At 40.9% G+C, this 59,880-nt stretch overlaps 2 protein-coding genes across 2 annotated transcripts; both read left to right on the forward strand.

Moving 5' to 3' along the window:
* Positions 1-6,500: 6,500 nt before the first annotated feature.
* Positions 6,501-16,302, forward strand: LOC135509193 (ubiquitin-conjugating enzyme E2 N). Its single transcript, XM_064929640.1, has 4 exons — positions 6,501-6,608; positions 11,168-11,414; positions 14,084-14,224; positions 14,955-16,302. Exons 1-4 carry the CDS (start codon positions 6,579-6,581, stop codon positions 14,999-15,001), a joined length of 465 nt encoding a protein of 154 aa, XP_064785712.1. The 5' UTR covers positions 6,501-6,578; the 3' UTR covers positions 15,002-16,302.
* Positions 16,303-17,314: 1,012 nt separating this feature from the next.
* Positions 17,315-48,997, forward strand: LOC135509194 (diphosphoinositol polyphosphate phosphohydrolase 3-beta-like). Its single transcript, XM_064929641.1, has 5 exons — positions 17,315-17,657; positions 31,676-31,786; positions 39,291-39,335; positions 39,844-39,931; positions 47,874-48,997. Exons 1-5 carry the CDS (start codon positions 17,559-17,561, stop codon positions 48,086-48,088), a joined length of 558 nt encoding a protein of 185 aa, XP_064785713.1. The 5' UTR covers positions 17,315-17,558; the 3' UTR covers positions 48,089-48,997.
* Positions 48,998-59,880: the final 10,883 nt, after the last annotated feature.

The following is a 59,880-nucleotide window of genomic DNA, read 5'->3' on the forward strand; positions in this document are numbered from 1 at the left end:
CACGTGAAGAGACATAGGTTGTAAACTATGAAACACACCGCTTTTCTTCCTCCACTATATAAGCCCTTGACATCCTCCTGTTCCGAGGATGTGAGGATGACGGTCCGATGTCAAAATAGTTCAGATAATAACTACAGAACGAAGCCAACATCAGCGTGAGCTTTGGTTGTGAATGGTATGATCATTGAACTCTTTTTCACTACAGAAGTGATACCTCCTAGCCTTTGAGTTAGCAACAGCAGCTGCAAACGAGGGTTACTACGTATCCAATTGACCACCAGAGACATTCTTCAAAGGACTCGGTTTGGCAACACAGCCTTCCATCTACCACCAACCTACCGAAGCGCAGCTCAGAGTAAATATTTATTGCATTTTCCTTTTCCAAATGGGCAGTAATTTAGAGTGCATAAAATACTGTATTTACAATAGCACAGCTTCTTCCTTTGGTCCTCAGTCTTCCCGCTCTTTCACTCAAACCCAGCCCTTTTCTTTTGTGTAAGCAGCTGTCATATCTGTTCCGCCCGCTAGGGACGTTTTCCTTTATGACGTAATTTGTAATCAAGGTATGATTAATTCTGTGTATATGTAATTCTGTGTGATTAGTTAGGTATTTAGTAAATAAATAATGACACCCAATTTTGTATTGCTGATTCAACTTGTTAGCCAGGGTTTGTGAAGATAACCAAGAATTTACAACTTTCAGATGAGACTGAATTAAGGTGATGATTAATATTGACTGCTATTGATGTAAAATATTACTAGGTCTTTAACAGTTTATTCAGAAGATAACAGCTCTATAAATATTATTTGGTGGTGCCCCGACTCTCTAGTTAATTACATTTACATGATTAGCTCAATCAGGAAATATTAATTACGGAGAAAGGATTTTATAGAATAGCATGTCATTTCACTTAATCCGGCATAGCCAAAGACATGACACAACTCTGGGTCTTCCTTTCCTGTGGCGGTCCTCATGAGAGCCAGTTTCATCATAGCGCTTGACTGCACTAGAAGAAACTTTCAAAGTTCTTGAAATTTTCTGTATTGAAGTAAGTAATGATGGACTGTCATTTCACTTTGCTTATGTGAGTTATTCTTGACATAATATGGAGTCGGTCTTTTACCAAATAGGTCTATCTTCTGTATAGCACCCCTACCTTGTCACAAAACAAATTATTGGCTCAAACACAATAAGAAGGAAATAAATTCCACAAATTAACATTTAAGGAACACCTGTTAATTGAAATGCATTCTAGGTGACTACCTCACAAAGCTGGTTGAGAGAATGCCAAGTGTGTGTCACGCTGTCATCAAGGCAAAGGGTGCCTACTTTGAAGAATCTCAAATATAAAACACATTTTGATTTGTTTAACACTTTTTTGGTTACTATATGAATCCAAATGTTTTATTTCATAGTGTTGATGTCTTCACTATTATTCTACAATGTAGAAAATAGTAAAAATAAAGAAACACCTACTCATTCCAGGGTTTGTCAACTTTTGACTGATACTGTATATAAAAACAATGTCTAAAGTATTCCACACACACTCACTCCTAGAGTACATTATACGGCAGAAACATATCCAATGCAAGTCAATGCAGAGTGAGGCATGCCACTGTCACACCCTGATCTGTTTCACCTGTCTTTGTGCTTGTCTCCACCCCCCTCCAGGTGTCCCCCATCTTCCCCATTATCCCCAGTGTATTTATACCTGTGTTCTCTGTTTGTCTGTTGCCAGTTCCCCCTTTGAAGTGTGGGATGACCGTGGCAGCGGTCCAGTCTTTTGGACGCTCAGCTGATACGAAAGAGAGGTTGAATAGGCAAGTAGTAGGGGTTGCAACAATTTTGGCAGATAATTTTAGAAAGAGAGGGTCCAGATTGTCTTTTTCTGTGGCTTGGTGATTTGTAGGGATCCAGATTTTTTTTAGCTCTTTCAGAACATCAGCTGTCTGGATTTGGGTGAAGGAGAAGCGGGAGGGCATGGGAAAGCTGCTGCAGGGGGTGCTAAGATGTTGGTAGGGGTAGACAGGTGGAGAGCATGGCCAGCCGTGTAAAAATGCTTACTGAAATTATTGTTGATTTATCGGTGGTGACAGTGTTTCCTCTCCTCAGTGCAGTGGGCAGCTGAGAGGAGGTGCTCTTATTCTCTATGGACTTTAGTGTTCCACAGCTTTCTGGAATTAGTGCTACAGGAAGCAAATTTCTGTTTGAAAAAACTAGCCTTAGCTTTCCTAACTGACTGAGTATATTGGTTCCTGACTTCCCTGAAAAGTTTCATATCGCGGGGGCTATTCGATGCTAATGCAGAACACCACAGGAATATTTTTGTGCTGTTCAGTCAAGTCTGGGTTGAACCAAGGGCTATATCTGTTCTTAGTCTCTACATTTTTTAAATGGGGCATGCTTATTTAATATGGCGAGGAAAGCACTTTTGAGGAGCAACCAGGCATCCTCTACTGATGGGATGAGGTCAGCAAGCAGGCCTTCAGGATATGTATTATGCTTTACCATTACATTTACAGTAAATTACATTTTGTAATGCATGTAAATTCACAAAACATGTTACAGCGTTCTTACTGTTCTACCCTCAGAATTGACAGAAGACCCTATGGTGGTGGAAATGGTAAAGGGACGGGAATGACATACGGCTGTCTTAAATAAAGCAGGCAATTGAGGAGAACGATGACACCTTCGACAATGTGGCATCCATCAGCCTACCAACAATCGCCCGCCTTTTGAAGAGGCACCAGGTATCTATGAAACACATTTACCTGCTGCCTTTTAAGAGAAATAATGACCCGGTAAAACAACTGCGGGCCGAGTGTTCAGGTACAGCACTATACTGTATACTGTATTACTGTTTCTATTTGATGCACATGCTACTTCACAATATCATATTGGAACTATACTGTAAAAATAACTGACCAAAATATATTTTTAGAGGATGATGGTGCTTGATGCTGCTGTGAACCATCACAAGTATATCTTTGTTCATGAATCGGCTTCAACCTGGTCAAAAACTCAGTCAACGGGCAACCGTCCTAGTCCCTGGACAATGTCGGTTAAACATCTCTATGTGCGCAGCTATCTCTGAAGATGGTGTGGTAGGATGTAGGCCATTACTTGGATCCTACAATGCTGCACACCGCATTGTGTTTCTCAATTAAATTGAGCAGGCCAGTCAAGCTGAAGGGGTCACCGACTGTATGTCATTGTGTGTGACAATGTCAGGTTCCACCATGCAGAGGTGGTTGAGGCATGGTTTCGGGCCGATCCCAGATTCGTGACCCCATACTCTACTTTACTCAACCCTATTGAGGAATTCGTTTCAGCATGGAGGTGGAAGTGTTTATGATCACACTTCCACCCATCCCCATGAGCCACCCTTCTGGCCATGGATGAGGCATGCGACGACATCAATGCAGACCAATGTCAAGCTTGGATTCACCATGCCAAAAGCTTTTTCCCATGATTGCATGAATAATGAGGACATTCATTGTGATGTGGATGAGAATTTATGCCAAATGCTTAAGATAGGCTTGATCCAAATTAATGTTTTTTTTTCATTCGTTTGATTTCATTTCTTACATTTGATTACAGACAGTACAGCTATGTTGCAATTATTTCAGAAAAATATTTTGCATGAGTGATTGTAGAGGATGTTTTTGTTGAGCACACCTTTGATTACACATTGGATAGATATTATGTAAATAATATATTTTCTGTCAATTTTGTTCAATAATGTAAGTGTATTGCCTAATGTGAAAACTGTAATTTACAGTACTGTAGCATATTATTTTCAGCACTTCTAAGGGTGATTTGAAACACGTATCTTGCATTGTTTTCTATTGCATTAACTGGTAGTTAAAACTACTAAATTGAAATATATCATGTTTTGAAACAATCTTCTCATTAAATTTCACAAACTTCAAATTTGAATCAATGGTTGTGTGGTGAGAGATGTTTACAATCCTCAAGAATGCACAATGACAGGTTGTTAATGAAAAACTGGCTGTGTGACCAGTTTGGAGTTTAGTACTAAGATTTGTCAAAACGTACCACATACCTGTGAATGGAGTACCAAAGCGATTAAAAAAAAAAAAAAACTAAGATCTGATCATTTGAACATGTATTCACAGGATTTGATTCATGAAATGTAAAAAAAACAGTAACCCCATGTGTCCAAAGACTAAATATAGTACAAAACAAACTGTTGTAGTTCACAAACGACAGAGTTGCATAATATATAGTACATTTGGAAAGTTTTCAGACCCCTTGATTTTTTTCCACATTGTTACATTACAGCATTATTCTAAAATGGATTAACCCTCCCGTTGTGTTTGTTTCATGTTAATTAATTCTGTGTTCCCGGTCTAAAATTACCGCCCCATTATAGCTGATTTATAAATCCATAATATATTATCACCTATTTATTGTGTTAGATCTTTTCATCAACTTAAGTTCTTGTGAAAATTACAAGTTTTGAACTTCTATTTGCTATTTATGGCCTGTAGGCCTCATTGACCTGAGCTCATACAACTAGTTTTTGAGTAAAGAAAAAAAAGCATATATAGGTTATTTTGACTATAACAAATACTCAGATGAAACATATTGTGTTATTTACCACAGACTACTTTGTGTCAAAGTTTAACAAGGACTCTCTCATCCTCGTCAGTGTCATGATCAAATATATAATCAAGAGCCTCACATACAGTATATCGTTTGGCCATTGTGCTGCCACAGAATGAATTGTGAGCAAGGCCTCAAAAAAGCTTTATATACCAGGAACACAACAGGTGTACAAAAGTTATAACATCCCAAATGTAATAAATCATCAAAATGTATTTTGTGTGTTCAGATGCCCTGTGTGGACAAAGGCATGGAACCTTATTACAATCAGATTTAATGAACTACATTTTTCAGAGAGAACTTGTAAATTGGTCCAATTTGACCGGAACACAACAGGAGGGTTAAATAAGCAATTTTCCTCATAAATCTACACACACCTCAGACTGGAGTAAATGTTCATCTTCAGCAGGACAATGACCCAAAGTACACAGCCAAGACAACACAGGAGTGGCTTTGGGACAAGTCTCTGAATGACCTTGAGTGGCCCAGCCAGAGCCCGGACTTGAACCTGATCGAACATCTCTGGAGAGACCTGAAAATAGCCGTGCAGCGACGCTTCCCATCAAACCTGACAGAGCTTGAGAGGATCTTCAGAGAAGAATTGGAGAAACTCCCCAAAATCAGGGTAGGGTCATACCCAAGAAGACTTGAGGATGTAATCACTACCAGAGGTGCTTCAACAAAGTACTGAGTAAAGGATCTGAATATTTATGTAAATGCTTTATTTATTTTTTAATACATTTTCTAAAATTCTATAAACCTGTTATTGCTTTGTCATTATGGTGTATTATGTGTAAATTGATGAGGGAAAAAAAGATTTAATCAATTTTAGAATAAGGCAGTAACGTAACAAAATGTGGAAAAAGTCAAGGGGTCTGAATACTTTCCGAATGCACTGTATTTGGAATATTGGGGCTTAGGACAGGTCAAATAACAATACTATGCTTTTAAACAATTTTATTCTGAAATATTCCATTGTCAACTATGACACTGGAAGTGTAATAGATAATGACAATCTTAACATTTCAATGTGGCTTGTCTAGATACTTGTAACTAAATTGAAAAAATATATAAACACAACATGTAAAGTGTTGGTCCCATGTTTCATGAGCTGAAATAAAAGATCCCAGAAATGTTTCATTTGCACAAAAAGCTTATTTCTCTCAAATGTTGTGCACAAATGTGTTTACAATCTGTAATATAGCCCTTTTGTGGGGGAAAAATCATTCTGATTGTACTAAATATAGTACAAGGATGTGAATGAGATGGGGATCTGTCCAATCAATCACTGTCACTTATCATACCGATTAACCATAATAAAACTACATTTTCCATAATCTTTAATGATGGTCTCATGATGCAGAACTGCAGAACACCAGACAAGTGTATGCGCGCGCCTTTCGCTGTCAATGCAAACGAAAGAAAAGAAGCAAGAGAGCTAAAGCAAAGATTTTTAGAACTAACCCAAGATAGACCACAGCCTTTCCAATCGGAACAATGAGTCATATTTGGCAGAACATGCTGGGTGGTGGGCAGAGCCAAGGACAAGCTAGTGAGATCATATTGGCGCGTTCTCGTAAACGTTTGCATGTTTCCGTTAGGGAACGCGTACTATGTGAAGTGCGCGTGTGCAATACCTACATTTTCCTTTGCAGTCCTTCTAAACAACGCGATTAAAAAACAACTTTGGCAAATAATAAAATCTACAAAATGTAGTTCACTCTGTTCATAACATAATTTAGTTTTAAGAACAGAAAACTGTATTGAGATCAAATGTTTAATCGGCCAAAATCCATCTCGTTCAACTTCTCCCACTGGACTTCCTCTCACTGCCATATGTGGAAGTGAGTGGAAACGCCAAGCGGATGCTTCACATGTATACATCCGGTAATATATCTATCTCATTGTTCTATCTGTGGTTACAGCTAAACCCCGCAATAAAGACAAGATGGCAGGACTGCCCCGCAGGATTATTAAGGTAATTATTCAGTGATTTTGACTGAATATTGTTATTGTGTGTGACAGATTCATAAAACGAGCTAATGCTGAAAAGGCTCTGTACTGTTAGCAAATGAGTTAGATTGCATTTGCACCAGCTGCAAAGTTAACTACTTCCGTTTCTTCCCTGTTCCATAACCGAATAAGTATTTTCGGGTGGGTTAAATACGTCCACGCTTGTAAAAAATGGCGGATAAATGTGGTGTTTGTTTATTCGTTAATACACTATACACCGTGAATGGAACATATAGACAAAAAAGCGTTAGCAATCACTATAACTAGCTAGCTAAAACGTTAGCCAGCCACCCATTCCAAATAGGCTAGCTAACCGTAAATGTGTTGCAAGGAATAAGCAATCAATTAAACAGCCTATTCTCTTAATTGTGCCACAATATAAACGGCTAAAATGTTTATTTTGGGCTAAATTGCTCATGAATTAAAAAATATACTTTAACCTTTATTAAAGGGTCAATTTAGCAGGCTATTTACTAATCAAAACATGACCATTGTGGCAGATATTTTCCGCAAGGCCTGTGTTAGCTAACTAGCATAAGAAGTTATAGGCAGTGGCCAGGAGACACGGATAACTGCGTACATATTTGGGGGCCAGGGCATAAGCAGGATTTCAGTTTAACTGAGCTTCATTGAAATGTATAGTTCGATTCCACGTACCAGTCAATAATTTATCTGATTAGAAAGCTAGGTAGTCATGACACCCATTTGATAGCATTCAGGGCAATAGTCCAAGACTCAACAAATGTTTTTGTTTAGCAAGCTACACAAGGATTATAATTATACTTCAGACATCGACTATGCAGACATACGTTTTGGGGCGGCAGGGTAGCCTAGTGGTTAGAGCGTTGGACTAGTAACCGGGAGGTTCCAAGTTCAGACCCCCAAGCTGACAAGGTACAAATCTGTTCCTAGGCCGTCATTGAAAATAAGAATTTGTTCTTAACTGACTTGCCTTGTTAAATAAAGGTAAAACATAAATAAAAATACGCTAAAGAAAGAGATGAGGCCTACATACACCAGTATACTAGTACAGTGCCTTCAGAAAGTATTCATATCCCTTGACTTATTGCACATTTTGTTGTTCCAGTCTGAATTTAAAATGGATTAAATACATTCTTATTTCCGTCACCCATCTACACTATTGCTGGGTGATATGGCCTAAAAATCTTATGTTGGTAAAATATTTGAAATATATATACATACACACAGTGTTTTATTTATTTTTATTTTACCTTTATTTAACTAGGCAAGTCAGTTAAGAACAAGTTCTTATTTACAATGACGGCCTAGGAACAGTGGGTTAACTGCCTTATTCAGGGGCAGAACAACAGATTTATACCTTGTTAGCTCGGGGATCCGATATAGCAACCTTTCGCTTACTGACCCAACGAGTCGAAAGTTTGGACACCTACTCATTCCAGGATTTTTCTTTATTTTTTACTATTTCCTACATTGTAGAATAATGAGTGACATCAAAACTATGAAATAACACATATGTAATCATGTAGTAACCAAAAAGGTGTTAAACTAATCAAAATATATTTGAGATTCTTCAAAGTAGCCATGAAACATAGACTTTCGCAGTCAAATTTGCAGGCTAAAAGTTGCTACTAGTTGGCCTATATCCTATGGTTCTTTTCAACATTTCAATCTTGATCCCCTCCCACAAAAACAATGTCCCCCCACACAGGGAATGTTGAGCTGTTGTTCCCTTTCCCAAGTTCATGTCCTGTGCCATTGCAAGTTGTCATTAAATCAGTGCTGTTGTGCTAACAGAGAAGGACAATCGCGCAGTGGTGGCGGGGGGTGTGTGAGTAAGGGAGGGAACACACATGATGGTTACATTGGTTGGATGTGGTGGGAAAAGGAGAAGTTCTGGGAACTGTTCCCAGTGAGCTTGGCCCCCTGAGCCCCTATGAGTGTGCGACTGGTCCTGGAGCCACTCACTTGACTGTGTTTGTACTGTGTGTTTTTGTCTGTGGGTTATCTGAAACATTTCAGGAATCTTGCTCCGAGTTGCATTTGGGGAAATAAAAAACAGCAGCAGGAACAGTGGCTGCTGCTAGGCAACTATTCCCCCCCCTCTATTAGTTGTCTGTCTGTCAAAGCTGCCTGTATTATAGATCCAGGCTAACACAGTTGATTTATTAAGCTACATTGCTCTGTTGACCTGGGATGTCATTCAGCCTGACCTGTAGCATCATCATCGTAGAGAGAGGCTATTTATTGTCTGAAGAGTTCTTGTTAGGATTATGCACTTATATTAAGTATACACTCATGAAATGAAAATTTCTAAAGATTGGTATTGGTGTTTTAGGCTTCCATTTAGGCTGTTGGAAAAATAGATATAGGCAGGTGAAGGGGAATAGGCCTAGACCTGTAAAGGTTATTGCTGCACCTGCAGTATTCCTTCAGTGGCTCCTTGTTGTACACCTCTCTGGCTCAGGTGTGTAACCCAGTCAGCCTCATGCATACCATAAGGATGTATCAGATTCCTTTTGCTCCATCACATTGAGATGGGTGTGAGTTTCTACAGGTCACAGCCCTGAGTCTGGGACAATTGGCTGCCATGATGAGCTAGTCAGCCTATAGTCTGATGACGTACTCTTGCTGCTGCAGTGGTTGATGGGAAAGTTAACCCTAGTTGTCACCTGGGTCATATTCCTTAGGACACGCCACAGAACAATTTTTTGGAGCCTAGTTTTGTAACGGAAAAAATAAGCATTTGGTTGGTGCTTAATAATAATAATAAATATGACTGTGTCACCTCCAAAAGCCCTTAGCACATTGCAGAGAATGAGAGAAATCTGACTCAGCTGCCTGATATTCTGCTTCAGGTGCTATTGCAGCCAGCTACAGAGTGTGTGTGTGTGTGTGTGTGTGTGTGTGTGTGTGTGTGTGTGTGTGTGTGTGTGTGTGTGTGTGTGTGTGTGTGTGTGTGTGTGTGTGTGTGTGTGTGTGTGTGTGTGTGTGTGTGTGTGTGTGTGTGTAGGCTTGAGTGATATACTATATACCGGGGTATTTTCTGGGTGTGTGATAGGCCACTGAATAAGTTAACTAGGACTAAAAGAAATCTAAGATGTCACATAAATTATATCCAGCTACATGCACTTGGTTTGCAGTCTCCTTTGTAAGCAACTAGGCTAAGCGTAGTGAGTCACTGGTTGCTGCCAAGTTGGAGGTGTGGCCCAGGACAGGGTGCTTGTGTTTTTCCCATACATTTGATGGAGAATTGTTAGGCTAGATATTTTTGGCTGTAGGCGATGTCTTTGAAAGATTGATCAGTACTAATGCTGATTAAAAAAGGGTAAATCTAAAATGTGCCATTTTTCTTCTATTGTTAGGGATGAGCTAGCAAGGGAACATAAACTTGTCTGCTGAACTATGATTACCACCACTAGATTGATAGATTCCAAATGGGAAAGCACAGAATGAACATTGTGGCAGGTAGCCTACATGCTAAGACAACTACAGGACGCTTCCTGAAAAATGAAACCTTTGAAATATTGAAAGTAAGCAAAGGCTATGTGAAAGTGGGGTATTTGTCACAGTTAACAGCATGCTTTTCAAGAGCTACTAGAGGGATCAGGGCAGGCTCTATCTAGGCCATGTGTCAGGAATGACATGGGACAATCTGTCCTCTTGGAGGACATGTAAAGGACAGTGGATGTCCCGTTCGTCAACTGATTGCTCAGCTTGCTGTTGACGTCTGGCTGCCGACATTCTCATACGGCCGGCACTCTTCCGGGGTGCTAATTACTCTCGACAGGCAAATACTATTGGTGTGTCCGAGCCTTTAGACTGCTTTTCACATAGGCTAGGCCTAACTTAGGTTCTCTGTTCTAGTCTAGACAAATACTCCAAAATCACACAATGGCAGAGGTGCATGAAGATGGAAGAATTTAGATATGGGGTCATTGTTTTTAGTGCTGCCCACAGTGTTTTTAAACTACGGCGCGCGACATGGTTCAATGTGCCAGTAAATTAACTTTTTCATTTTTGAAATTGCTGCAGTCTTGGAGCTAGAATTTGGATCATGTATACTATGCTAATGCTTATAAACAAAACAGTATTGAAGAGTAGTGTACAAAATGTGAACTTAGCAAACAAGGCATTTGTTCCAAGAATATGGGGACCGCCGTCTTTAAGCATCTTTGCCATTGTCACTGGCTACGTCCCGATTCCCTGTCATGGATTTCCAACCATTGGACTGGTATAAGAATAATAATATATGCCATTTCTCAGGTGCTTTTATCCTAAGCGATTTACAGTTGTGCATATATTTTGCATACGTGTAGTCCCGGGTGTCAAACTCACTATTCTGCCATTGCAAGTGCCATGCTCTACCAACTGAGCTACAGAGGACATTGGCTGGGGGGAGTTTCCTCATTAGAAGGGAGTATGCAATTACAAACTTTGGGAGAAGGGTGGAGAATCAGCCACTGTACCGTTCCTCACTGTGATTTTGTGTCTGTATTTGCATCGAGGTATACCCTGTTTCTATGTCTGTTTTTGGTTTGTCAGGAGACTCAGCGCTTGATGGCTGAGCCTGTCCCAGGCATTAAGGCGGAGCCTGACGAAGGGAACGCCCGCTACTTCCATGTGGTCATCGCCGGGCCCCAAGACTCACCCTTCGAAGGTGGCACGTTTAAACTTGAACTCTTTCTCCCCGAGGAATACCCCATGGCAGCTCCAAAAGTACGCTTTATGACCAAAATATACCACCCCAACGTAGACAAGCTGGGAAGAATATGTCTTGACATCTTGAAAGGTAAGAAACGCTTGACTCTTTGTTTTGCACCAACATGGTAGCCCGGCATCCAAAGTAATTTTGCTACGTTTCACAGTTGTTTCAGTTCATGTTAAATTAGTTAATAGGGAGCATTTCAACATGGCAAGTTTTGAAAAAAATGATTTATTTGTCAGTACGTGGCTGCTTGAAAATTAAGATTTCGGCCTAGATTGTTAGCAATAATGGAGCAAATGATGTCAGTATTGAAAATGTTGAGTAGGTAGATGTTGCAGGTGCAGCTGATACAGGGTCAGATATTCCTTTCATACCCGTAATAGTTTTGGTTAGGTTTGGGAAGGGATTAGGGATGCAAATTTCTGTCAATTTTGCTGCAGACTAACTGACCCTCACTAACCGGTCAACAAACAGTAAAAAAATATATATATATATATATATATATATATTGTCGTGGAAATTTCCTCTATTTACCAAATCATGGGAGCAAACCACACACACACAAGTCAGAGTTAGTTATCAAAGTCCATCTTTAATTATATGAGCACTATCACAACCCTGTCTCTCAGATCAATTCAGTGTCTATCAATGAATTCTCTGAGAGTCCCTTACACATTTCAACTGAGAACATTTATAGCAAAGACACACAGGATAAGACAGCATCGGCATAACTCATTGTTCAGCTTTGTCTCCTTTCTCAAACTCAGAACCATAAACCAATCCTCCATATCAACAGGCATATATCAAATCCATCCTATCTTGACAAGATCACAGAGACACACTGACTGGCACACAGACATTGTGGAGCCAAGAGATACACGCTTGACCTCTCCCCTCTCTCCGTCCCAAGCAACTTAGTCTTGACATAGAACAGATACTGCAACCCCGCCACAGTATTATATAAAAACAACATTCTGATGAGAAGTAACTTACAAACATATGATGAATATAAAACATCTTACCTATGTTACCAACCAATTCTGATTATTCCCCAACAATATATATATATCAGTAAAATGAGGTGGCCAACAGAAAATACTATCAGAGATCTGTATATAATGACGAGATGCTTATGTTTCCACCCTAACAATGGGAGTCGTCCCAAGGCGGGGAAAGCAGACGACAAATTTAGGCCCAAAATAATCCCATAGAATTGCATTGGACTTATTTTAGACAGATTTTGCGAGAGTGAAACCTCTCACTTCGCCTCTTCCTCTCTGATACTAACGTTATTTATGCATACAAGGACCTGACATTTTTCAAGAAGAGTTTAATGGAAACATTCATGGTAGCAAGCCAATAGTCTTACAGTCAAAAGGCTATAGCCTATTATTGAACATGCAACTCCTGTAATGAAGCAGCTAATAAAATGTAATTCTCAAACATTTGGCCAAATGTAATTTGCAGAAAACACAGTTCTAAACAGCGCACCTAATGTGAGCAGTTCCATATGTGACAGAGATGAACAGCTCTGTTATAAACAAAGAGGGGGACTCTAATAGCAATAGCTAGGATTGTGCCTTTGGCTTCTGGACAATGAAAGAAAGTTGATATGAAAACCAATATAACTGGAGAGAAGGGCTGGTCAATGGCAGTCTTTATAAAATAATTATCTTCTGTGGATGGATTTTGATAAGGCTACTTTGAAGCAAGGTAAGACATTATTTGAAGTGAAGTAAAACGTTCAGGTTCCAAACCATTTTAATGCCTCAAGCTCACATTGCAAAGTGGTGGGTGATCCGCTGATAGTAAATGGTAGGCAGGCAAAAGCATATGCATCTGAATGGGAGGCGTGCTTTACGAGTTGAGATTGAGAAATAAAAATGCCTCCTTTTTTTAAAATAGTGGCAACCAACATTATCTGATTATAGGTCTGACATTTAGGGATGTCTACCTTTCTGGAAATATTATTTCCCTTCATAGCTTGTTCTCCATCTTCTTTTGAAATAGGGAGCCAATTTGTTTTCAGCACTTTTATTTCTATGACTGATAAAATGTGTTCTCATGGCTCCCTCTGCAGCAGACATCTGAAACATGGAACATCAGTTCCAAAGTATCATGCTAATATCGTATCCTGAGGTCCCTGGAAATTCCCAGCCCTAATATTTGACCTGTTTTATCATCAAAAGTATTTAGGTACAATCCAGGTGACTGATAACTGATACTGGGGATATGAGACCGCATTAACTGTCTGTCACATTGCTGCAACTGCTCTGTTTGTCTGTCATACACAGCATTAAGTTCAGACATATATATTTTTTTACATTTTATTTAACTAGGCAAGTTAGTTAAGAACAAATTCTTATTTACATTGATGGCCTAGGAACAGTGGGTTAACTGCCTGTTCAGGGGCAGAACGACAGATTTGTACCTGGTCAGCTCGGGGATTTGAACTTGCAACCTTCCGGTTACTAGTCCAACGCTCAAACCACTAGGCTACCCTCTCACTGTGTTAGAATCAAGAGCGAGCACTATGAGGGATTTGCCTTTTTAATCTCGCTCAAAAGATCAAGAGCCTCTCCGATTACACTTTTGACCTCTCACTCAAGCCGCATCTCCCCATTGCTGTGACATGCCACTAACTGCCTATCCACTGCCACATCGCTCAAAATAGAAACATTGTTCAAACCTCTCTCCTGCCTCCCTCGTTCTCCCTTTTTCCTCCTTCCTTCATCCCTCAAATCTCTTCACAGATAAATGGTCTCCAGCCTTGCAGATCCGTACTGTCCTGCTATCAATCCAGGCATTACTAAGTGCTCCCAACCCTGATGATCCTCTAGCGAATGATGTTGCGGAGCAGTGGAAGTCCAATGAAGCTCAAGCCATAGAGACGGGTAAGTCTAGATGAAGCCCGGCTCTGTGGGGAGAGTCTATAAGGACACTCATGACCTGCAAAACGACTAACTAAATTCTAAAGCTGACCCTTACCATAACCAGTTCTGAAATTAAATATGGTTTTACAGGTGTATCCAGGTGTATTAAATATAGTTTTACAGGAGTATCCATATAGCCTTTTCTGGCTCTGAGCAGTGCACTCCTACCCCCTCGCCACCCCCACTTGCTTGGGTCGTGTTCGTTATCGCATGCAATGGAAATGTTAAAATGTATCGCAACAGAAAGGGAAAATGAACTATTCTTTTTAGACTAGTCCAGGTAATCTTCCCTGTTTCAGTCCGTTCTATTGTGTGGTGCCTAATGAACACAACCTTGTTAAAATTGTACTTCAGCCTCTAAATGTAGGCTACCATTCAGCCAATCCAACACTGAATCATATTGTTGAAGATGCTTTATCTTGCTGGTAACTATAGATGCTACTTCTAATAAAGTCATGACTTCCTTTGATAAACATGTAACTGTTATATTGTAGCTTTTTCACTCTGTAGCCTATCATGCAAAGCAAGTACAAATGTGACAAAGTTAACTTGAAGCCTCAACAATTCTATTGGAAGACTAATAATGAACCAACTCTCAACAGACACCAAAGCATGTTGTTTTTTAGAACAGACTATAATGGACCTAGTCTTGCTTTCTGACCTCATCTCTCTTCCTTATTTTGTGTTGCAGCCCGGACATGGACCAGGCTTTACGCTCAAAACAACATAGAAGTGTAGAAAACGTAAAACAAGCGGAAAGAAACTGAGCGGGAATTCAGTGTGAGAACACACTCCTTATTTCTGCCAAGACCTCTTCTTATTCCTACTTCATTTGCATTTAAAGGACACCGTCTTGGAGAAAAAAAGGTATTATTATAATAAAGTAAACATTTAAGGAATATATTAAAAAAGAGGAAAAAGACAAGTAAATTGGTGATTTTAAATGCACATACGGGAAGAAAAAAAACGTAACTTGTCATCTTTGTCCTAACTCACTACTGTTCAGATGCATGGGCAGCCAGGGTTGAGATCTAACTCACCACCTGGCTTTATTTTCCATTGATTTGGGAGGAAACTGCCAACCTCTGCTTTTAACTAGCTTCGTACAGAAAATGTAAAAAACGAAGTGTTTGTCTGTCCCATGTTTTATTCGGAGGGGGTGGGTTGGAGGGAGACAGTCTGGGTTCTTGTCCAAGATGGCCAAACTTTAAAAAACTTTTCTTTTAACTTTGTTTTCTCTTCTGATGCTGGTTGTTTATTGAAATCCGCTGATTAGCCCCGTGTAGTAGACACACCCTTTGAGACAGGCTATTGTTGGACTCATTACCCTGTTGAAGGCCAAGCCGCAAAACAAAATCAACATAGCGCCTGTAACATGAAATACAAAGTAATGATATAACGACTAAACAATGAATCTGAGTCTGCCACCATCACGTTTAACTGTTGCAACCACTGTCCGTGTAGAGACCCTAAGGTAGTCTTGTGGCGGAGGGAGGGCAGTATGGAGTGGGATAGGGGTGGCGGGACAGGAATTCCATAACTTCTGTATTAGGAATATATTGTTTTTCTCGTCTCTCCTTTTTATTTGATATGTATGTTTTCCTGACATCGGCTGACATGGCTCTTTTAGCTTCTTGTTCTTCCTGTTTGTCACAATCTAATGCTACAAGACACAACGGTTTACTTCCTTCCCATGGCATTAATTTCCGAAAAGTGTAATGAGTTGTAAGTTCTGCTGTGTGTGTGTGTTAGGGGTAATTTTGCTCGAGGAGGTTGGGGGGAGGTAAGGGTAGGTGGTTAGGGGTAATGGGGGAATCGCAGGAACTAACTCCAAGAGATCAATGAAGGCTTTTGTCTCAACTGTCAATATTGGTATTTGGTTTGAAAAGTCTGTATTCAATTCACTGTTTGTAAATTCATTATTTCTATTGAACTGGAGGGGTCGGGGGGGGGGCACGTTTTCCTGTTCTCCAAATGGTAGGAAAACAGTCCACCTGCATTTTTTTCTGTAAATAAAATATGTTGATTTAATAAGAAAATGTGTGCCTTTATTTTTTTTGAGGAAGTAAGGATGGCAGGCTAGGACTTACGGTATATCCTCAATTCTGTTGTTGAATTGAATACATTGAAGTCAACAGGTCAGATTCAACAGTGAAGCATGACTGCTGAACATTGAAGTTGAATCATGACTGCCCTTGGGTGAATTCAGAAAGAAGAGTAACCCTTGCTTATTGCCAGACGGTCTTAATCTTTACTCTGGTCCTAGATTTTTTGACAATTACTGAATGTATTAGTCTATTCTTCAATTGATATTGTCAAAGTCAGCCACCTCATGGTGATACAAATAACATTTTCTCACACCTTCAAAATATATTTATATTTTTCTGTGCATATTCCCTCATCCAAAACAGCAGGGACACTGAGAATTATTGTGTAGCAGAGAAGGTGGCTCGTTATTCGGTTTACCACTAGAGGACAGCAATGTAACGTTAAGGTTGATACTAGTTTTTGTTAGTGTTGCAGATTTGACTGAGCTGGCTTCAATGTAAAATGTATAGGTGGTGAACACTGCTTTCAGTCTCGGCGCTTCGAGGGCAAGAGTGCAGTGTTTTCTTATGGACCTCGAAATGGGGAAATCGACTTGCCCAAGAAGAACCAGTTATGCCAGATTTTAAAGTAGACTTACAGTTAACCGTAGTTCCGTTAACTTGAAAAGTAGACTGACAACTGAGTGCGTTTCAATGTGGCTTGAGATATGCCTAGTTATTGAAATGTACAATTCCATGGTAACAGTGATGCTGAGATGTAATTTTAAAATGTATTCTAGACCACCAATTATTGCAAAGCTAAACAAACCATACAACTCTATACACAATAACGGCTTTGCAACCTTTGGTTTTTATTTGACATTTTAAAGGGACAAATATGAGTCATCAAATTGTTAGATGGAATTAACCACATATAATCGTAGCATGGCGCTGATAGGTGGACACGGCGCAGTACGGAGGTCAGCAGGTTGTGGTGCTCGCGGGCCACAGTGGTTTGGCGTAGGGAATATGTGTGTTGACAACGGCAACCAGCATGTTCGGCAGGCAACACTCCGGGATATGCGATGCTTGTATGCGAATAGATGAATAACGTTTAAATTGGATTGCCTGAAGATTTCTTTGGAGATATTGTGTGCGTGGTTTCTTGTTTCTCTCTTGGCCTAGTAAAGGCACTTGACTTGATCTGGTTAGATCCCCCATTCACACCACCTTTCGTATTTCCTTGGAGCACGGAGATTGCAGAATATATGATGAAGTTTAAACCCAACCAGACGAGGACTTATGATGGTGAAGGTTTCAAGAGACGAGCGGCATGTTTATGCTTCAAGAATGAAAAAGAGGACGAGGTATGGATGGGACTCACTAAAAGCACGTCACTTCGATACAGCTACGACTTTTTTTTATCTTTTTTTTATCACTTTAGAACCTACGCGGCAGGTTAGATAAATTAACGTAGCAGGATAGGAACATTAAATTACGGTTTGCGAAAATGCTCTCCAAACCTGCTACGAAAAGTCACTTGTATCGAAGTGGCGTAGCTTTAGGGAGTCCCAGGCTGAGAGTCGAGATGATTGGTTAGATATGGGACATATATTCACATTACTGACTCATCACAAGAACACGGCTTATTTAACCAAGTTCAAATGACAAGTTCCTTAAGATTTTGTCTACTTCTGTGACAAATTCCTAAATCAAATCAGATATTATTTGTCATATGCGCGGAATACAACAGGTGTAGACTACGGTGAAATGCTTACTTACGAGCCGTTTTCCAACAAAAATGCAGGAAATAGTAGCACAATAAAATAACGAGGCTGTATGCAAGGAGTACCGGTACCGAGTCAATGTGCAGTACGAGGTAGTTTAGTGTTGAGATAATAGGGGTAAAAGTGACTAGGCAATAAGGATAGATAATAAACAGTAGCAGCAGTATATATGGAGAGTGTGTGTGTGGGTAGAGTACTGTGAGTGTGCATAGAGTCAGTGCAGCAAAAAAAAGGGGGTCAATGCAAATAGTCTGGGTAGCCATTTAATTAACTGTTAAGCAGACTTATGGCTTGGGGGTAGAAGCTGTACAGGAGCCTTTTGTTCCCAGACTTGGCGCCCTGGTACCGTTTGCCGTATGATAGCAGAGAGACAGGCTATGGCTTGGGTGGCTGGAATCTTTGACACTTTTTACGGCCTTTTGACATCGCCTGGTATAGAGGTCCTGGATGGCAGGGAGCTCGGCCCCAGTGATGTACTAGGTTGTACGCTCTGTAAGCACCTTACGGTCGGATGCTAAGCAGTTGCCTTACCAAGTGGTGATGCTGCCAGTCAATATGCTCTCAATGGTGCAGCTGTATACCTTTTTGAGGATCTGTGGGCCCATGCCAATTTTTTTCAGCTTCCCGAGGGGGCCTCTTTTTACGACTGTTGGAGTGTTTGGACCAAGATAGGTCCTTAGTGATGTGGACACTGAGGAACTTGAAGCTCTCGACCTGCTCCTTCGATGTGAGTGGGGGCGTGCTCAGCCCTGCGTTTCCAGTAGTCCGCGATCAGCTCCTCTGTCTTCCTGACGTTGAGGGAGAGGTTGTCCTGGCACCACACTACCAGGTCTCTGACCACCTACCCATAGGCTGTCTCATCGTCGTAGGTATTACAGACTAGGTCAGGGAGAGGTTGAAAATGTCAGGTCAGAACATGCTCTGAGTAAGCATCCTGGAAATCCGTTTACAAACCTGTTTAAAACCTTACTGACATTGGCTACAGAGAGAGTGATCACAGTCGTCAGGAACAGCTATTGCTCTCATGCATTGTTCAGTGTTGCTTGCCTCGAAGCAAGGCATTTATAGTGTCTTCAGAAATTATTCATACCCCTTGATTTATTCCACATTTTGTGTTACAGCCTGAATTCAAAATTGATTTAAAAAAAATCTACACCCATTTACACACAATACTGCAATGGCAAGATGAAAACATGTTTTTAGAAATTCTTGCAAATTTATTGAAAATGAAATACAGAAATATCTCATTTACATAAGTATTCACACCCCTGGGAGTATTCAATGTCTGCTTTTTAAAATTTTACCCATCTACCAATAGGTGCCCTTCTTTATAAGGCATTGGAAAACCTCCTTGATCTTTGTGTTTGAAATGTGTTTGAAATGCACTGCTTAACGGAGGGACCATTTGTATGTGTAGGGTATAGAGATGAGGTAGTCATTCAAAACTCACGCTAAACACTATTACACACAGCGAGTCCATGCAATTTATTATGTGACTTGTTAAGCACATTTTTACTCCTGAACTTTATTTAGGCTTTCCATAACAAAAGGGTTGAATACTTATTGACAAATTTTTCATTAATTTGTAAAACATTTTGAAAAAAATAATTCCACTTTGACATTATTGGGTATTCTGTGTAGACAAGTGACAAAAAAAATCTCAATTTAATCCATTTTAAATTCAGGCTGTAACACAACATAAAGGGGTGTGAATACTTTCTGAAGGCACTGTAGCTCATCTGGTAGGCTCACATCATTGGGCAGCTCGCAGCTAGGTTTCCCTTTGTAATCTGTGATAGTTTGCAAGTCCTGCCACATCCAACAAGCTTCAGAGCCAGTGTAGTAGTATTCGATCTCAGTCGTGTATTGACGCTTTGCCTGTTTGATGGTTTGTCGGAGGGCGTAGAGGGATTTATAATAAGGGTCCGGATTAGTGTCCCGCTCCTTGAAAGCAGCAGCTCTAGCTTTTAGCTCAGTGTGGATGTCGCCTGTATGGCTTCTGGTTGGGATGGTCAATGTCAGGGTGACGTCGTCGATGCACTTATTAATGAAGCCAGTGACTGATGTGTCTCAACTCCTCAATGCCATCAGATAAATCCCAGAACATATTCCAGTCTGTGCTAGTAAAACAGTCCTGAAGCTTAGCATCCACGTCATCGGACCACTTCCGTATTGAGCGTGTCACTGGTACTTCCTGTTTGAGTTTTTGCTTGTAAGCAGGAATCGGGAAGATAGAGTTATGGACAGATTTGACCAATGGAAGGCGAGGGAGAGCTTTGTATGCATCTCTGTGTGTGGAGTAAAGGTGAACCAGAGTTTCTTCACCTCCAGATAAACTCTCTTCCTTAATATTAGAGGTTATGCACCAGCTGTTGTTAACAAAGAGAAACACACCATCCCCCGTGAGTGTACCCACCACTGCCGTTCTGTCCTGCTGATGGATAGAAAAACCAGCTCGATTTATATTTTCAAAGTCCTTGTTTTGCCATAACTCTGAGAAACATAGGATATTGTAGTTCTTCAGATCACTTTAATAGGTTAGTCTCGAACGGCGCTCATCCAGTTTATTCCAGTGTTTCCTAAACTCCTTTCTGGGGACCCCAAGCGGTGCATATTTTGGTTTTTGTCCTAGCACTACACAGCTTATTCAAATAATGAATTCATGATCATGCTTTGATTATTTTAATTAGCTGTTAGGTGATAGGGCAAAAACCAAAACGTGTACCACTTGGGGTCCCCAGGACTGAGTTTGGGAAACGCTGGATTACACGTTTGAAGGTGGAGGCGGTTTATCCAGTCTCCGACGTAGTCTTGTCAGGTATATCCTCCAGTGTTGGGGATTTGGGCCTGGTCTGGGATGAGCAGTATGTCCTTGGCTGCCGGCTCATTGAAGTAGAAATCACATCCAAATCCAGGTTAATGCTTGCTGTTCTGATGTCCAGAAGGAAACATTATGTACAAAAAAAGTCAGCGCAAGAAAACACACAAAATAGCACAATTGGTCAGGACCCTGTAAAAACTGATTTCTTGGCTGAATGGTTTTATTAAACCTTCAAAAGAAACACATTTATTCCTGAGCTTCAGACGCTGTATGGGCCGCTAATACAGGAGTAGTAAAGGACCAGTGCATTACTTTTGTGAATATTTATTTTTCTACAATTTATTGTTTTAAATATTTAAATATTTATTTATTCCAATTTGTCTGGGGTGCTGCACCCCTACTTCCCGTGACTTTGCGTGGGGAAAACATCCTGAATCTCGTCATTGCCCCACAGCAAAATGTGCCTACATTTAGGCTATTGTATATACAGTGGGGCAAAAAAGTATTTAGTCAGCCACCAATTTTGCAAGTTCTCCCACTTAAAAAGATGAGAGAGGCCTGTAATTTTCATCATAGGTACACTTCAACTATGACAGACAAAATGAGGGGAAAAAATCCAGAAAATCACATTGTAGGATTTTTAATGAATTTATTTGCAAATTATGGTGGAAAATAAGTATTTGGTCATCTACAAACAAGCGAGATTTCTGGCTCTCACAGACCTGTAAGAGGCTCCTCTGTCCTCCACTCGTTACCTGTATTAATGGCACCTGTTTGAACTTGTTATCAGTATAAAAGACATCTGTCCACAACCTCAAACAGTCACACTCCAAACTCCACTATGGTCAAGAACAAAGAGCTGTCAAAGGACACCAGAAACAACATTTTAGACCTGCACCAGGCTGGGAAGAGTGAATCTGCAATAGGTAAGCAGCTTGGTTTGAAGAAATCAACTGTGGGAGCAATTATTAGGAAATGGAAGACATACAAGACCACTGATAATCTCCCTCGATCTGGGGCTCCACGCAAGATCTCACCCCGTGGGGTCAAAATGATCACAAGAACGGTGAGCAAAAATCCCAGAACCACACGGGGGGACCTAGTGAATGACCTGCAGAGAGCTGGGACCAAAGTAACAAAGCCTACCATCAGTAACACACTACGCCGCCAGGGACTCAAATCCTGCAGTGCCAGACGTGTCCCCCTGCTTAAGCCAGTACATGTCCAGGCCTGTCTGAAGTTTGCTAGAGAGCATTTGGATGATCCAGAAGAAGATTGGGAGAATGTCATATGGTCAGATGAAACCAAAATATAACTTTTTGGTAAAAACTCAACTCGTCGTGTTTGGAGGACAAAGAATGCTGAGTTGCATCCAAAGAACACCATACCTACTGTGAAGCATGGGGGTGGAAACATCATGCTTTGGGGCTGTTTTTCTGCAAAGGGACCAGAACGACTGATCCGTGTAAAGGAAAGAATGAATGGGGCCATGTATCGTGAGATTTTGAGTGAAAACCTCCTTCCATCAGCAAGGACATTGAAGATGATATGTGGCTGGGTCTTTCAGGATGACAATGATCCCAAACACACCACCCGGGCAGCGAAGGAGTGGCTTCGTAAGAAGCATTTCAAGGTCCTGGAGTGGCCTAGCCAGTCTCCAGATCTCAACCCCATAGAAAATCTTTGGAGGGAGTTGAAAGTCCGTGTTGCCCAGCAACAGCCCCAAAACATCACTGCTCTAGAGGAGATCTGCATGGAGGAATGGGCCAAAATACCAGCAACAGTGTGTGAAAATCTTGTGAAGACTTACAGAAAATGTTTGACCTCTGTCATTGCCAACAAAGGGTATATAAAAGTATTGAGATAAACTTTTGTTATTGACCAAATACTTATTTTCCACCATTATTTGCAAATAAATTCATTAAAAATCCTACAATGTGATTTTCTGGATTTTTTTTTCTAATTTTGTCTGTCATAGTTGAAGTGTACCTATGATGAAAATTACAGGCCTCTCTCATCTTTTTAAGTGGGAGAACTTGCACAATTGGTGGCTGACTAAATACTTTTTTGCCCCACTGTATGTGTATTTCACACTATGTTGAGGTAAAAAAGAAATGGGTATAATGCTTGTATAGATGCCAACCCAAATGCATGTTAATATCATCATCGCCAATCCACTGCATTACAGTTAAAAACAACTTTGGCTACCACCACCGATCCCTGTATGCTAGCTATGCTACCAGCTTATATGAACAGGAGTTAGCATTTAGCAGTCACATCTTCTAAATCTGAAAAGGGACAACTTCTAAATGTTATGCAGTGAAAACAGCCAAATATATCCAAATCGGACTTTAGTAACCACATTGTGGGCCTGTTACTATCATGACAGATTCGACAAATATCCACTTTGTTAAATCAGATTTGTTGAATGTGCGCCAATCTGGCTTCCTCCTTCTGTACCCCATGGTCTGCGTTCCATTGGCCTCTTTACCACATGTATCAGAGTCATGTTATTTCCATTGATACAGAGAGGGAGAGAGAGTGAGTAATGCATGCTTTGATGCCATCTAGACTTATACATTTCTTTGTAAACACAAGTTTCATTGACATGTGTAAGCTATGCTTACTCAGGGCATGGTTTTAATAAACAAAAACAAATGTGCCCATTTGGAAACAGGGTCAGACTTAGGTTATGTTATTTGGGCATATATTTTACCACCTTTTTAGACCATTGAGGAACAAATAAGCCTACCTACTGTAATTGCATTCTGAAGCTGGTATGGTCCTGTTTCATTGCATTGGTAATAAGCTATAATCTCTTGCCTCCAAAATATTTAATGATAGCCTACCTCTGTCTATAAATACTGGCCCATTATGAAATAATGTATTTGCAGTCAGTCAGTCAGTCAGGGTGGTGTTGGCTATTTAATACTAGTCACTCTAGGCTTCAGCTGTTTTGGTTATATTGTGCAGGGCGCTACCATGTGAGTGACACCACACGTGTTAGTGTGATCTCTATGCTGAGGCACCACAAAACACAAAGGCAGCCTGTACTGTACTGTATGTACGCAACACACACACACACACACACACACACACACACTGTTTAGGACTTAACATGACATTGAAGTGGTAAGAAAGGGAGCATCTTGGATCATGACTACTCTGCCTGGGGACAAGACCCTGTCTTTCAGGACTGCATTTGATTGGGAGAGCCAGGGGGGCCAAGGGATGAGTGTTACACTGTGCTAAATACCCAGTAACCTGTCAGCTGCAATTTATAGAAACGCTGCGTCAGAGGCACTAGCTGTCCCCTGTCAGATTCCCTTACCCACCTCCTCTCTCTCGCTTTCTCTCTCTGATACACACACACACACACACACACACACACACAACTCACCCAGTCATTACGCTAACACTTGTGTTGGCTCTTGAAACTACCTCTAACTTCCTTCATACTGGACACAGAGACATGAAAATGCTATCCACTAGTTAATCTGGGGAAGTAGATAAAGTGCCTCATTGCCAAAATCCCAAAGTATCACTTCAACTATAGGAGACCTTAGCTGCAACGTATCTGTAAGTTGGCAGGGTAACAGAGTGTATACATGTATTACTCACATTAATACAATGAAGATGTGTGAACACAGGAAATTCCTCCTTAGTGGCATACATCTCTATTCTCTGAGAACATGCATCTGAGGAGCCGTTTTCATTCAGAGATGGGGGCATTGGATGTGTAGCCTCCCCCACAGAATGGATTTTACTTCTTTAAAAGACAGACACAGTTTTGTTGTAATCAAAGATGCATACCATTTGACTATCAGGAGGAAAAGCAAATGAAATCACTGTGCTTAATTGAGCTCTTTTACCATAAGTAGGTAGCTTGGTTAAGCCAGGCTGAATGCTGCACTCATTATTGTTTCAGTTCAAGTGAAAACTGTGAAACGTAACCTCTGAAACCTTATGACAGCAAGGCCTTCACACTGGTGTGGATTGGATCAGGACTGGTCATTCAGCTGCTCTGCTAAGCTGTTGTGGTCTTCATGCAGTATAGGCAACTGCTGATCCAGTACTTTTGCAGTGTGTTTGTGAGTGTGAGAGAGGGTGCTGCCGCTAATGTTCCAGCAAACACCTTAGGCTCTGGGTTTATACAGAGTTAGTGTGGGTGAAACCTCTGTTTCTGTGGCCAATTCTGAAAGGTAGTGTCACACATCCTGTTGCACGATAAGTATTTATTTCAATAATGCCGGCATATAAACAGCAACTCCTTATGATCCTTTAGGTTGTAATTTTATAGTTTGCTAATTCACAATTTCATCTGTCCAAAATTCACTGGGTCTTTTTTGGTCACCTGATAGCTTCTTGTAATTCGAATTGAGGGTTATTTTAAGGTTATCTAGGGATAGAAATGACGAGGTCATGTTAAACTGTGTAAAGTTATCAATAGCCAATCTACAGCATTTCATACGATAATGGTGTAATTTTCCAAATGACTCATTCTCAATTTTGTGCAACTCTGGGGTGACTTTCAGCAACATTATCTTAGAGGTCAGGCATTATCATTAGCAAGTTCTCTTCAGAATCTCCTAAGCCCAGCCCCACTTTTTGCAAAATATTTGTGCAGGTAGTACAATACTTTTAGCAAATGCTCCTGTCCTGGGTGCTTGATTTGATTGTTTAGTTGGTAATTCATTAGTTCTGGACAATGGTCAGTAAAGCTGATGTTAAATCGGTTCTTGATGACAGAAGCTGACTAGGGGCTGGGGGGATGCAGGAGCCAGAGGATGCATGTGCTCTGTGAGCTCACATATGGTGGAGTCATTCCATGACATTTCAGCAAGCCATGACACCCACCATCTCAGATTGTTATAAAATAGTTTATGTAGTTAGAAACAGGTAAGATTGTAATTTCTGAAACATTAAGCTAATTTATTGCACCCAAATTGGACATTTTCATTTATAGGATTCAGATGATATTCAATAAATATAGTACCCATCGTCAGATTTGGACCAAACTTCTTCTTACTAATGAGTAAGACATGGTCAAAAGCCATCCACGGACCCCCCACACCCCATGCCATCCCACCCCAACAACCAGTATACAGACTGACTTTTACATTTTAGCAGACACTCTGCTAAGGGCACATCGACAGATTTTTCACCTGGTCAGCTTGGGGATTCAAATCAGCGATCTTTCGTTTACTGGCCCAATACTGTTAACCGCTAGTACCATTTCTTTGTGTTTGACAAGTAGTATGAAGCTGTGACTTGGACTTTTACTCCATACTATGTCATGTATTCCCTGTGAATCTGGTTTACCACTAAATGCTGCTGGTACAGCTATACCGTCACACTCATCATTTATTCTGGTCTCTTGTGTTTATTAAATAGATCATAACATTTCCATTGCAACTTTGGGTAGACAACCAATAGATTTGTCTTGTGATGAAAATACATTGTGTGGTCATCCTCACAGTTCAAGCCAGTCCTCCATGAAAGCAAATCAGTTTGTCCTTCTTTTACTCTTAATTTGTGTCTCGGACAAGGCATCTTTGTGTGTAGTTTATTCCCTTTAAAAAAGGTCTGGACTAGTAGTTAATGTTACACTCTTCCTGGTGAACAACCACACTGTTAGGCTACAGCAGTTCTCTAATGGTTTCAATGTTATTGTCTCTAATGGTCTTCAATGGTAAAAGTCCCAAACACACACTACAGTTTTGCAATTGTAATAGTATTGAGGTGTGTTGGGTAAGACTGCTGTGCAATTCATTATTTATTAGGATTGTCACAACATTTCTTCCCTAGCCCATTTCTCTAACAAAGTGTTGGGCTTGTAGGAAAAGTATTGATATGAGAATTGCAGAGAGCAGCCACTTGTTGGACTATTCAAGGAGAGTTGGGCTGAAGCATTAGTTTGCAGAGAGAAGGACAAACTGTATTGCTTTCATGGAGGACTGGCTTTAATTGTGAGGATGACCACACAATGTATTTTGTTAATGAGCCAAATCTATTGTTTTTCTACCCGAAGTTGCAAAGGAAATGTTGTGATCTATTTAATAAACACAAGAGACAAGCAACATGGATAAAATAGTGTGGCTGTCTGTGGTTGGCTTTGATTCCCCATGTTTTTTGATTCCTCACATCTTACTCACTGGTAGGAAGAAATCAGATGTTGAGTACTATATTTATTTAATATTATTTGAATCCTATCAATTAAAATTGTCAATTTGGGTGCAATCAATTAACTTAATTTCTCAGAGATCAAATTATATTTCAACAAAATAACGTTTAAGGAATGCTAATCGTATCTGTTACTAACTACAGAAACAATTTCAGAACAATCTGAGATGGTGGGTGTCAAAATTCTCTTTCTTGTGCTTTTTGAGCTGGAACGACCTGGTGGGATCTGGGAGGCATTCACATGTGGCCCTCTTATGTGAGTCAGTGTGATGCCAGATGGGGTTGAAGGTCATGGGACTGAGGCACCAGAGGGGTACCCTGTCTCTCTCCCTTTGCTTGTCTCTGGTCAGTTTTAAACATAGACTTGTTGGTATGTTTCCCTTAAAGGAATAATCCACTCAAAAACTATATTTTGGTATTTCTTTCAAACGTTTTGCATGTCAAAGCAAATTGTAACTTTCCACATCATGATGATGCAAATTGCATCATATAATGCAAGACACATCATCATCATGCTGATGTGGCAAGTTAAAATTTGCTTTTTGAAAGTCCAAAATCTTGAAAAACGTAATTGCTGACATGCAATTTTTTGGGGGACTGTATCAACAGTGAACTGATGAGTGGATTGTTCATTTAAGATTATAAGTCTTTGTCACACTGCAGACATCGATTGTAAAGGCAGCCCCCTTTTTTTTTACTTTAACTGTCAACTCCTATTTTGTTGGAGGCTAAATCTCGAATCCTGGCTTTCTCATGTTTGTTCTGAGAGCTGAAGACTTGGAAGTATAGCAACACAAGACAAGTTGATACTTTACTAACTAACCTCGGGGATCGCTGAAAAGGACAAACAGGCACAGAACCTGATTATGTCTATGGTTTTACCGTCACCTCTCTATCAAAATAGATACCTGTTGAACAGGGTCCTCTGAGGATGCTTCTGCCACTGGTACCTCAGAGCCCAGGTACCTGGGCCATTTTGGTAATTTACTGAAAATCTATGTCAATATACCCTAACTTTGGTCATTTATACTTGAATAACTGAAGAAGAAAAAAATCATATATAGAATAGATTTCACTGAATATGACTTTCTAGTAGATAGACCAAATGGTTCAAGAGAAAATAGCTTAATGAATGAAAAAAGCATCTAATCAACAGTGGCATTATTTTCAATTAACTCTGCAACTCTTCCAACTATTGACTTTTTTCACAACTTCCACCAGTTTGACGCCATGCTGAAACCCTCAAATTAAACACCAATGGTATTCTCAAAATGTATTGCTTATATTTAGGATAATCTTTTACAGCTTTGTCATTCAGTTTTTATTTTTAAATTATTTTATTTTATTATTTCATATTTTACATGTGAGAATCTGAAGTACCCAAAAGTTCCACTAAATGTGGTAGATAACATAAAATCCTTGAAAGATGCCAACATTCTGGTAGTTTACTGCTAAACTGAAAGTGTCCAGAAATATACCCTCCCTTTGCAAAAGACAGTGGGTAGATTCTCATCTTCTGTACCCTGCTGCCATCTGGCTCTCAGCCATCTGGTTAAACACATGGGCCATTTCCATGTAAAAGGACACATGAGCACCAACATGTGAAATTCATAGGAGCATATCAAATTCGGTGTCAAATTAAAGCTAAGAGTCTTTATTTTGGGGAAATTAAGGGCATTGATGCATTTTTAACAATTTTCCATCTTAAAAATTAGGCATATGTAATGGATTTGATTTCTGGTCAAAAAGATGGAAAATAGATCTTGGAAAATATCTACCAGAAAAAAGTCTCAAAAGGTATTAGGAATGCATCAAAACACAATAATGTTGAAATAAAGAAACCTACCAACTAATATCAACATTATTATTTAGTTGTTTTTTTGTTGCCTTCTGTAAATTTTAGAAACATTGCCTTGTAATTCCATTTTGAAAACCTCACATCTTTAAGATATTTTCTAAGGTGGACCTACCAATTAGTTAGTATTTTTACTAATATACATTTTTGTTTATCAAATCACATTTATTTATGTAGCCCACCTTACATCTGCTGATATTTCAAAGTGCTGTACAGAAACCCAGCCTAAAACCCCAAACAGCAAGCAATGCAGGTGTAGAAGCACGGTGGCTAGGAAAAACTCCCTAGAAGGGCCAAAACCTAGGAAGAAACCTGGAGAGGAACCAGGCTATGAGGGGTGGCCAGTCCTCTTCTGGCTGTGGCGGGTGGAGATTATAACAGAACATGGCCAAGCTGTTCAAATGTTCATAAATTACCGGCGTGGCCAAATAATAATAATCAGTGGTTGTTGAGAGCACCTCAGGAGTAAATGTCAGTTGGCTTTTCATAGCCAATCATTAAGGGTATCTGTACTGCTCCTGCTGTCTCTAGAGAGTTGAAAACAGCAGGTCTGGGACAGGTAGCACGTCCGGTGAACAGGTCAGAGTTCCATAGCCGCAGGCTATGAATTATTTTTATGAATTATTAAGTGATTCAAATTCGCAATTCTGTTACCAAATCGGTAACACATTTTTGATTATAATAGTATCCCAATGCCCCAAGGCAGTGACATTTAACATTTACATTTAAGTCATTTAGCAGACGCTCTTATCCAGAGCGACTTACAAATTGGTGAATACACCTTCTGACATCCAGTGGAACAGCCACTTTACAATAGTGCATCTAAATCATTAAGGGGGGGGGTGGTTGGGGACATTTTCCGTTTTTCGGAAAACGGGTGTCTTTTCTCTCTTTGGTCACTAAAGATCCCATGGCACTCGAGTAAGAGTAGGGGTGTTAACCCTGGTGTCCTGGCTAAATTTCCAATCTGTCCCTTACGCCACCATGGCCACCTAATCATCCCCAGCTTCCAATTGGCTCATTCATCCCCCCTCCTCGCCCCTGTAACTATTCCCCAGTTTGTTGCTGTAATTGAGAATGTGTTCTAGTAAAAAATAAAATCCAAAAATGAAATGGAATTACTGCAATTGAATAGGCTACAATGGGAAATTATAGTGCTCACAAACCACAGCTGGGTCACGTGCTAATGTCCTCCAATCCACTGGCATACATGTTATGTTCAGCTCATAACTGTTTTCTTTCTTTTTATGTCTTCTGTCTCTTTCTCTCTAGTTAATGTTACCTATATCTTACTAACACCTACCCATGAGCCCCATCTTTTTCCATTTACTATAAACCGCATCCGCAACCACTGAGCACTGACCGACACCAGACATCCATGGACATTTAAAAAGTAGATGAAATTTGGCCAGTCCATCCTGGCCTTGATTTTAACATCCACAGAGGACATTTTTGGGTCGGCCTTGATTTCAACGTCCACAGAGATTGAGTTTTGGTCCGTACTGGCCTTGATTTGGCCCAAACATAGACGTCCATGATTGGTGACTGGACCAAATCTTAACCAATCACAGACGTATATGTTTCACAAATTTGGACAGTAGAGTACAGTGAAGCACAGTAGAGTACATTACAGTACAGAAAAGTAAAGAAGAGTAGAGTATTGTTCAGTACAGTAAAATAGTTACTATATTGTACTTTACTGTGCTGTACTGCAATGTCCAAACTTGTGAAACATAGACATCTATGATTGGTTCAGATTTTGTCTAGTTTGGGGGCCGAGCTCATTAGAATAATAGCCATTGTGTAGAATAATACCCATATGCAAAGGATAATATTTATTTTTTCTACCTTAGTGTACCTATTCACAATACATCTGAAGAGAAGGACATTCATATCCATAATTAGTCATTTCTGTGTAGTACAGATCAGGGAGCCATGATGTAATTATGTTATGGGGTGTAAATCCACTTAATTTACTGTTGTTCAATAACTCAAATATGTATTTTTCAAACTCAAGTTGTCATATCATATCTGACACCCTATTATTACTGCTGACATTTGTTTATCCTAATTCGGAGCACATATTTAAGAGTTTTTGAAAATGTGGTCGCATAAAAAACAGAGGGAGATTTTACATAAATCTCTTACCAAACTTTGCATCTGCATATATTCCAGTAAATGTATTCAAAGTAGACCTAGTGAATAGAGTTGGTTTGTTAAACTTTGATATCAATGGTTTTTGTTTTGCATACATTTTAAAGTGAAAAATCTGAGTAGTAATTCCGTTATCGTGGAATTGCCCCATGTTTATAAACCTGACCTGGGTGACCATGTGATTGGCACAGAGCTGAGCTGGGGGTTCTTCCAATGGCAGCTTTTCCTGTCACAGAACCACCTCACCCTGGCAGGTGCGGCTGCTGGTGTCAGACGTACAATATACTTTATGTCAATGGGCAGATACCCAGATGAAGGCTGTACTGCTGATCAATGTGTAGGTTAATATAGGATAATAAAGAAGCATTTTCTATCCAAATTTCACTGTACTCCTCAATTGAATATCCTGCTGAATATGTTTAAACTCCCCCACATCAAATGTATGCCTCAATTCATGCATCTTTTGTTGAACTGATAGGTTGTGTAGTTAAGTATCTGCCTGGACAAGAAACTAGAGGCTTGCGAGCCGGATTCTTCCCACAAACCACTATTTGAGTATCATTGGTTTATTTTGACCCATTCCAGGTGTTGCTGGTGAGCAGCAGTCGGCACCCGGACCAGTGGATAGTACCAGGAGGAGGGATGGAGCCTGAGGAGGAGCCGTGTGGAGCTGCAGTCAGAGAGGTGTACGAAGAAGTGAGAACCCCCCCCCCATAGAAATGTTATTATCCTAATCATCTATCTGTAATACACCAAGTTAGAGAGACAGTTTCCTTGATAAATTAGTAGCACTTATAGATTTGAAGTGGAGATATAGTTTCAAAATGTTCTAGATTGAGCATGCACAGACATCCAGTTTAGCTAATGGTTTAATGCAGGGATCCACAGCTGGCGACTGTTCTTATTTACCCCTCCAAGTTTTCTCAGCAATTTTTTAAATTAAATATTATTAAATACCAGTCAAAAGTTTGCACACGTCTCCTCATTCAAGGGTTTTTCTTTATTCTTTACAAGAATATTAGTGAAGACATCAAAAATATGAAATAACACATATGGAATCATGTAGTAACCAAAAAAACATTAACCAAATCAAAATATATTTCAGATTCTTCAAAGAAGCCACCCTTTGCCTTAATTACAGCTTTGCACACTCTTGGCATTCTCTCAACCAGCTTCGTGAGGTAGTCACCTGTAATACATTTCAATTAACAGGTGTGCCTTGTTGTTAAAAGTTCATTTGTGGAATTTCTTTCCTCCAAAACTTCTTGACACTACCCATCCCGGTACCGGGATAATTGTCATCAACAACCGCTGAATAGCATAGCACCACCACAGTCAAATAATATTACTAAAAAATATTCATATTCATGAAATCACAAGTGCAATATTGCAAAACACAGCTTAGCCTTTTGTTAATCCACCTGTCATTTCAGATTTTGAAATTATGCTTTACAGCGAAAGCAATCCAAGCGTTTGTGTAAGTTTATAGATAACGTAACATTATGTACACTAAGCATTAAGTAGCTAGGTCACGAAAATCAGAAAAGCAATCAAAAAAATGGTTTACCTTTGATCTTCGGATGTTTTCACTCACGAGACTCCCAGTTACACAACAAATGTTCCTTTTGTTCCATAAAGATTATTTTTATACCCAAAATACCGACGTTTGTTTGTCGCTTTATGTTCAGAAATCCACAGGAAAGAGCAGTCACGACAACACAGAAGTATATTCCAAATAATATCCATAATGTCCACAGAAACATGTCAAACGTTTTTTATAATTAATCCTAAAGTTGTTTTTAAAATAAATATTCGATAATATATCAACCGAGTGTGTAGCTTTTTCAATAACAGCGGGAGAAACAATGGCCACTTTACTCAGTTGCGCAAAACTCGCTCTGAGAGCCCCCACCTATCAACTTACGCAATGTGATCTTTCACGCTCATTTTTCAAAATAAAAGCCTGAAACTATGTCTAAAGACGGTTGACACCTTAGGGAAGCCATAGAAAAAGGAATCTGGTTGATATCCCTTTCAATGGAGGATAGGCATGCATAGGAACAGAAAGGTTTCAAAATAAGAGGCACTTCCTGATTGGATTTTCCTCAGGCTTTTGCCTACAATATCAGTTCTGTTATACTCACAGACAATATTTTTACAGTTTTGGAAACTTTAGAGTGTTTTCTATCCAATCTGACAATTATATGCATATTCTAGTTTCTGGGGCTGAGAAATAGGCAGTTTCAAATGGGTACGGTTTTTAGCCAAAACAAAAATACTGCCCCCTACACGCAAATGATTAATGCATTTGAGCCAATCCGTTGTGTTGTGACAAGGTAGGGGTGATATACACAAGATAGCCCTATTTTGTGAAAGACCAAGTCCATATTATGGCAAGAACAGCTCAAATATGCTACGCGCAATGACAGTCCATCATTACTTTAAGACGTGAAGGTCAGTCAATCCAGAACATTTCAAGAACTTTGACAGTTTTTTCAAGTGCCGTCGCAAAAACCATCAAGCTCTATGATGAAACTGGCTCTCATGAGGACCACCACAGAAAAGGAAGACCCAGAGTTACCTCTGCTGCAGAGGATAATTTCATTAGAGTTACCAGCCTCAGATTGCAGCCCAAATAAATGCTTCATAGAGTTCAAGTAACAGACACATCTCAACATCAACTGTTTAGATGGGACAGTGTGAATCAGGCCTCGAATTGCTGCAAAGAAACCACTACTAAAGGACACCAATAATAAGAAGAGACTTGCTTGAGCCAAGAAACACGAGCAATGGACATTAGACTGGTGGAAATCTGTCCTTTGGTCTGATGACTCCAAATAAAAAAGTCCAACCACCGTGTCCTTGTGAGACGAGAAGTAGGTGAACGGATGATCGCTGCATTTGTAGTTCCCACTGTGAAGCGTAGATGAGGAGGTGTGACTGTGTGGGGGTGCTTTGCTGTTGACACTGTCAGTGATTTATTTAGAATTCAAGGCACACTTAACCAGCATTCTGCAGCAATATGCCATCCCATCTGGTTTGGGCTTAGTGGTACTATCATGGGATTTTCGACATGACAATGACCAAACACACCTCCAGGCTGTGTAAGGGCTGTTTGACTAAAAAGGAGAGTGATGGAGTGCTGCATCAGATGACCTGGCCTCCACAATCACCCGACCTCAAACCAATTGAGATGGTTTGGGATGAGTTGGACCGCAGAGTGACGGAAAAGCAGCCAACAAGTGCTCAGCATATGTGGGAACTCCTTCATGACTGTTGGAAAAGCATTCCTCATGAAGCTGGTTGAGAGAATGCCAAGAGTGTGCAAAGCTGTCATCAAGGCAAAGGTTGGCTACTTTGAAGAATCTCAAATATAAACTCTATTTTGATTTGTTTGACACATTTTTTGGTTACTACATGATTCCGTATGTGTTATTTCATAGTTTTGATGTCTCCACTATTATTTTACAATGTACAAAATATTAAAAATAAAGAACCCTTGAATGAGTAAGTGTGTCTTTTGACTGGTACTGTGTGTATATACAGTGGAGAGAACAAGTATTTGATACACTGCCGATTTTGCAGGTTTTCCTACTTACAAGGCATGTAGGGGTCTGTAATTTTTATCATAGGTACAGTTCAACTGTGAGAGACGGAATCTAAAACACAAATCCAGAAAATCATATTGTATGATTTTTAAGTAATTAGAGTGAGTGCCTCTCCTGCCTTGTGCCTCTAGAAAGACAAACAAGGAGACATAACTCCATTTGTAAATACTGTTGCTTTAGGATTGGAATAGAGGACTCCTATACATTTACAAAAGTCAGGTCCAAAACCAGGGAGAGAAAAGAGAAAAGCCCACTCTACCCTATCAAATACCTTCTCAGCATCTAAAGAGACAGCAGTGGTAGGAACTATATTTGAGCGGTTTAACCACATGAGATGTAAGAGCTTCCTCATATTATCAGTTCAGGTCCTGTTCTTAATTAATCCTACTTGGTCACTATGTATAATATTAGGTAGTGCCTTCTCTAAGCGTATCGCAAGGGTCTTAGTAAGAATCTTGCAATCCACATTAAGGAGGCTGATAGCTCTAAAATTCCCTGGTTCTGTAGTATCTCTCTATCCTTCTTAGGAATCAGTGATATCAAAGCCTCATTAAAGGTGTCCGGAAGGGAGCCATTTTTAAATGCCTCTTGGTAAAACCACTGTCAATACAGGTACAAGAATGTCAATTTACTTTTTATAGTATTCTACAAAAATTCCATTCAGACCAGGTGGTTTCCCTGCATTCATAGATACAGTGAGATGGTGTCTATAACCTCCTCTGCTGTTATAGTACAGTCCAAGTCCTCTACCTGGCTATCTGATAATCTAGGTAATTATATACCAGACAAAAAAGTATCCATATCTGTGGGGCTCACTGAAAAAGAGGATATATATGATTCTTCATAAAAATGTGGACATAAGACTGTAAAAAAGTTTCGCAACTGTTCCCAAGTATTTTCATGCATAATCGGGACACATGATTGTATACAAATGTAAGCAAGGTTTGAAATTATTGTTTTTTGTCACAAATTATATCTGTTTGGGCCTGCAATCAATTTGCAGTCGACAAATATTTGTTTATTATGTTCCGACTCACCGACCATCCACTCAAGAAAACATTGTGCTGTGGCTGAATCTAGTTGATGATCCCTGGTTTAATGAAAGAAGTGACAACTTGTTCACTTTTACTTTGGACTGGAGTGGATGTTCTGCCGTGTTCTGCCACAGGGAGTCGTGTTGACAGCTGTGAGGAATTGAGCGGTGACATTTAAGAGGCAGTGTCCAGTTACCCACGTCTTCCTCCTCCCTGAATAGGGTTAAATGAGTCGCTCCCCAACACAGACTGTTAGGAGCTCATAACTCAAATGGTCCTCCCACTGTAATACCCTTCTGTCAAGTTCAACACATCCCCTCCAAAGAACCACGTAATGGAAGTTTAATTGAGGTTTAATATGTGCATGAGTGTCAGATTATTTCGATTTTATCACATAAATCAGTTTTATAATGTAAAAAAAACATATTGGGATTATAGAGCTAAAGTGTGTTGGTAGGGGCTTGTGTTTGTCATATGACCATGTGGTCCTGGTAACCTGGCCCCAGCCAGGCAGACCAAGGAGAGATGCAGGAACTTAAACCTGAATTACGTCTCTCTCCCAGGATCATGTGAACAGAGCCATGGGCTCCAGTCCTGGAATGTTGCAAGGTGTTAACAGGCTCTCCCAATACAGTCACCGGCCGGGTACAATAATCTTTCAATGTTTTTTCTCATGCATAAATCACAAACCTTTATATCCTAGTGTAGTGCTTCTCAAACTGTGGGGAGGGGGAGGGGGAACTCATTCAGGCTTTCAACCTACTCTTGGAAGTTGTAAAAGCTGAATGCACAAATTGGGTAGTGCATCGTCAGTTTTCCTCTTGTCATTGCAGACCTCAGATAATTATTTATCTAGACATACTTGTCAGAAATGTCTAGATCATCTAACCCATGTCAGCTCATGTTTTTTTAGCTCTTTTTTTTGCCCATTGATTTTGTTTCCCAATAATGGAAGGGAGGCCCCGAGTGAAAGAGTTTGGGAACCACTGTCCTAGTGGACAGTATGATATCCACATGAACAGTATGATGAGTTGGCTCCACGGCTTCCCAGCAGCCATTTCATGTTGCCTGCTTTTTACCACAAATGGTTTGACAAGCAACATTAGGCTTATATATTAGCCTGGTCACCAATCTGTTTGTGTTAGCTTGCCAATTCCATCCCTGGTGTGTCATTGTTTGGCGTGACAAATGACAATGACGGAAGTGTATTTGGTAAGACAGCACAAACTGATCTGTAACCAGGCTAACATTATAGCCATGATCATTAGCAGGAGTTCTTGGCCTTGTTTTTATATTGCTGACTAAACTGCTGAGCGCTTCAGTCGATGAGGCATGCTAGGATGGCATAGGTCCTCCTGGGGATCTTCTCTTGAGATGGGCCAAACCCCAATCAGTGGGTATACAGTGCATTCGGAAAGTATTCAGACCTTTTGACTTTTTCCACATTTTGTTACTTTAAGCCTTATTCTAAAATTGATAAAATAAAACATTTTCCTCATCAATCTACACACAATACCCCATAATGACAAAGAGAAAACAGGTTTTCAGAAATGTTTGCAAATGTTTATTTTAAAAAACAAACATATTTACTAAAGTATTCAGACCCTTTGCTATTAGACTCGAAATTGAGCTCAGGTGCATCCATTGATCATCTCTGAGGTGTTTCTACAACTTTATTGCAGTCCATCTGTGGTAAATTCAATTGATTGTACATGATTTGGAAAGGCACACACCTGTCTACATATGGTCCCACAGTTGACCGTGCATGGCCTCCATCATTCTTAAACTGAAGAGGTTTGGAACCACTAAGACTCTTCCTAGAGCTGGCCGTACGGCCAAACTCAGCAATCGGGGGAGAAGGGCCTTGGTCAGGGAGGTGACCAAGAACCCGATGGTCACTCTGACAGAGCTCCAGAGTTCCTCTGTGGAGATGGGAGAACCTTCCAGAAGGACAACCTTCTCTGCAGCACTCCGCCAATCAGGCCTTTATGGTAGAGCGGCCAGACAGAAGCCACTCCTCAGTAAAAGGCACATGACAGCCTACTTGGAGTTTTCCATGAGGCACCTGAAAGGACTCTCAGACCATGAGAAACAACATTCTCTGGTCTGATGAAACCAAGATTGAGCTCTTTGGCCTCAATGCCAAGCGTCACGTCTGGAGGAAACCTGACACCATCCCAATGTGGTGGCAGCATCATGCTGTGGGGATGTTTTTCAGTGGCAGGGACTGGGAGACTAGTCAGGAGCGAGGGAAAGATAAATGAAGCAAAGTACAGAGCGCGCTCAGGGCCTCAGACTGGGGTGAAGGTTCACCTTCCAACAGGACAATGACCCTAAGCACACAGCCAAGACAACGCAGCCAGAGCCCGGACTTGAACCCGTTCTAACATCTCTGGAGAGACCTGAAAATAGCTGTGCAGCGACGCTCCCCATCCAACCTGACAGAGCTTGAGAGGATCTGTGGAGAAGAAGGGGAGAAATTCTCCAAAAACAGGTCTACCAAGCGTTTAGCATCACAACCAAGAAGACTCGAGGCTGTAATCGCTGCCAGAGGTGCTTCAACAAAGTACTGAGTAAAGGGTCTGAATACTTTTGAATACTAATATTTCAGTTTTTATTTTTCATACATTTGCAAACATTTCTAAAAACCTGTTTTTGCTTTGTCATTATGGGGTATTGTGTGTAGATTGATGAGGAGAAAAAACTATTTAATTAATTTTAGAATAGGGCTGTAACATAACAAAATGTGGAAAAAGTCAAGGGGTCTGAACACTATTCCGAATGCACTGTACATGCAGTCCTCATCATGGGCAATGCTGAGACTAAGTTTTATGGGAGCAGAGACATGGTATTCCCCTTTGGCTAGTCTGCTGGAATTCTGTCTCGGCATGAAAATATCCCACAGTCAGTCGATGTTCCCATCTGGCTTTTGCAGCGGGTGAGGGTAGGGTACTGTCAAACCTGTTGCATTGTTTGAGGTAAAACATATCTGCCTTACCAAACAAGCACGTTCTTTAAGAGCACATTCCTTGCTTGTGGATACCACAATACATGGATTCATTTTGAGTTGTTATAATCTGTGATGTGTTAGTTATCCTATCACCAATTAAATAAATGTAGGCTATTTGATTATGTAAAACATGTCACGTCCCTTGCTTAGCGAGTACCACTTCCCCCTGATTCAGCTCATACCAAGGTTCGAACTCAGGACCTCTGCCTCGAAAACACACGTGACTTCCCTCCTGAAGTGTCTTACCAAGTCGTACTAGCTAGCTATCAAGCAGCGCATGTGGGGACACTTCAGGCTGAGGAATCAGTTTCACAGATCTCCATCTGCTACATTTACATTTAGTAGAATTTGATTCTGTTTTCTGAAAATAATTGTCTTGCTGATGTTGATTTAACAGAAGAGTAGAACTCTACATGATATTGGCTGCAACAACTTTTAAAAGTGATTATGTCTTGTAATGTAGGATATGGGAATGTATTGATTTTATACTGGTGTTTATACAGTAGCTTGACTGTCCTTTGTTCTAATCTGTCTGTGTCACTGTCCAGGCTGGTGTAAAGGGGAAACTTGGCAGGCTACTGGGGGTTTTTGAGGTAAGCCTCACAAATTGTCAATCATCATGTCATAGCACACTGTAGCATAGCACTGTATATTACATATCATGCAACACATGTCAAAACATTTCTCTCATTACAACATTATTATTAAGCCCTACTTCCTCATACCTTAGACCAGTGATATTCAAAGTCATGGTTGCGACCCCACGTGGGAACTGCAGTGGGGTTGCCACATAAAAAATTATATTTGGGGAACAAACAATTAAGAGTACAGATTTAGTAAATGTATTTTATTGAGTAAATGTATTTATTGGTTACTTTTGATAAGAAAGACAAATTAAATGAATGCAAGGTTATTTGTTGATGTAAATTAAAATTGACTGGGGTGGGGTCGGTTTCAGCTGGGACCCCAAAAAATGGGGTCTCAGCTGAAAATACCACACAACACACCACAACATTTTTAAGCCCTGCATGCAATACAGAAACACTGTGTAAAGGGTTTATTATGATATGAAGCTGTCTGTCTGTTTGTCTGTCCCTGTAGCACAACCAGGACAGGAAACACAGGACATACGTCTATGTCCTGACTGTGACAGAGACCTTGGAGGACTGGGAGGATTCTGTCAACATCGGTAGGCTTCCACTGTACATGAAGACATCTGGTTAGGGAATTTCTACTGTACATAAAGACATCTGGTTAGGGAACTTTAACTGTACATGAAGACATCTGGTTAGGGAACTTCTACTGTACATGAAGACATCTGGTTAGGGAACTTCTACTGTACATGAAGACATCTGGTTAGGGAACTTCTACTGTACATGAAGACATCTGGTGAGGGAACTTCTACTGTACATGAAGACATCTGGTGAGGGAACTTCTACTGTACATGAAGACATCTGGTGAGGGAACTTCTACTGTACATGAAGACATCTGGCGAGGGAACTTCTACTGTACATGAAGACATCTGGCGAGGGAACTTCTACTGTACATGAAGACATCTGGTTAGGGTACCTCTACTGTACATGAAGACATCTGGTTAGGGTACCTCTACTGTACATGAAGACATCTGGTTAGGGTACCTCTACTGTACATGAAGACATCTGGTTAGGGAACTTCTACTGTACATGAAGACATCTGGTTAGGGTACCTCTACTGTACATGAAGACATCTGGTTAGGGTACCTCTACTGTACATGGAGACATCTGGTTAGGGTACCTCTACTGTACATGGAGACATCTGGTTAGGGTACCTCTACTGTACACGGAGACATCTGGTTGGGAAACTTCTACTGTACACGGAGACATCTGGTTGGGAAACTTCTACTGTACACGGAGACATCTGGTTGGGAAACTTCTACTGTACACGGAGACATCTGGTTGGGAAACTTCTACTGTACACGAAGACATCTGGTTAGGGAACTTCTACTGTACATGAAGACATCTGGTTAGGGAACTTCTACTGTACATGAAGACATCTGGTTAGGGAACTTCTACTGTACATGAAGACATCTGGTTAGGGAACTTCTACTGTACATGAAGACATCTGGTTAGGGAACTTCTACTGTACATGAAGACATCTGGTTAGGGAACTTCCACTGTACATGAAGACATCTGGTTAGGGAACACTATTTTCCCACATCTCTTTAGACCTTTATGCACGTCTTTTGTCTAAGCATTGGTGGGAAACTGGGAACTTCTGAGAAATTTAGACAAACAACCTTTTCTTACTACACCTACGCAACTACGTCTCTCTCACACCCCGGGCCCCTTTCACTCTCAGAGTCTGTGATGTTGACATCAAAACATTGGAACACACAAACACATTTGTGCCTCATAAAACAAAAAGGTTTTGATCTCCTAAGCAGTCAGGGCTGTGAAATGAGGTTTGAGGACTGTTGGTTTGACTCCTGGGTACTTAACAAAAATCATCAGATGATATTTTCTAATTCCATTCATAGAGAGTGTATCAAAGTCAGGTTCATGTAAGATTCCCTTTGAAGATAATTTGTATCATGAAAAGACAAGCACGAATACTGCTTGGAGTTTGTAAGTTCAAGTGGCTCTTTGGGGGGTTCATGCATCGTATTCATGTTGTATCAAAAAATGAATTCTTTAGATAAGTAAAATTATAATGCATTTGTGTAATTTGTCCAATGTTATTAATAGGGGAAAGAAGTGTAACACTTTTATATTACGACTGTACAGTGCTTTCAGGCGGTGAATCTGACTATTGTTCTAAGTCAATATACAGGTCAGGATATCTGTTTGTCAAAGATCAGTGTCTCAATGCCTCATTGACAGTTGACCCTCGCAAGGCCGGTAGTCCATCATGGACCAGACTTCTTGGGAGCAAATATTTCACAGTGTCATCACTATTCTTTTTCATTTCAAGCTGCTGAATCATGAATTTGATACATTTATTTTACGAGCTTTTTGCATAGGTCACATGTACATCACTGTTCTCTCCTGGGTGGATCTGTGGAACATCAAAGTGGAGCAGATGAGCCATGTTCCTAAAATGGCTACTGTACATACCAAATGATGTATGTGTCTTGGTTATCTTTTAATGTATTAAAAACAATTATCAGTGCCAAATAATCAGTGATTTTGTATCTACTGACTGTACTATTGACTGATGTTTCAGTCAATCAAAAGTCTAAATTGTAAATCTCAGCATTGAAAGGAGTTAAAATGAACCTCTTAAGTGTAAAGTCCCCATATTTAGGGACCCTATTAGATGTTTTAATTCAATTCAGTCTGGTATGAGAACGGTAGCCCTATCTGCAAAAGCAGGGTGTCTACGGAAATCTGAGTATCTTGGCTATTTATCTGTGCCTTAAAATATTTGGTGTGATTTATTACCATATATGGGCATATGCATGTATAAGGGCAGGCTGAGCAGATTACCTCATTTCAAGATCCCGAGGTGTTCGTGCTGATTGTATGGAGATTGTAACAGCTGGTTAATGGCGTCCCTTGAGAAGGCAAGAACAAGATGTATGGCAGGAGAAGTGCAGTATTATCATAAGGAGACATATATACTTCAAATACGGAAGAGGAATGGAGGGGAAAAGAGAGGCAGAGGAGGTCTAAGAGAGGGGGAGGAAGAGGTTGCGATTGAGTCTGTTAGAAATGATGGAAAAAAGCTGAGATGGTTTGTTAGAGAATAATGCTAGAAAGTGTAAGCAGAGTGAGCTGAAGACAGGAGGAGAAATAGAAGTGAATGAGGTCGAAGTATCGGAGGTTGTAGTTGTCGTGAAGTTCTCTGAGCCTTATGCTTGCACCGAGAGTCAGGATAAAGATGAGTCTGTGACAGTAGGAGTGAAGTTTTTTGGAACAAGTGGACCCTTGCCTTTTGGCTGATCCATTTGTGGTTTCAGGGTGGGTGAAAACCGAGTTGGGTGCTGTGGAATCGGTGAGGGTAACCAGAAGTGGTCTTGTGATAATTGTTTGTGTTTCTGCTGGTCAGAGGGAACAGGCGCTCTGCGTTAAATGACTGGGGGCAAGACGTGAATTGTTTTGCTCTCAAGAAAAGGGTGCCATTGAAAGAAGTGATTTCTGGGGTAGCAGTAAAAGTTGACCAACTGAAGGGGAAGATTTCCGATGTTTGTGATGCTTGTTGTTTTGTGCGACGCAGACAGGGTAGCGTGAATGGTGAAACAGAAGAGTCATTGTCTGGTTCTTTTTGTTTTAATGTTGAGTCTTTGTGTACGAACTTATGGGCATGTTGTAGCAGTGTGTAGGAGGGAGGATCCTAGGTGCCAGCAGTATGTAGGAAGGAGGTTCCTAGGTGGTAGCAGTGTGTAGGAGGGAGGTTCCTAGGTGGTAGCAGTGTGTAGGAGGGAGGTTCCTAGGTGGTAGCAGTGTGTAGGAGGGAGGTTCCTAGGTGGTAGCAGTGTGTAGGAGGGAGGTTCCTAGGTGGTAGCAGTGTGTAGGAGGGAGGTTCCTAGGTGGCAGCAGTGTGTAGGAGGGAGGTTCCTAGGTGTGAAAAGTGTGCAGAAGGGCATGAGAAAAAGGAATGTGTAGCATTGGGGAAAGTAGTGGTCTGTGTTAATTGTAGAGGTGCCTATAGGGCTGGGGATCAGAAATGTCCCATGTGAGAGATGCAGGTTGAGGGTTCCAGGGTTAGAGTAATGCAGAAGTTGTCATATGCTGAGACAGTAGAGGAAGATGGGTCAAGGGGGAGGTATCCTGAGAGGAGTGGTGCGTGTAGTAAATCTGTACCAGTACAGGGGGATCGGCCAACAAGTGATACATGTTTCAGTAAGATTTCATTTTTGGCCTTTATAGCAATGGTTATCAACTGTACTGCAGGGATGGAACGTAAGTCACAGAAAATGGAGGTTGTGGTGGCAGATGCAGAGAGGTATTTGGGTGTGTGAGACTTGACATCAGAAGAGTTTAGGGATTGCAAATGTGTAATAGCCCTGGAATTATCTAATTTACAGACATATGCCACTTTGGAGAGGTTTAGAGACACTTGAAAACATCCCGCGACCACACCTGAACACTTACTAAAACGTCTGCCTATTTCTACTTGTTAGGTCTATCAATCCCTTTTTTTCTGATCTTGTTCACATGTTTTAGAAGCCATCTGAGAGTGTTTCCAGCTCTGGGCATCAGTAATCCATGTATAGCTTGTCAATAAAAGATTACTTTCAAAATAAAATGTTGTGTGTGCTTGATCTTGTATATTCTGAACTATGTAACTCCTATCTTCTGATTATTTCCTCAATCTCCCAGACGTTGTCTTTCCAAATATACCAAGTTTTGGCATGTCAGAATCATGTAATTACACATGAATAGCAGTTACTTTTGGGTATGTCTATTTAGGCGGAAATCTAAATTGTGCCATTAACATTTAAGAGGTTAAAATGACTCGTATAGAGGCTGACCCCGGTTTAGTTGGCAGGAGACAGCTTGTAAAAACTGAGAGAGGAACAAGCAGACAGACTGACAGATGGTCTCTGTTGTCATTTGAGATACTGATCGAAGGACACGTCCATGTATACAGTAATACGTCCCTAGCCACCTGAACTCTGACCTACTGGATATATTGACTGAAAAAATGCTGTCAGTTGTTTTCACACCATCATCACCTCTATGTCAAACACCTGTTGATCTTCAGTAATGTCAGCATATTGCTGGATGTCTAAATAAAATGCTTGTATTTGAAGAATGGTTTGGAAAAACAGTATTCAATGTCCACTTGTGTTTTGATCCACACTTTTCTTTATGCAAACTAAGTATCAAATTATGAGATGAAACTGGCCAAATTCTGTTTTGAATGAGTTACTTGTACATTTGTTTGTTTTAATATTTACATGAAGACATTTTCCATGTTCTGTAACTAAAATATGTGGTATCTGTGCAAATTAGTGTCAAGTAAATATTGTACGGTAGAAAACACCGAACTGTCTTAGCTAACTAGACACTTTCTACATGTTAAGACGTGGACTAGATCCCAGAAATGATCACCATAATTGGTTTAGGATGTGGTAGCAGGTGTTTAAAATGTAACATTTGACAAGGGACCCTGTAACTCAAAACGTGAACTATTTGTAGCCGGTCTGAAAAAAAGTGCTGATCTTTCGTTCCCTTCACCCATATAAATAGAGTTCAGGCCTGTTCACAAGGTGCATGCATGTTTACTGTGCACAGTTGTTTTCCAGTCCTCGTCACTACCCGCACTGTCTCCCCCTCCCTCCCTCTGTCCTCTCTTGCCTTTTACAAGTCCCATGACTGTGCCTGGCCAGGCTCTACATTTGTGGGCTTGTCTTACAAGTGGAGTACCTCAGTACCCCCCCCCCCTCCCCCATACACACCGCTACGCCCCCCCAGTACCTCCCCGATACACACCGCTACGTCCCCCCAGTACCACCCCCCCCCCATACACACCGCTACGTCCCCCCAGTACCTCCCCCATACACACCGCTACGTCCCCCCAGTACCACCCCCCCCCCATACACACCGCTACGTCCCCCCCCAGTACCCCCCTCCCCCTCCCCCATACACACCGCTACTTCCCCCAGTACACCCCCCCCCCCCCATACACACCGCTACGTCCCCCAGTACCTCCCCCATACACACCGCTACGTCCCCCCAGTACCACCCCCTCCCCCATACACACCGCTACGTCCCCCCAGTACCCCCCCCCATACACACCGCTACGTCCCCCCAGTACCCCCCTCCCCCTCCCCCATACACACCGCTACTTCCCCCCAGTACACCCCCCCCCCATACACACCGCTAACCCCCCAGTACCCCCCCCCCCCCCTCCCCCATACACACCGCTGTCCCCCCAGTAACCCATTTTAATGTCAGAGGGCACTTTTGAATGCCTTTTACAAAATACTTGAATGATAAAATATGGATAGCATTTGGAAGCCAGGAGAAAGTGGTTTTGAAGAGATGTATAAATAATGTTAACTGACAGTTAAACCAGACAATGTTTTTTTATGGGAAATCTTTATACTGAGGCTTAGGTGGGAAGCTTCATCAACACCACAGGATAAATTACAGAAATGTCCAGTTGTACTATGGGTAAAGTTCTCAACATTTAGTGGTGTTACATTTTTCATTATTACAGCGCTGGTTGGTGTGAAGGGGTGGGGAAAATGTGTAGCTGGTTACAGAGGTTTAGCCAGTGTTCATGTTGGTATGCTAATTGGGAAGTCCAACGAAAGCAGAAAAGTAATGACACTTTCTGAATGTCACATGCATCCGTTAAAGTAACAAAGACCCACTTTAAGGAAAGTTTTGATTAGATCCTAATACATTGTAATGTACATTCAGGCAGTCAGAAAAACAAACAGTAATCATTGTTGTCTTATTACAAAAACTGAGAATTGTTGAATACATCTGATGAGAATCAGTTTTTAGATCCTATTACTCTGTTAACCTGCTAAACTCTGAGTGGTTGTTTTGGACCCCGTACAGGGTCCGGCGATGACATTTGAAAGCTGCAGTCCTTTTTGGAAATTTAACTCAAATCTTACTGCTGGCAATGTCATAAGAATATCCATGTATACATCCTCCACATGCGTCATTGATCTAGCACATTGTTTACAATAGGAAAGGTGAATGGGAAAAGAAGTTTGAAGTTTCCTCACCTGTCTGTGTCTTATTAAAAAACAAAAAGCAAACTCCATAACTTGAAAGCCCTGATTGCTAAGGTAATTTTAAGATGTCAGGCTTGAAAATCCATTCAGCCATTTTGGCACAGTGACTCACGACCCCAACCAGACGCAACTGGTGGCCAAGAGATGTCATGTGATCTCCTATTGCTATCTAGTGGATGAACTGGGAGTCAGTCAGGGGATATATTTACATCAATAGATAGAGACTTGAGCACTCTCCTCGTATGCCTTCAGAATGTATTCACAACCCTTGACTATCCACATTTTGTTGTGCTAAAGCCTGAATATAAAAGGGATTCAATTGAGATGTTGCGTCACTGATCTAAACACAATGTGGAATTGTGTTTTTAGAAATGTTTACAAATGAAGAAATTATAAGCGGAAATGTCTTGAGTCAATAAGTATTCAACCCTTTTGTTATGGCAAGTCTAAGCTCAGGAGTAAAAATGTGCTTAAGTAATTTGTTAACGTTTGCTCACTCTGTGCAAATCCAATACAACACATCACTGAGTACCACTCTTCATATTTTCAAGCATGGTGGTGGCAGCATGATGTTATGGGTATGCTTGTCATCTTCAAGGACTAGGGAGTTTTTTTAGGAAGAAAATAAACAGAACAGAGCTAAGTACAGGCAAACTTGGTTCAATCTGCTTCCCAACTGACACTGGGAGACAAATTCACCTTTCAGCAGAACAATAACCTAAAACTCTAGGCGAAATATACACTAGAGTTGCTTACCAAGACTACCATGAGTGTTCCTGAGTGGCCAAGTTACAGTTTTGGCTTATATGGGCTGGATAAACTATGGCAAGACTTGAAAATGACTGTCTAGCAATGATCAACAACCAACTTGACAGAACTTGAATTTCTTTAAAAGAAAATTTGGCAAATATTGTCAAATCCAGATGTGCAAAGCTCTTAGACTGATCACTGGCAGATCACTGCCCAATGTGATTCGAACATGTATTGACTCGGGGTTGCATACTTATCTAAACAAGATATATTAGTATTTTATTTTCCATAAATAAAATGTCACATTTTGTGTAGATTGTTGACAGAAAATGACATACATTTTAATCCCACTTTCTAACACAACAAAATGTGTTTAAAGTTTAGGGGTGTGATTACTTTCTGAAGGCACTGATAATCATTCACGGAAAATTAAAGCATGGTACGTTGCACAAGCCCGGCGCTTTTAAAATGGCTGTGTCTTTATGGGTAAAATACCATTTAAATAACACCCCCCCACCCACCACCACCACCACACACACACACACAGAGCACTAAGCATGTATTTGTAGGTTGTTTTTTATACTGACATGTACTTTGAGGGTAGTATACAATAATGTGTCGTTTAGAAAGTGCCACTAGGGGGCGGCAGTTTAAGAGGTTAATACAGCCCTCTGACCTTTTCTCTCTGCTGTACCTCTTTCAGGTAGGAAACGGAAGTGGTTCAATATCGACGAGGCTATCCGGGTGCTGCAAAGCCACAAGCCTGTCCACGCAGAGTACCTGCGCCGACTCACAGCCACTTGTAATCCCACATGCAGCTCCACCTGTTGCGGCCCCACCAATGGCAACACCTGGGTGTTCCCCATGACGGACGACAATGCCCCTGACTACGTCAACTCCACCACAGGGGACAGATAGAGGACCTCCCTTGGTCAACAGATAGGACAGATAGGATAGCCGCCATCAGAGGAACCAGCATCATAAGAGGACCTAGCCTAGGTGCCAGTCGGTTTCTGCTGTCCTGCCAACTCCTTGTGGACTTGTCATGTTTGGCTTGACAATGACAGTAATGGAGTATGGCAAGAGCACAAACTGATCTGGGACCAAGCCAAGGAGGACCCAGGAGGACTCTAGAGTGGAAGTACCCAGAATAGACATTTGGCATGGATTCCTTTCTGTGTTGATTCTTAATTTGTATGCTATGAACTTTCTAAGTTAAAAGGAATTCATTATTTTATTAGGGGGCATGAAGAGTGTTAAAATGTGTCAAATGGATATTCAATAATTTTCTTTGTATATTGTTTTTATCAACTCATCAGACAAATAAGGATATATATTATTAATAAAAACTGGATCTTAAAGCTAATCTCTGTTAATGAGATCCATTAGTCATCAGCTTTCTATCATTAGAATGACGTCAACCTCTGAAAAGGTACTTTGTTTCAAGTTATTCTTACAAGTCCATCTTACATTTTGATTATATAAGGTCAAAGACTACAGTCTATGGTCAGAGTGCAGCACTTTGGTGAACTGCTTTCTGCTTGAAGTAGCTCTGCCAATAGAGGGTAGTGTTACCTCTGGAAAGGCTTATTTCCTTTATGTCAAAACCCCAAATGCAGCTGAGGATGGAAACCTTTGTCAGGGTGCCAGAACATAATTATTTAGTATTTATTAGGACCCCCACTTAGCTGCTGTTGAGGCAGTGGCTGCTCTTCCTGGGGTCCAAACAGGAAACAACTCAAATAAAATGCATAAAATAAAAAATAAAATCATATATACACAATACTTGTATTCACACCCTCTCACTTTTTACACTTTTTTTGTTACACCCTGAATTTAAAAAGAATACAATAAAGGGTTTTGTCACTGGCCTACACACAATACCGCATAATATCAAAGTGGAATTATTTTTACAAATTAATAAAAAATGTAAAGCTGAATTGTCTTTAGTTAATAAGTATTCAACCCCTTTGTTATGGCAATAAGTTCAGAAGTAAAAATGAGCTTAAGTCACATAGGTTGCATGGACTCTGTGTGCAATAATAGTGTTTAACATGATTTTTGAATGACTACCTCATCTCTGTACCCCACGCATGCAATTATCTGTAAGGTACCTAGGCTACCTGGTGCGGCAGGTCGGCTAGTGGTTAGAGCGTTGGACTATTAATTGAAAGGTTGCTAGATCAAATTCCCGAGCTGACAAGGTAAAAATCTGTCGTTCTACCCTTGAACAAGGCAGTTAACTCACTGTTCCTAGGCCGTCATTGAAAATAAGAATTTGATCTTAACTGACTTGCCTAGTTAAATAAAGGAAAAATAAAAAGCAGTGAATTTCAAACACAGATTCAACCACAAAGACCAGGGAGGTTTTCCAATGCCTCATAAATAAGGTCACCTATTGCTAGATGGGTAGAAAAAAACAGACATTGAATAGCCCTTTGAGCATGGTGAAGTTATTAATTACCCTTTTGATCAATGCACTCAGTCCCTACAAAGTTACAGGCACCCTTCCTAACTCAGTTGCCAGAGAGTAAGGAAACCGCTCATGGATTTCATCATGAGGCCAATAATGACTTTAAGCCTCTACAGAATAAAAATATTCCAAAACACGCAACAAGGCACTAAAGTAGTACTGCAAAGAAATGTGGCAAAGTGATCAAATTTGTCCTGAATACAAAGTGTTATGTTTGGGGCAAATCCAGTAAAATACATCACTGAGTACCACTCCATATTTTCAAGCAAAGTGGGGGCTGCATCATATTATGGTATGCTTGTAATCATTTAGGACTGGGGAGTTTTTCAGGATAAAAAATAAACGTAATGGAGCTAAGCACAGGCAAAATCCTACAGGAAAACCTGGTTCAATTATGGTTAAATGTTGCACAATCCAGAGACTTACCCAGAAAGACTAACAAACATAATCACTGCCAAAGGTACTTCAACAAAGTATTGACTCCTGGAAGTGAGTACTTGTCAATGAGGTATTTCTGTATTTAATTTTCAATATATTTGCAAATATTTCAATTTTTTTTCTATTACCATTATGGGGTATTGTGTGTAGATGGGTGAGAAAAGTATCAATTTAATCCATTTTGAATTCAGGCTGTAACACGTTTTTTTGGGGGAAGTAAGTCAAGGGGTTTGATTACTTTTTGAAAACAATGTAAATATACATAGCACTATATTTGCATTACAATTTAGTCATTTGGCAGATGCTCCCATCCAGAGCGACCCATAGCTAGTGCATTCATCTCTAGATAGCCAGGCGAGACAACCCCATAATTGCGTGGATGCTACCATCGATCCACGGCTTCTGGTTAGGAAAGGTTTTAGTCACAGTGGGTACGACATCTCCGATGCACTTGCTAATAAACTCACTCACCGAGTCAGCATATACATCAATGTTATTGTCTGAGGCTATCCGAAACATATCCCAGTCCACGTGATCGAAGCAATCTTGAAGCATGGAATCCGATTGGTCAGACCAGCATTTGATGGACCTGAGCATGGGCGTTTCCTGTTTTAGTTTCTGTCTATAGGCTGGGAGCAACAAAATGGAGTCATGGTCAGATTTGCCGAAGGTAGGGCGGGGGAGGGCTTTGTCAGCATCACGGAAGTTAGAGGAGCAATGATCCAGAATGCTACCAGCTCGTGTCGCGCATTTGATATCCTGATAGAATTTAGGAAGTCTTGTTCTCAGGTTACCTTTGTTAAAATCCCCAGCTACAATAAATGCAGCCTCAGGATGTATGGTTTCCAGTTTACATAGAGTCCAGTGAAGTTCTTTAACGGCCGATGAGGTATCTGCTTGGGGAGGGGGGGGACGGACGTGAGTTTCTGTATGTTGTTGTGATTACACCATGAGCCGTTAATCATAATCATACACCCCCGCCCTTCTTCTTACCAGAGAGATGTTTGTTTCTGTCGGCGCGATGCATGAAGAAACTGGGTGGCTGTACCGCCTCTGACAACATATCCCGAGTGAGCCATGTTTCCGTGAAACAGAGAATGTTACAATAACTGATGTTTCTCTGGAAGGCAACTTGTGCCCTAATTTCGAAAACCTTGTTATCTAGAGATTGGACATTGGCGAGTAATATGCTCGGAAGTGGTGGATGGTGTGCTCGCCTTCTGAGTCTGATCAGTAGGCCGCTCCGTCTGCCTCTCCTGCGGTGATCGCTTTGTTTTGGGTCGACCTCTGGGATAAGATCCCATGTCCAGGGTGGAGGTCCGAACAAAGGATCAGCTTCGGGAAAGACGTATTCCCGGTTGTAATGTTGGTAAGTTGACATCACTTCTTTATCCAATAGTTCTTCCTGGCTCTATGTAATAACACTTGAGATTTTCTGTGCTAACAATGTAAGAAATAATACATAAAAAACAAATAACTGCATAGTTTCCTAAAGACCTGAAGGGAGGTGACCATCTCTGTCGGCGCCATCTTGCACTGAAAGCGCGAACCACCGCTTTTTTTCATGACAAGGCGACTGGAAACATGGCCGAATACAAACAGTGCAGCTATTCCCTTCGTAAGGCAATCAAACAAGCAAAGCGTCAGTATAGAGACAAAGTAGAGTCGCAATTCAATGGCTCAAACACGAGACGTGTGTGGCAGGGTCTTCAGTCAATCACGGATTACAAAAATAAAACTTTTCTTGCTCCCAGACAAATTAAACAACTTCTTTACTTGCTTTGAGGACAATACAGTGCCACGGACACGGCCCGCTACCAAAGCCTGTGGGCTCTCCTTCTCCGTGGCCAAAGTGAGTAAAACATTTAAATGTGTTAACCCTTGCAAGGCTGTCCTGCCCAGACAGCATCCCTAGCCGCGTCCTCAGAGCATCGTCCATGACTGCGTGGCCATGCACGCCTCCAACTCAATCATCAGGTTTACAGACGACACAACCTCATGAGGGTGAAGAAATTTGGCTCGTCACCTAAAGCACTCACAAACTGTTACAAATGCACAACCGAGAGCATCCTGTCAGGCTGTATCACCGACAAACTGACTGTTGACTTCCCTACATTTCCTTGCAGCTGGCCAGGTCCTTCTATGCGTGCTCAGGCATGCGCAATCACTTAACATTAACAGGACAGAGAAACCAGACACATCCTCTTTGCTCACATGGAGCACTCTAAACCAAAGACAATAAAAAAAACTTGTAAATGATGGTTATGAAATAAACCAAAATGTGTTTCTCACAAGTGTAACAGGTTGTTGTGAATGAGAATGACTGTAGGCCTAATTAACCTATAAGATTCTAAGCCCCGTCTAATGGAGAATTGATCAAAATAAATAATCAAAGGGGAAACAATTCACACAATGAAACAATGAATGTGCAAGAACTGACTGAAGACTGCTGAGCCATTCTGGAAAGAGACTAGCCTATATCTTTGACAAACACACTCCCCTTCTTATCTCAACATTTTAAATTAAACTCAAGACACATTATCTTCACACATATTTTGATGCTTTTCACTGACATCCGCAAGTCAATAATCAGCTAGACCTATTGCCACTTGCGCTGCCCCAAATTGCGTACTTCCCAAAATAGGCATAGGCCAACAAGTTTGTGATTTGAAACAATCCACAGCTCTTTTTTTTGGAAGCTATTGATCCTCGATTCCTATGTGGCTAAGACATGCTTTATAGTGTATTTTGTATAGACAAGAATAATTATATAATTTTGGAAAATGTATTTCAATTTACTATTGGACCCACCATGATGCAATTTCTGTTCTATTGGTTCATACTATCTTTCATTGTCCAGAAGCCAAAGGCACAATCCTAGCCATATTAGCATCCCATCTTAGTTGTTGTATCTTTAGATTCCCCCTCTTTCTAAGTTTTTAATAGAGATTTTCTTCTCTGTCACATATGGAACCTCTCTCATCAGGTGCACTGTTTAGAATGGTGTTTTCCCTCGAATTGCGTTTTGGCAAATGTTTGAGAGTGACGTTTTATTAGCTGCTTCAGTAATAGGAGTTGCATGTTCTGTTAAGATTAATTACCATAATCTAAATGCGATTTCTATCATTCTGACCACTGTGGATGGACGCCCTAATGCATATGGGTCCGGTAAATTTCTGAAATTGCCTAAATTAAAATCTTTCGGGTCACGTTGTTTGGCATCACATTTTCCTAAATCAAACCCTGGTTGACTGACAATCTCAACCAGGTTGCAACTTGAAGCTTTTTCTTGAGTGGCTTGATGAAAGCCAACATTCAGGTCAACCAGAAAATATACCTCTCTGTTGATATCACATACATTATCAAGCATTTCACACATATTATCCATATACTGAATATAGCAACTTCCCACAAAAATAAGCTTTAGGTGAGTCAGGGGAATCGATTTTATGCTTCATACAGTTGAAGTCGGAAGTTTACATACACCTTAGCCAAATAAACTCAGTTTAGCCATTTAAACTCAGTTTTTCACAATTCCTGACATTTAATCCAAGTAAAAATTCCCTGTCTTAGTTCAGTTAGGATCACCACTTTATTTTAAGAATGTGAAATGTCAGAATAATAGTAGAGAGAATGATTTATTTCAGCTTTTATTTATTTCATCACATTCCCAGTGGGTCAGAGGCCTCCTTGTTACATACACTCAATTAGTATTTGGTAGCATTGCCTTTAAATTGTTTAACTTGGGTCAAAAGTTTTGGGTAGCCTTCCACAAGCTTCCCACAATAAGTTGGATGCATTTTGGACCATTCCTCCTGACAGAGCTGGTGTAACTGAGTCAGGTTTGTAGGCCACCTTGCTTGCACACACTTTTTCAGTTCAGCCCACACATTTTCTATGGGATTGAGGTCAGGGCTTTGTGATGGCCACTCCAATACCTTTACTTTGGAAGTATGCTTGGGGTCATTGTCCATTTGATAGACCCATTTGTGACCAAGCTTTAACTTCCTGACTGAAATTGCTTCTATATATCCACATAATTTTCTTTCCTCGTGATGCCGTCTATTTTGTGAAGTGCACCAGTCCCTCCTGCAGTAAAGCACCCCCATAAAATGATGCTGCCACCATCATGCTTCACGGTTGGGATAGTGTTCTTCGGCTTGCAAGCCTCCCCCTTTTTCCTCCAAACATAACAATGGTCAATCTGGCCAAACAGTTCTATTTTTGTTTCATCAGACCAGAGGGCATTTCTCCAAAAGTATGTTCTTTGTCCCCATGTGCAGTTGCAAACTGTAGTCTGGCTTTTTTATGGTGGCTTCTTCCTTGCTGACTGGCCTTTCAGGTTATGTCGATATAGGACTCGTTTTACTATAGATGTAGATACTTTAGTACCTGTTTCCTCCAGCATCTTCACAAGGTCCTTTGCTGTTGTTCTGGGATTGATTTTCACTTTTTTCACCAAAGTAAATTCCTCTCTAGGAGACACAATACGTCTCCTTCCTGAGCGGTATGACGGCTACGTGGTCCCATGGTGTTTATACCTGCGTACTATTGTTTGTACAGATGAATGTGGTACCTTCAGGCATTTGGAAAATTGCTCCCAATGTTGAACCAGACTTGTGGAGGTCTTGGCTGATTTCTTTTGATTTTCTCATGATGTCAAGCAAAGTGGCACTGAGTTTGAAGGTAGGCCTTGAAATACATCAACAGCTATACCTCCAATTGACTCAAATGATGTCAATTAGCCTTTCAGAAGCTTCTAAAGCCATGACATCATTTTCTGGAATTTTCCAAGCTGTTTAAAGGCACAGTCAATTTAGTGTGTGTAAACGTCTGACCCACTGCTATTATTGTGCTTTTCTGGGTTGCTTGATTGTTTTTGTTGATTTACTTGGAGGCTTATCAGAGGTAGACATGACAGTGGTGTTTATATTTGAGCTGATAGTGCAGGGTGAACTGCTCACAGTGGGCTTCCTACTACGTCAAAACTTATCAGTGCCCTTCAGTATAACGTTGGGTTATGTATGTAACCTTGGTTCTCTGAGTGGAGTATCGGTCACCAGACGGCCTATGGGAACTCCTTCCCATTCACTCGATGTGATTGAGATGCTTAATATCAAAGATGTTTACAGTCACGCCACAGCCTTAATGTACCCACATGACCTGTCATTATAAAAGGCGGTGTGGCGTGACACACTGTCTTTTACTTCACTCGAACACCACGGAAGTGGAGGAACGATATGAAATCTTGCCGATCCGTTTCTCTACTTAGAGAACCATGGTTACATCCGTAACCCAATGTTCTCTTTCGTTTTCATGATAGGTCGCCTACAACCTATAGGAGAGGCTGTACCAAAGAGTTAGTTCGGACAACAGAGTGGGATTACTCACCATTTAACTTTGTCCAGATCAGTCCATGGGACGTCCTTTTATCCATCACAGGATGCAACAGAATATAATTACCCAACAGGGTAACATAGAATTTTAATTGTGGTATACAACCTTATACACAAGCAAGCTGTAAGCTAGAACTTACAACATTCGGCTTCAATTGGCTGCAACAGCACCAAGAGTGGAAGACCTCTGTATAGAACATTCATTTCACTGATGGTTGATAAGTAAGTATCATGATGGTTGATGGTTGATAAGTACGCTCACTTATCTGGTTTGAGAGAGCGTGCCATGTCCAGAACCACAGACCCCGCTGATGGTGTGGACATAACATTGAGTCTGTAGAACCTCATGAAAGTAATGGGTGTGCCCAACTTGAAGCAGCAGAGATAGAGTCCAGGGAGGCCCCTCTGAACAGGGCCCATGAAGTGGCCGTACCCCTGGTGGAGTGTGCTACCATGCCACCTGGAGTTGGTTGGTAATCCAATGTGCCAGTCTCTGCTTTGAGACAGCACTCCCTTTAGTGTTCTCCCCATAATCCACAAAAAACTGTTGTTTGACGAACAGTTCTTGTTGCAGCAAGATAGGCACTCAATGCCCTAACCGGGCAAAGTGTATGCAACTCACACCTCTCCTGTGAGGAGTGGGGAGACGGGTGAATTGCTGCTTTTTAGGGCTGGTTAGCATGTGATGATGAAAGCCCCTTAGGTAAGAATGCTGGATTTGTCCGAAACACTACCATAGATCGATCTTCTGTTAAAGTGCGGCATGAAGGAAAGGTAGAGAGTGCATGTAATTCTCCACATACTTGGCTGAAACAATAGTCAATAGAAAGTCAGTCTTGACTGAGAGCTCACATAGAAACTGTTTATCATGAAAAACCCAGCAGCGTTGCAGTTCTTGACACAAATCGGTGCACCTGGCAATTCTACCATAACCTGTTCAAAGGCACTTAAATATTTAGTCTTGCCCATACACCCTCTGAATTTTACTTTTAAACTGAGATGCTAGTTCTAGGTCCCAAGAAACAAAGAGATCTGCTGTTGGATCTGACAATTCATCTTTATGGTTGTACAGTCATCTCAATAAAACTGTGAAGGACCTCAGTGATACTTTGGACCCTGATCTCTCTTTTGGTGAACATACCAAGAATATTTCAAGGACAGCTTTTTTCCATTTTTGTAACAAAAATCTGGAATTTATCGTGAAACCCTAACCCTTTGAGAGAAAATTATTCTTAGCATTGGCTCTGATCCGTTGTGCTTCGCGGTCGAAGCTCCCGCCTAAATATGTATCAAGTTCCGGGCTAAATATGAAGTTATCTGACTGGCACAGTCAAGTGTGGATTGTCAGTCTCTGCGTTGGTGAACTCGGTCAAGCGAGGATTGGTAGCCTATAGCACCGCTGAGCTCCATGATCACAGAAAAACATAAGCATCATAATCACATAGCGTGAAGGTGAAAGAGTTCTTATAGGCCGTTTGGCGACACATTACAAAAATGAAAGAGAGGCCTGAAATCATTGGCCACTTTTTGGAGTCTTTCAGAGCTAGAATCAGTTCTTTAAAATCCAGTTTCAGCAGTTCCGAGCTAGCCCTCCTAATGTTTTTTGACCCCACATGGACTACGACAGCGTCAGCTCCCGGCAGCTGTCATAGAACGGTATGAAGCAGCCTTGTAATGTTCTATACTCGTGTTCCAGGATAGCATAGTTTTTTTGCCCCGGGAACAGATGTTTCTCACCATAGAACTGCCGATGATAATGGCTGGTGAAATGGCAGAGTGAAATGGCAGAGGAGGTCCGGCGGTTTTTGCGCCTCGAGCCGGCCGCCAAACCCATTGTGGCTGATGGAGGAGCCGGTGCCTCAGACAACCTCCTATAATTTGTACACTGCAAATTGACCACAACTAAGCCTAATATTGTTGTATAGTAATAAGTAGTATCATATTGTCTTTACTAGCTGTTTGCTAGTTTACATAGTGAGTTTGAAAGAGGAGCCTTGGCCTAGAAACATGATAATTCAATGAACCAAAGACGATGTTCACTTCTCTACAACCACACAGTATTACACAAGAACAAAGAGTTTGTACAAATGTATTTTTAGATATAACCTAAGGATATTTTTATGTGAGAAATGTTACAAGTTACATTTATATTTATCTGGGAGGGAAATGACATAACTTAAGCTTATTTAAGTTGTTGTTGCTGTGTGGGCCAACAAGATTGATCAGCATAAAGGCTGATGACTTACACGTATTTTAAACGAAACACATAATCAAGAACCATAATATGTGGATCAGTTATATCTAAAGCTAGGAATGTGGAGTCCTATCAAGTACCTTTACAACCATAGTAACCTGTGTATTGTGTGTCATTCATAGGCTTTGCATGTGTACACTGGGAGGGAAAACAGATACTTTTAGCACAGATACTTTCGCTTGCCTGGTAGAACCAGCCTGATCACGTGATGGCTTACATTTTATTTCACTTGACAAGTGAAATTAAACTATACGTGAGCGGCATTGGTCAGTCTGCTTAACTAGGCTATACATTTGCTGGAAGATAAAAAGATTGTAATAAAAAGTTTTGAGAGGGCTTGTGCCTGGAGCGGATCAAGGACACCATGATGCTTTTGAATATTATTTAAATGTACTGTATGTGAAGATCGTTACATGGAGTGAAACATGGGAGCCAGGGGAAGCTTGGGTGGGTTGCAGAAAACCAGGTGCAGAGGCTGAGGCTGGAGCGAGAGGTGTTAGGACAGGGTAAGCAGGTCCGATGGGAATCCAAGGGAGTAGTCGAGTGTGGAATCCAGGACAGAGTAGAGTGATGACGAGACGTGGAACTGGAGACAGGGACCAGGGTCAGAGCGAGCGGAACTATAGTGGAGAGGAAAACAGCATCAGGCAAGGAAACCAGGCACAACAGGCGAACAGGATCTAATAGTAACAAACAGCGAGCCGCGTAGATTGACTGCTCGGACTGCAGCACACCTGACTCTGCCCACACAATCACACACAGAGAGAGAGAGTAAGAGAGAGAGGGGGGGGGGTACTGGGGAATGGCGGCAGGTCAAGGAAAAACAAGATGAGCAATAGAGGGCTTTGCAGGAGCAGGAGTGACAAAGATGAAATATATGGTTAGCAAATGTTGCCAAAACGACTTGGTTTGATTTTTAATATGTACAGTTTTATTGAAAAATATGATTGGTTTTTCAAGGGCACTCTTCCCTCCTAGATCATTAGAATTTGGAGAAATTAAATGGACATAGCATAAACAAGAGCATAGTGACATGATCGACTCACCAAATGCAAAGGAGGCAGTCACCTATCAGCTCTGGCTTTGTCAGACAACTGAAAGCAACGACTCCCATGATATTACACAAAGCCTAGGAAAGACGTTAAAATAGCATTTTATAATTATTTTATCTTTCCAAACAAAGTGGTTGAGGGTTACACAATGTACTTACTGTATTGGTATGCACAAATGTGTTCTCTGCTCTTCACTCTCATGCTTAAATAAAGATACTGTATTTCAATATCAAAACGGGACTATTTTTATTTATCTGTTATTTTACCAGGTAAGTTAACTGAGAACACATTCTCATTTGCAGCAACGATCTGGGGAATAGTTACAGAGGAGAGGAGGGGGATGAATGAGCCAATTGTAAACTGGGGATTATTAGGTGACCGTGATGATTTGAGGGCCAGATTGAGAATTTAGCCAGGACACTGGGGTTAACAAGCCTACTCTTACAATAAGTGCCATGGAATCTTTAATGACCTCAGAGAGTCAGGACACCTGTTTAACGTCCCATCCGAAAGACAGCACCCTACATAGGGCCTGGGGCATTGGGATTTTTTTTTAGACCAGAGGAAAGAGTGCCTCCTACTGGCCCTCCAACACCACTTCCAGCAGCATATGGTCTCCCATCCAGGAACTGACCAGGACCAACCATGCTTAGCTTCAGAAGCAAGCCCGCAGTGGTATGCTGCTGGCAAACTATGTTTGTAACAATGATTGAGTTTCTCCAAGTAGATGATTACAGCTTATGTGTTATTACATGTATTAGTTAAATGTGACATATCACAGTTTTCAAACATCCTTCAGAGGCATTTCTCTCATTTTAAGTCACTCTCACCCTAAATTCTATAGACCAGGGGCTGGTCTGACTTGAATTTGCCTTCCTTACTAGCCCCAAAAAAAAAAAAAAAAAAAAAAATAACGTGTCTTGTGATTACTTTATTCGTTTATTTGAGCTTTTCAGACAGCAAATAACAAGGATCCCTCTGGTACTAATATTACTACTACGGGACTCCCAATCAGGGCCACTTGTGATACCTCTTGGAATTGAAACAGGGTCTGTAGGGACGCTTCTAGCCCTGAGATGCAGTGCCTTAGACCTCTG

This window comes from Oncorhynchus masou, chromosome 22 (genome assembly GCF_036934945.1).
Source record: "Oncorhynchus masou masou isolate Uvic2021 chromosome 22, UVic_Omas_1.1, whole genome shotgun sequence".
NCBI lineage: Eukaryota > Metazoa > Chordata > Actinopteri > Salmoniformes > Salmonidae > Oncorhynchus > Oncorhynchus masou.

What these genes read in the sequence shown, in the direction of transcription:
- LOC135509193 (XM_064929640.1), top strand. Translation starts at nt 6,579, where the DNA reads ATGGCAGGACTGCCCCGCAGGATTATTAAG. An exon ending in TGCCCCGCAGGATTATTAAG is followed by an intron (nt 6,609 to 11,167) that starts GTAATTATTCAG and finishes TTGGTTTGTCAG; the next exon opens with GAGACTCAGCGCTTGATGGC. An exon ending in AGCTCAAGCCATAGAGACGG is followed by an intron (nt 14,225 to 14,954) that starts GTAAGTCTAGAT and finishes TTTGTGTTGCAG; the next exon opens with CCCGGACATGGACCAGGCTT.
- LOC135509194 (XM_064929641.1), top strand. Translation starts at nt 17,559, where the DNA reads ATGATGAAGTTTAAACCCAACCAGACGAGGACTTATGATGGTGAAGGT. An exon ending in GGCTACTGGGGGTTTTTGAG is followed by an intron (nt 39,336 to 39,843) that starts GTAAGCCTCACA and finishes CTGTCCCTGTAG; the next exon opens with CACAACCAGGACAGGAAACA. An exon ending in GGAGGATTCTGTCAACATCG is followed by an intron (nt 39,932 to 47,873) that starts GTAGGCTTCCAC and finishes TACCTCTTTCAG; the next exon opens with GTAGGAAACGGAAGTGGTTC.